This window comes from Lactuca serriola, chromosome 2 (genome assembly GCF_051521515.1).
Source record: "Lactuca serriola cultivar US96UC23 chromosome 2, Lser_US96UC23_V15, whole genome shotgun sequence".
Lineage (NCBI taxonomy): Eukaryota > Viridiplantae > Streptophyta > Magnoliopsida > Asterales > Asteraceae > Lactuca > Lactuca serriola.
Window position 1 is genome coordinate 71,199,179 of NC_136409.1, and position 72,089 is coordinate 71,271,267.

The window sequence follows — 72,089 nt, forward strand, 5'->3', positions numbered from 1 at the left end:
TAAGATTGAAATTTCGAGATGTCACATCATCCCCCTGTTAGAGGGAATTTCATCCCGAAATTAGAGTTTAAGCAAATAAGTAGTTACAAATAACTAAGTGAAAATATGAGGATATTTCAATTTCATATGATCCTCGCACTTCAATGTGAGTTCAGGTCCTCACTTGGCATTCCAGCGAACCTTCACTATCGGGATATGGCATTGTTTCGTTTGCTTGACCTCTCGGTCCATGATCTCTACAGGTTCTTCGATGAAGTTGAGGCTCTCGTTGATCTCGATCTCGTCGAGTGGGATTACAAGAGTCTCGTCGGACAGACACTTTTTCAAGTTCGAGACGTGGAAAGTAGGATGTACGTTACTGAGTTCACGTGATAGATTGAGTTTGTAAGCTATAGGGCCGATTCTAGAAAGAATCTCGAAAGGCCCTACGTATCTTGGATATTGCTTTCCACGCTTTCCAAAGTGTATCAAGCCCTTCCAGGGTGAGACTTTCAAAATGACTCGGTCACCCACCTAGAATTCCAAAGGTTTCCTTCACTTGTCTGCGTAGCTTTTCTGATGGTCTCTAAAAGCTTTCAATCGTTCACGAATCTGAACGATCTTCTCTGTCATTTCCTGTATGATTTCCGGACCCGTGAGAGTGTTGTTAGGAACTTGTCCTTTAGCTAACTGGGTGTCACCCACCTCAGCCTAGCACAGAGGGGATCTGCACTTCCGGCCATAGAGGGCTTCGAATGGAGCAACCTTTATGCTCGTGTAGTAACTATTGTTGAAGGAAAATTCGACAAGGGGTAAATGAGTATCCCATGCCTTCCCAAATTCGATCATAGAGGCTCTCAGCATATCTTCCAAGGTTTGGATAGTCCTCTCACTTTGTCCGTCGGTCTGTGGATGGTAGTCTGTACTCATGTCCAGCCTTGTTCCTAGGGAACTTTATAGCGACTGTCAGAACCTCGAAGTGAATCTAATATCTCTATCAGAGATAATGGATATGGGAACACTATGCAGTCATACAATCTCCCTAATGTATGTTCTTGTTAGTTTCTCCATCTTGTCAGTTTCCTTGATTGGTAGGAAATGCGCGAATATGGTCAATCTGTCGATGATGACCTAAATGGTATCAAGTCCACCCGTTGTCTTGGGTAACTTGTTTATGAAGTCCATAGTAATCCGCTCCCATTTCCATTCTGTTATCTCTGGCTGCTGAAGTAAACCTAATGGTTTCTGGTATTCGACCTTAACCTTTGCGCAAGTAAGGCATTTACTCATGAAGGTAGCAATATTTGCTTTCATGTTAGGCCACCAATATAACTTTAAAAGATCCAGATACATCTTACATGAACCTTGGTGAACGAAATATCGAGTGTTGTGCGCCTCGGTCATGACCACGTCTCTGAAGCCACCGTGTTTTGGTGTCCAGATTCGTTCCTTGAAATATAACGCTCCACCACACTTGCTTTCCAAGTTCTTATCCATCCCTCTCAGGGATTCACTTGCCACATTGTTAGGTTTCAAAGCATCGAGCTGAGCCTCCTTAATTTGTGTGGACAAGTGTGAATGGATAGTCATAGTCAATGATTTGACTCTACGACCAAAGTATTCTTTCCGACTTAGGGCGTCAGCTACTACGTTGGCCTTGCCGGGATGATAATGAATTTCGCATTTGTAGTCATTGAGTAGCTCGACCCACCGTTATTGTCTCATGTTGAGCTCCTTTTGATCAAAGATGTGTTGAAGGATTTTGTGGTCTGTAAAGATAGTGCTTTTCGTACCGTACAGATAGTGTCTCCAGATCTTTAGAGCAAACACAATTGCTCCTAACTCAAGATCATGCGTGGTGTAGTTGACCTCATGTGTCTTCAGCTGCCTCGAGGCATAGGCGATGACCTTATCTCGTTGCATCAGAACACATCTGATCCCTTGGTTGGATGCATCGCAATAGACTACGAAGTCTTTTATTCCTTCTGGGAGGGATAGTATTGGCGCGGTGCATAAGGCTCGCTTCAGCTTTTGGAACGCCTACTCTTGTTTCTCTTCCCAGTCAAAGGCCACACCCTTCTGGGTCAGTGTAGTAAGCGGCTTAGCGATGCTAGAAAAATTCTGTATAAACCTTTGATAGTAGCCAGCGAGACCTAGAAATTGACGAATTTCTATAGGCGTCTTCGGTGCTGACCAGTTCTCAATGGCCTTGATTTTGGAAGGGTCCACGTGAATTCCTTCTTCACTAATAATGTGGCCCAAGATTTTGACTCTTTGAATCCAAAACTTGCACTTAGAGAACTTCTCATAGAGCTTCTCCGATCGTAATGTTCCTAAGACTCTTCGTAGGTGTTGACTATGCTCCTCCTTACTTCGAGAGTAGATAAGTATGTCATCGATGAAGACAATGATGAACTGATCTAAGTAAGGACGACACACCCAATTCATTAGATCCATGAATACAACTGGTGCGTTGGTTAATCCGAACGGCATCACTACAAACTTGTAGTGCCCATAACGAGTTCAGAAGGCTATCTTGGGAACATCCTCCTCTAACACTTGTAACTGGTGATACCCGGATTGTAGATCTATCTTCGAGAAGTAGTTTGCTCCTTGAAGTTGATCAAATAAATCATCAATGCAGGGTAGAGGATAACTATTTTTAATGGTAAGTTTGTTGAGTTCCCTATAGTCGATGCACATACGAAACGATCTGTCTTTCTTCTTGACGAACAAGACCGATGCTCCCTATGGTGAGAAGCTTGGCCTAATAAATCACTTCTTGAGAAGTTCGTTAAGCTGACTGGAAATTTCCTGCATCTCTGCTGGTGCTAGATGATAAGGAGATTTGGCTACTGGAGTAGCCCCAGGCACTAAGTCGATTCTGAACTCGACTTGGCGTTGCGTGTTGGATTAATGTCTAAGTCCATAACTATAATTGGTAAGACTTGATCCGACCCAACATGGTCCATTTGGGTTGCATGGCGTCGGGACAATTGGATAGACAAGATGAGGAAAAAGGATACTAGTGATTTTATATTAATATATTATAAGTTCTAATATATTAATATATAATCATATTATTTAATTAGTATTGATCAAGAATTAATTTATAATTAATTAAGTGATCAAAAGGAACTAATTAAATATGGACTCTTAGATATATATGTGTGATGGGCCAAGTTCATTTAAGTTGGGCTAAGCTTTCATGGATAGTCCATGGAGTATTTAACCCATGGATCATAAGAAAGGAAAGGTCATGGGTATTAGGGTTTAACCCTAATCTCCACAATATATAAGGAGGTCCTTGGTTGGTGAAATTGGCACTAGTGTGGGTCACTAAGAAGGGCTAGCCAATTTCACTAGAGAGAATCAAAGTATCCTTATTCTCAAGGTTATTCCAAGAGTTCATGGTGTTGTGTGAACCATTTGAGGTGTCACACTTCGGGCACTAGGCACTCAAGCTTCATGAAGACAAGCTACATCAAACAAAGGTATGTATTCTATCCATTTGATTACCCAAGTATCAGTTATTGTATGCTAGATAGGGTAATACCTTGGAAAGTTCATAATTGCATGTATAATAGAGAAAACATAGATCCAAGGTATTTAGGGTTGCATGTATACTTAAGAGTGTTAGAATGCTCATAACCCAACAATGGTATCAGAGCCTAGGCTTGTTTTCTTGTTATACTTGCAAAATTGGCTTAAAAATCAAATTTTAGTGATGTCAGCACAGCAGACTCGCTGAGTCCAAGGCTAAAATCATCCAACTCGTCGATTTGGTTCATGTACTCGACGAGTTGGACCCCAGACATCATATATTCGACTGTTTTGGCTGGAATTAGACTAGGAACATTACCCTAAGATGTTTTTGGACTTATAAACTTGTTTTTGATGTGTTAATGCTCATGCTTATCCACATTCAAAGATAATTGTCAATATATTCATGTTTTTATTAGTTTAAAAGTTATGCTAATTACATGAAAAAGTTTGATGTGAATTATCTTTGTTCATATGAGTTGCTTAGATTAATAGATAAGTTAATTGATTATGTGTTTTCAATCCATTTTAATCTAAGAGATGATTCTAAAATGTGTTTGTGTAACTTCTCCTCAAGTTACATAAAAGGTCACATTTTGAGTTTCTTAAAACTCATAAAGTTGGCAAAGGTTACAAGATGAAGAGTCCTGTTCTCATTAAATGGTTTTATGACTCCATAACTTGTCCTCAAGTTATGGAGTTTCAAGAGTCACTTCATTAAATAATAAGAATGTGTAGCCTTAAATAGTTCCATAAGTTACAAAAGAAGAAAAGTTATATTCTTTAATAGTTTAAAGTCTTCCATAACTTGTCCTCAAGTTATGGAACTTGAAGAGTTTTTTTTAATTAAAACTACTTTAAACTCATAAGTTATGGAATTAATTAGTTTTGAATAGTTTCAAAACTTTCCCTCAAGTTTTCGAATTTGAAAAGTTTTCTCTTATGAATACTTTAATTCCAAGTTAGCCCTTAGAATTTTAAAAGTTAAAATTCAACCCTTATACTTTATAATATTATAAGTTAATAATATATATATATATATATATATATATATATATATATATATATGTGTGTATAAGAGTAAAGTCAGTCTTACCGTTAGTAGGCCTCATTCACGAAGCCGGTCTATAAGGGGGGTATAAGGTTACTGCCTATAAAATGACAGTTTAATGGGTGTCCACTCTCACCCACCGCTTCCTTGACTGGTGGAGGGTCGTTAACCGAACGGGTAGGACAAGGACTAGAATTCTCCCTTCATTAAAAGTATTAATGATAAATACTAAGTAACTAAACATTTATAAATTCCCAATCTTAATTACTTAGGAAAATGTGAATAAGGTGCTAATCCATGAAATTACACTTTGCACCTTGTTTAAGTCATTAGTGGAGCATGTGTGGTTAACCGACACACTAACCTGGTTTAACAAGGTAGGCAAATGGTAACTTAATGTTTATCATAGTGTCGATGGGGCGTGTGTGGTTAACTGGCACATCGATTAAGGGGTAAATATTAAGGGTACCAAGTATATTTGCATGGTTACTTCACACCTTGTTTTGTGATCCTCAACATCCCAATCACAAAACCTGAAGGGCACACTCGAGATTGAAACATGCCATTGAAAAGTTCAATGAATCTCAAAAGAATCTAGGAGTTTCAAAACCAATTAAAACCTAATAATACATTTCGTTTATCTTGGTGGAAATTGGTGGAACGTCATTCACCTACCTTCAAATATTTTATAGCTTAGATTACCACATCCCTCTTCCAAGTTATAAAATAGTTTGTAGGGTCCTAGCCTTAATATTTCATATTGGGTGTTATATTAAGGACTTTAGATCAACTATCTTGAATATCTCCCAAAATATGTCTAGTTCAGACATTTATGATCCTCCCAAATCTATTGGAACTTCACTTCCTCCAACTCCTCCAATTATTCTCCCTATCCCACACGTTCAAGGTCACTCTAGCCCTATTGGCAAGCAAGTTCTATGTGTGCACACATCTTGGAGATGAAGTAACATATTGACAAGCCGGGAGAGTTGGGTGTCAAAGTCTTGAGAAAGTTGGATGTCCAATCACTTTCTAAGTCTAATAGTGAGTTACTTTTGGGACTCCTATGAAACAGACTATGACAAGACCCTTAATGATCTTATCTATTTGCTAAGATCAACTTCCCAAAAACTTTATGGACATTAACAATGATGACACTGGAAATCCAGAAAAAGCATTCTCTTCCCAATGGAAAGGGATCAACCATAGTCAATTCATATGACCAAATGGTAAAGAGAAATGCTAAGTCTGTGATAGTCCCATGTACCATGATCAAAGAGTCCATATGTTAAATTGCCAAAGGTAGGGGAATTGATTGCGAAGCTGCTAAATTTACCTAACGATGTTAAAGTCAATAAGTTTGACTCTACTTCAGGTAAAGTCCACTATCTAACTCTGTTAAGTTTCTACTCTGAGATTCTTATTACATGATGTGACTGGGTCAGATATTGATGTTTTAAGAATCAAAGGAAAAGTGGAGAAGGAAGTATATGCTGATTCTGATCGCGAAGATGGATTTCGATCGCATGGTTCGGTGATCAGAATTTTGAGCAGGTGCTTAAGAGTTATGATAGATTGCTTAGGAATAGATGACAACAAGTTTTCATATACATTTGCATTGTAAGGATTAGTTTTTCCGCAAAGTTTTAAAATAAAAGAAAAGTTTTTAATTTTATTTATTTTAAAATATCCTTACAATGACATTTGTGGAAAAAAGATGTTGCTTATATGATTCCATTGATAGCAATATTGGAAATATGAATTTGATTCTTTCATTTGTGGTAGTGTTTAAATTTACCAAATAAGGAAAGATTCTCATCACCCAAGGTTTCAGTTGGATAGAAACTTGGAAATCATGCAAGTTGTATAGTATGATGAATGAGAATTTTCATCTTTGGAAAATTAAGACTAATTCCTTATTCACATGTATATGTGAGTCAAGTGAAGGACTAAGTGATTGAGTACACATTCTTGTGCACTAATCAAGTCCACCACAAAAGATCGATAAGACTATTCATCATGATTTACTAAAGTTTAGTAAATATGGTTATACTTACAAGTTTAAGTATAATTCTGAAGCATTGGAAAAGTTTTGATGTATGGCAGAACGAATGAGAAGAATCAAATTAGGCAGAAGTATAAAAGTTTCTCAAATCTGAAAAGATGGGAGAGTACTTTAGTATCAGTTTTTGTGATCATCTTAATTATTTAGAAATCATATCACGATTAGTCCTCTAAGGAAATCTTAGGGCATTCTTATGACTAAGAAGAGGAATCTTGAATTGTTGGAATGGTTAAATCAAGAAGATGAGTCATACTTCGTTCCAAAACAAGTCTTAGAGTCATACTCCAAGACTGTAAGTTGAGTGACATATCTTAAAGACAGGTTTAAAACACTTGTCAAATGTAAGAGTAAAAGTGTCATACTCTTTTACATTTGAAATTGGTAAGTTGTGATGTTTTGGATAAAATAAAGACCAACTAAGGCCAATTGTGTAAAGTGTTTGTCTTTATAAAGAATCCAACCTATCTGTTGAATATTTGGCAAGTGAGTCTTATGTGTCAAGAGGATAGTGGGAGTCTTAAAGATCCTGAAAGGATAATCAAGAATAAAAACCTGTAAGTTTATCACTAGCACAGAACGTGAGGTTTATAACCTATCGTGTTGAAAAATTTCTATTTTTGTGCCCATTCCAGTTAAAGTTGACTTTGCATATGAGTTATTAGAGTTCACAATTGGTTGCATAACAACTTGGAAGCAATGGCAAGCCCTTGTGCTGCTAGGTGGCAAGAAGTTAAGATTGCACAGTTCAATCCATAAGAGTTTGGATTTGTCACTAACCTTGTCTTGTGATTATGGTTTTTACGATTCACATGGATAAGAACACATACACCATTAAATCTAAGTGTCATAAGGTTTCTCTCCGTTTCATGAAAATGATGGTGAGGAAACACTTTCACTAAGTAGATTTTAACTAGATAACAATTGTGATATTCGCATTCTCAAAGTCATTAGTGGAGCGTGTGTGGTTAACCGGAACACTAACATGGAATTGTGAGAAGTGGCAAAGGTCTAAACAATTGAGACTATGATTACGACATCCCTTTTCATAGTTCTTAAATTGTTTAGACACACCTATGAGCAATCTAAGATAAGGTGTATGATATTGATAAAGTTTTATCAAAGCAATCTAGTATCAGAAATCTGAACTTTGGTAAGAAAGTCAATAAAGTATTGTTTTTCTATTAGTCCAGCAGATTTCTGAGTACATGTCAAAGCTAGTGGGAGCATAAGTGTTATGCTAATAATCATCATGTTAGTGGGAGCATGATAATTATGATAAGTATTGCAAGTTAGCAATGTTAATTATAGAAAACAAAAGTTTCAATTCGTGAGGCTGCAGGGGTTGAAAAAGTTGTTTTGCTATAATTAAGGGAGAGGAAATTATACTTCATTTCAATTCTAAAAGATTAGATTGAGATTTTAATCAAATTTAGTCAAGAATATATATGAATTTCATGTTGGAATGGCTCAACATAAGGAAATTCTATATATGGGTTCATTATTTGCGTTCTAAAATTCGATTATGATTACGGCATCCCTTTTCATAATCTGAATTATGAGAACTTGGTAAATACAAATGGAAATATTATAACAAAATACTGGTTTACTCTTTATGTGAGGCATCATGAATCATGTCCCATATGCTTCGGATATAGGATCGATTACATGTGCTACATTCATCCTTTCTAAAATTTTCCAAATGATTGGGGCATTAAGAAGGGAAGAGGTCTAGAGTTGGATATGACTAAAAGGATTAAGCAATTGTTGAGGACAATGTAAGGTTTACCAAAGATTGGTTGCTCATGGACAGTTGGAAGTATAATGTTAACTTTGGAAGGACCATATTGACCTAATCTGAAAAGAGGCAATTCTTGTTTAGAAGGGGTAGTCAAAATGGGAATATGGAGTTGTCTCCATAGGTAGAAGTTATCTATGTAAGAAAATTAATGCAAGAAGAATGTTCAAAGGCAATGAACCTTGAATATGAGACTTCGGTTCCATGGAGTTGATCTCCATACTCTGTAATGTTTGTTGACAAGTCTTTGTGACTTTGTGCATAATAATTACAAGAGGACCAATGCATATAAGTTTAGAATCGAATAGATTTCGGTAAAAGGCATGAATTTGGAATTCTTGCATTACTGTAAGGACTTGGGAGTGTGAAATTAGAATCATGGTTCAATTGGTTATTTCACAAAGTAAAGATCATAGACAAACTTGGTGTGCGTACTTGGAGTATGGCATAACTAATGGTTAGACAAACATAGAGTGCATACTTGGTGTATGGCAAAGCTATTGTTTAGAAAAACATAGTGTACATGCTCGGAGCATGGGACAACTATTGTTTTAATTCAAGAATAAAGTTGATAGTTGAAACAGTATGCAATGAATAATGTGTAATCATATGGTGATAAATAAAAGGTGTTTTATTTATATTCATAAGTTTTGAGACCATATTGGATTCAATTAATCTTGTGTTTCATTTTTGCATGTTTTGACTTCCAGAATAACTAGGTCGTTCTTCCTGATTGACTAAGTTATTCAAACTATCCACAGTCGGTCATATGTTGGAAGTAGATATGAATCAAGACTGTCATGAGTTGGGCTTGTAGAGGTCTAAGATGTTGGACAAGGTGGTGCTACAACACTCATGAGTGCTCATAAGTTCTGAGTATTGGATTCAACCCACGCTCATTGGAATCACTTCATGGATTTTATCACGAGTGATCATGAGATGATAATATCTTATATTCTTCAAACCTAGAGATATGAGTTGTTACTATGAGTTGGTTGTACATTGATTGCACGGAAACGCATTGTAAACTCGATGTTATAAAACGTGCCTTTGTATATAATTCAACAAGTAGTAGAACAAGCCATATGAGTCGAAGTTTATCCATTCCTTTTACCTTCGGGATAAAAGCGATATCTGTGGGCCCCTCGATGATTTAATGATGATACATGTGAGTGCTTGGCCAAGCCAGGACTGATTTGATCTATTCAATCAGTCAGTCATCATGAATCTGAAATCGGGAAACAACAGATGGATAGAGAGAATGATTTATAATCCATGTATCAGTCCAGATGATATCTAGAATGGAGTAATATATGATCACTTATCTAATGGACAAGTCATTGACAAAGGTCAGAGATCATCAGCAAGGTCAGAGTTCGACGGAAGCTTTTGAGAGCTATGATTGCCAACTGGTTCTTGAAATCATATGCAATAATAGTTTTAGACTTATCCAAGTAGGAGACTGTTGGATTAATGTCTAAGTTCATAACTATAATTGGTAAGACTTGATCCGACCCAGCATGGTCCATTTGGGTTGCATGGCATCGGGACAATTGGATAGACAAGATGAGGAAAAAGGATACTAGTGATTTAACATTAATATATTATAAGTTCTAATAGATTAATATATAATCATATTATTTAATTAGTATTGATCAAGAATTAATTTATAATTAATTAAGTGATCAAAAAGAACTAATTAAATATGGACTCATAGATATATATATATATATATATATATATATATATATATATATATGTGTGTGTGTGTGTGTGTGTGTGTGTGTGTGTGATGGGCCAAGTTCATTTAAGTTGGGCTAAGCTTTCATGGATAGTCCATGGAGTGTTTAACCCATGGATCACAAGAAATGAAAAGTCATGGGTATTAGGGTTTAACCCTAATCTCCACACTATATAAATAGGTCCTTGGTTGGTGAAATTGGCACTAGTGTGGGTACACTAAGAAGGGCTAGCCGATTTCACTAGAGAGAATCAAAGTATCCTTATTCTCAAGGTTATTCCAAGAGTTCATGGTGTTGTGTGAACCATTTGAGGTGTCACACTTTGGGAACTAGGCACTCAAGCTTCATGAAGACAAGCTACATCAAACAAAGGTATGTACTCTATCCATTTGATTACCCAAGTATCAATTATTGTATGCTAGATAGGGTAACACCTTGGAAAGTTCATAATTGCATGTATAATAGAGAAAAAATAGATCCAAGGTATTTAGGGTTGCATCTACACTTAGGAGTGTCAGAATGCTCATAACCCAACATTGCGGTGGTAATCCCAGTAGTTCTTCTAGAAAGATGTCGGGAAAGTCGCGTACTTCTGGAATGTTCTGAATTTCCTTCACTTCTTGACTCGTATCGACGATGTGAGCAAGGAATGCATGATATTCCTTTTGCAAGCATTTCTAAGCTTGGATACACGAAATGATGCGAAGGTTCATACTAGTTTGTCGTCGTAGATAACTAGAGTTTCGTTATTAAGGAGGTTAAGACGAACTGCTTTCTCAAAGCACATGATGTCGACGTGATGATGACTTAACCAATCCATGCCGATTATGACGTCAAAAATTTTAATTGAGACTGACATGAGATCTATTTGGAAAGAATGGCCATCTAGAGTTAGTGTACAACCTATGTATATATTCAGTTAGTACTTTTCGTTTTTCCGTTTGCAATTTCTACAGTGAAAGATTCCTCTAGTGCTCGTGGTTTTTGTTAAAGTAAGTGAACAAATTTCTGGCTTACGAATCTTCTCTCTGCTCCGCTATCGAATAGAATACAGGCATATGAATTATCGAGGAGAAATGTACCAGTAACTATCGTAGGATTAGCTACGGCTTCTTCGTGGCCTGTCGCCAGAATCCTTCCCACTCCGCCGGCATTCCCTGCCTTCGGGCAGTCTCTCTTGAAATGACCAACCTCGCCACAAATGTAGCAAGCCTGGCCTACACCAATGTCGGGGACTTGGTTAATTGGCCTTGCTGGAGCCTTGCAGAATCGGGAAGTGTTCCCTTTTCTGTGGCAGTTAATGCACTGCATTTCCCGGAAGGCACCATTATGATGGAAAGTGCATTTGTTGCACTTGGGTAAATTTCCGGTATACGGATTCCTTGGCACTGTAGCAGTAGGTACAATCGCGGAATTAACAGCCACTACTTGCTGCTTCTTGGGATAGTTCTGTGCCAATTTTCCCTTCTTGTTATCCTAGAACTTCCACTTGTTGTCAGCGGATTTGGAGGGTTCTGGGATAGCAAGGGTTGTTGTCGTTGTCGGGGTAGAGACTCTGTGATCAATGAGTCTTTGTGCCAATCGCTTGGCACTATTGAAAGTAGTGGGGTTTGAAGCTACTACATTCCCCTGAAATGGAGGCACTAGCCCCCAAATGTACCTTTCAATCTTCTTCCCCTCAGTGGGAACCATATTGGGACATAGCGCCACTAGATCGTTGAACTTGGCAGTGTATGCTACTATGTTGGAGCCTTTCATGGTCAGACTCCAGAGTTCCTGTTCCATCTTCTGAACCTCGCTCCTCGGGCAATATTCTTCAACCATCAGCCCTTTAAGAGCTTCCCAGCCCATAGCATTTGCCACTATTTAGGTTAGTGACTTGACATGGCTATTCCACCACGTCAGGGATCTATCACTGAAGGTGCATGCAACAAATTTAAATTTTCTTCCTTCAGTATAGGAACAAATCTCAAAGATCGATTCCGTCTTTTCGAACAATTACGACAACAAATTTGAAGGTTTGTGACTTACAGTTGGTGAAGTCCTTATAAGTTCACTCTCGCGAGCGCACAACGAAGTCACCTTGCGTGGAATGAACGACTGTTCCACCTCCACTAGTTCCCTAGTTGTTGTGATATTGTGCCATGGCTGTAGCAACAGCCGCGTCTACAGCAATATTGAGAGTTGTCGTATCAAATTGTGGAGGAGGTGGTGTTTGAGTTGGAGTAATCGGAGGATTACGCCTTGTTGACCTATGGGGAGGCATCTTTCAACTATACATTTAAAATATGAGTATAATGATAACAATTCAATAGTGACATAAATGAATGAGTCCCATGAACTAAATCGCCATAGTTCAACAACTAGATAAGAGTATGAGTTCATAGAGTTCTAGAATCACAAGAATGAATGTATCTGAACAAAGATTTCTACAACGGATTAGCTGACTGCCAATATCATTGATATTAAGGGTGTAATGCGTTTGGGAAAAAAATTGACCTAAGAGTAGGCCTTACATCATATCAGAAGTAGCAAAATTTTGACAGCTTAGGAGTCTAGTTAAAGTAATTGAATGACAGGAATATTTTACAGAAAAGTGCTACCTAGAGCACCGATATGAAAGGCTATTCCTTAAACTAAAAGAAAAGATGAGTCAGACATCTTCTACTGGCAACGGGAATTCCTCAGGCGAACCCTCAGATCTGCCAGTTGACGTACAACGTCCTGAAGATGTCGCTCATGAGCTTTCTGACACACTCGAAGTTCTATAACCTCAGCGCGGGATGCAGCTAGCTGTTGCTGCAGAGTCTCATTGACTCTCCTAGTCCTTTCCATAGCTTCTTCAAGATGGACAATCCGGACCGTGTTAACACCTTAGTTAGCGTCAATTTCCACGACTCGGTTGATAGCTGCTCTACCTTGCTTAATATTCCGAGAAATCCTGCAGACCATAATAGGCAAGACTCGGTTAGCAGAGCCTCCTTCGTTGAGATTTTAAAAGCTCCAGTCTCTATTGAAGGGTAATGGTTGACCCTGCTCATCACTCCAGCGATTCAATTTTGTCGCCCACAAGGGTGTGGGACCTTAAAATGCAGGTCGGGGGTTGAGATTTGGGTTCTGAACTACTTGAGGTAGGTTGTTGACTTCTGGTTCGGAGTCGGAACCATCTGAAAAGCCTTCTGCAAGGTGATCATCCAAAGGGATTGGATGGTCATCTTCTGGATCGTCATCCTGCCATCCAACATTACCCTGATTTGGGAAGTACGGGTCTCCGGGGATATGGCATCCAACCATGATATCTACGCGTGAAAAGGGGTATAAGAAATAATTAATAAGCGTACTAACTAAAATAATTATAAGATGATATTTATTAGTTACTCCAACGTTTTCGTAGTGCATACCAGTCATACGTAAATAAACCAAGATAGACCTTCGAATAAGTGATCCTAACCCTAAGTCCACAACCAAACAACATACAGGAGGTAAAGCAAAGATCACATATTCTAAGTCTATGCCACCATAGTTACATATAACCGTAGTGTATCCACTCACTAACTATTGACATACTAATAAGGACCTGTTTAGTTCTCAATTAAGTAATTTTAGTAACACAAAATACTCCTATAGTATTTTACATTTATGTTGTGTTCTAGTGGTGTTGGTAAGTTCTTAGACTTGTTGATACATCACAAACATTCTCAGCATATGCTAATCACTTCTCGGACTAACATAGTTGATCAGGTTATGTCTTTCCCAGAACTGGTCATACATCCCTGAGCTTACTTGTGATGTTCAACAATCGTAATACTTTTGTTATGTTCTAGTATGACACTGATCTATAGTAAGTATGTCGGTATGTAATTATGTATACTTCTTGTTAAGTATTTTAGTACTTAAAAGTATAAACTCTTGGTCAAAGAATTTTAATCCCATTGTACTTATAGTTAGTATATATTTTATGGGTTGATATACTCGATTCACTATAAACAATGCTCTGATACCAATCTGTCACACTCCAAAACCAAGAACGGCGGAAACGTTCTGGAGCGGAGGACGTCATGTACAGTATCATAACAATTCAAAGTAGTAAATAAGCAACAACATCATCCATTACATTAATAGTATAATTTCATACAAGTGTGTTATTTAATAGTAATAAGACAAAAAAAGAATAATCAAAATAAAAGACAAGTCTTGAAGATGCTCCGTCTTCTCAAAACCTAATCATCAATACCTGTCTACTGGTGACCTGAGAATACAAGTTATTTGAAAGTGTAGATCAGCATTAAAGCTGGTGAGTTCATAAGTATTTAGTGTTAATGTTTGTATAAGTTTGATGAAAATATTTGTAATTGAACAATGTAAATATTTGTATATGTTTGAAAACTCCAAGAAAATCCTATATTTTCTACTAGTATAAAAAGTAGTATTCTACCAAGACCCAACTGTTTTGTATGTTTGTCTCTTTGTAAACGTGAAAGCTTTTCCCAAGTATGACTATCATTACCAAAATATAGTTTTATATTACCCTTTATGTGAGAAGATCACAATTTGAATATAATGGGAAAATGTATATGTGTACTGCAATACTATTTGTATTAATCACTGAAGTAATAACTACCTTAAAACCAATGGTTTAATTAAGGAAAAATGTGATATGATTGTTACCACACTAATCTGACTATAACACGACGATGAAAGAAGTCGGAAGAAATAACATTTGGCACCCGTAGACTTGCAAGTCCCACTGTAGCGAACATCAAAGGTGTAGGATAGTCAATCCAGTATAGATCTATACGCAAACTCACGCTCTCCCTCCAAGAGATTCTTGTTACAAAACGTGACATAACGAAATGGTCGATGTGTCATGAAGTAGTATCTCACATTATGTTATCTCTGAATCTTGGTATATTATACTTGTTATAGTGATAGTATTCTATGTATAGTATTCCTTGTATAGTATCCTTTGTATAGTATTCTCTGTTATAGTATTCTCTGTCTAGTATTCTCTGTTATAATATTCTCTGTTATAGTATTCACTGTTATAGTATTTGTATATGATAGTATTCTCCTAAACTATACTTATTATAGTTTACTAGTAAGTTATGTATATGAACAGATGAATGTATACCCTTGCTACCCAAAGGTATTGAATTGATTGAATAGAACTTCTATGTCTACATATGTATATGTAATATATATCTAATATTTAGATGATCTTTGGACAACTGGCCGGTACCCTAAGTCCACATCCAAACAAGGAAAAGGAAATGAAGCGAGCTAGCAATCCTAAGTCCTTTAAACATTATGTATATAACTATACATATATATATATATATATATATATATATATATATATATATACATGCTTTTGACAATATATAAGTTAAAAAGACATTTTGTAATACATTTAAAAAGTTTTGAACAATAAATAAATAATGACTTGATATCAGTTTATAACATGATTTAAAAGTAGTTTGTTTTGAAACACAGTTTGAAGTATATGAAATCCTTGATTGAAACACAGTTGTAAATCACATGTGATTGATCTTACAAATAGCATGTTTTCTACTTGTATTCCCCCCATAAAAGCATTTAAAATCATTTAAAAGAAAAGTTTAAGGGGTATGAACTCACCTGAAGTGAGTGATACGAATGCAAGATCGATAAAGGATGCTAAGTGTCAAGCGAGGACTTGAGCACACACGGATCCTATTTAACATATAATGACACATATATGCTTACAATTAGTGTTTATAACAACTAATTAGGTAATGGAACAACCTTAGGGACTAGAAAACACTTGTACTGAAGTGTTAAACCACTTAGAGTTGCATATAAGGGGTGTAGGGTCTCACTTGGGAGTTTATGGTCCATATGGTATGAACCACGTGAGTTTACGACCCAAAGACCATTTCCTCATGAGTTTACGGCCGTAAACTTATGGTACTAAGTATCAAGTCGTGGTTTAAGGTCTTATAAGTCCATATGAAGTGTTCTATGATCAAGTCTAAGCCTTAGGAAGGAATGGTGGCACCATTGCACCACTAACTAGTGTTCACGGCCTAAGGACCATTTCCCCATGAGTTTATGGCCGTAAACTCATGGTATATTGTACCAAATCAAGGTTTAAGGTCCCTAGCTTATGATAGAAGTGTTCTAGACTTGATCCTAAGGCTTGAGAAGAGATTAGGGCTCATTTGGACCCTTAAATAGACTTTACGACCCAAGGAGGTTCCTTGGCCGTAAAATCCCTTTTGATCATGATTTATTGATGAATTCTTAGTGTAATCTTGTTGATTTAAGCATAGAACAAGCTAAGACAAGAGTGCTTACAGTGTTGAAGCTTGAAAGGGTGCTTAAGGCTCAAGAACACTAGTGTGTGTTCTTGGTGTTCTTTGGTAAATGAAGAACACTTGATTATCTATCAAATGAAGAGATTTAATGGATGAAATCATTCACAAACACTAGATAATGAAGTTTATTAACTAATCAAGGAAGAAAATACTTACTAAGTTTGAAGATCTAGTGATGATACTTTAGAGAGAATGAGGTTAAGGACTTGAAAATGGTTAAAATTGACAAAAATGACTAAGTGTCACTTATATAGTCCTTAGGGTTTAAACTCCAAACTCTTGGAGTTTTGGAACTTAAATGTTGCATACTTTACCCTAAAGTATCCTCTCTCCAGTTTTCTCTTGCAGTACTAAGCTTTAGAACACTCAAACTGACTCCAAAACTGTTAAAATTTAGCAATTGAAAGTTTGACTTTGATTGAATGCAGGGATTGATATACGATAGAAATTCTGAGTTGTCACATATATTGGACCGTTCAGGGTTATGGCTCGGGTGGGCAAGGTAGCATACAGGCTGGATCTGCTAGCCGATCTCAGTTAGATTCATAACACTTTTCATGTCTCCCAGTTGCGGAAATGCCTGGTAGACGACTTAGAGGTGGTACCTTTGGAGGATATTCAGGTTGATGACAGCCTGAACTACATTGAGAGACTGGTGGCAATCCTTGATAGAAAGTCAAGGGATCTGAGGAACAAGAGGATGGAGCTAGTGAAGGTGTAGTGGCAACACCGCAAGGGCTCGGAATGGACCTAGGAGCCGGAGGAGGAGATGATGGAACAATACCTCGAGCTTTTTCAGGATCGAGCAACAAACTTTGAGCAAAAACTCTAAGATAAGTGGGGGAGATTTGTAACACCTAATTCCTAGTACGCATTATATTTATGTAGTTATCACATTTTAGGCTGGGACTCGGCGAGTTGGAGGCTGAACTCGTCGAGTAGAATCGATTTTGGACGCGGGGGTTTAGTGACCTACTCGACGAGCCGGAAGACCGACTCAACGAGTAGCAGCTGTTTGGAAAAAAAACCCTAATATTTAGGGTTTGCGCCCTATTTAAACAACTTATACTCCCCCATCTTAACCCCCACCGTCCCTTATACTCCCAAAAGGCGTTATCTTGCAACCCTAGCCCTTGTTTGAGTGTTCTAAGGCCATTTTCTGCATTTTTGGAAGATTGTGAGGCTTGAGAAGAGGAGAAAAGCTTGGGAGTTCAAGTTGAAGCTTGGAGATCTAGGGATTTCATTCCATTTCCAGTCCATTTAAGATAAAAAGCTCCTATCTTGATCCTCCATGTAAATAATCATCCTTAGACTTGGATCCTGGTGACATTTAGGGCTTTCCAAGCCATATTCGGATTTGTGGAGTGTTATTGGGGTCTTGACTTTAGATCTGAGTCATTGGAAGGGTCTCATGGCATAAAGGTGCCAACTTTGTGGCCATGAGAGCCTCATGCATCTTGTAGAGCACTTTTTATGGCTTTCTAAGCCAAAACTCCCATGCATGTACACCGAGTTTGGAGCTTTACATATGAAATGGACATTAGGGGGCAGATCTATGGTTTTGAGGTGTTAAGGCTCATCAAAATCGACTGTATAATGTTGTTCAAGGATGGAATCGTCGAGTTGCTCTTGGAACGCAACGAGCCGCGGTGTATGATCACCAAATCCTTTCTGTGGATGGACCAGTGTTAGGAAGGAAAGTCCCATAGATTTTTAGACGTGAAAAGGACCTGAGAATCATGGGACTCGACGAGTGTAAGAACAGAATCGACGAGAATAAGGCAATCTCCTAACCTTTGAAGATGCACTCGATGAGTTGTTCATACAACTCGGTAAGTCGTAGACTGGACGTGTTCTTACGAGGGAGATGAACCCGTCAAGTTCATGGAAGAACTTGGTGAGTCAGATGAAGATAGTCTCGATGGTTTGAATGAAGAAGAACCCATCGAGTTCTTGCTAGACTCAACGAGTGGAGTCAGGGTTGGATCGGATTGGTGGAGTATGGACTTGACGAGTTGGTAGACCAACTCGGCGAGTCAGGTTAACTAGGTGTTGACTTTGACTGGTTATGGTATTAACCCTGGTTAGGGTTGTATGTTCTATCGATGTCTTGAGGATTGTCTTGTAGGCATTGAGGAGTCGAGGAGAGCCGACCTTCACGCCTAGGACAGTTCAAACACTACACGACATTGAGGTGAGTTACCTTCCAGTAAGGGTGGGTCTAAGGCCATAATGTTGGCCCACTAGTAGGAGTGTTTATGAGATGATTGTCTTGGTGATAATTGTCTGGGTTGCCATAGTATGATATGTTATGTGCTAGGATGCTTTGATCACATGATGATAGGATTGTTAGATACTGGTTGAAAGATACCGAAGGGTAAATAGTTCCCATACTTGCCTAGCATTATGTATGTGATTACTTGATGATATAATTGTCGAATAACGGTTGAAAGATACCGATGTCGGATACCGGTTGAAAGATACCGATGGCGGACACCGGTTGAAAGGTACCGATGGCGGATACCGGTTGAAAGATACCGATGGCAGATGCCGGTTGAAAGATACCGATGATTTTATGTGGTATGTGGTATGATGGGGGAACTCACTAAGCTTTGTGCTTACAATTTTAGTTTTGGTTTTAGGTACCTCTTTGTCCAAGGGGAAGGAGCCGGCGGTGTAGCAGCACATCACACACGCACACATGATTTCTGCAGAGTTTTTTGGGATTGTAATATGATATTTTCATTACTTCAGATGATATGGTTTTGAGATATGCTACTATGGTTTTATGTATTGACATGATTATGGCAATATTTGATAAGTTATTTTATAAACCGCTTAACTAAAAATGAAATTTTTGGTCTCGAATTTTGGGATGTTACAGAGAGAGAGATGGACAAAGTCATGAGTGTGGCCTTTTTTTTGTTTTTTTTAAATGTTGACCATTCAAAGGTCAAAAGAGATGGGGACTCAGTCAACCGATCAAGGTTGCAAATTTTTTTTTTTTGTGTCATTGATTTGTCCCATTCACAAACTGCTACGGTTTACATGATATCTTTTTTGGAGCTCATAAAAATATTCTGAAAGTGCCTAGAGAATGTCACATTCACGGTGATTTCAAATATTCAAACGAAATTTAAATCCGATATACGGATCTACATGAAGCGGCGTTTGAATTTTCATGTGAACCGGATTCTGATTTGTCAGATTTTTCTGACTTTTACAAATATTTTTACTAAAAATATTTCGAGTGGTAAATAAAATATTAGACCATAGTCTGAGCCCAAAAATGCTCTTAGAATTTCTATTTGAGGTGTGCAAGTGCCTCAACGGATCAATACAGTTTACGAAATCAGATAAAGTCAGTGTTATACCGGTTCAGTTTCTTAAAACGATCATATCTTTTGCATACGAACTCTGTTTTGGACGTTCTTTATATATCCGTGATCAGGGAAACAGGTGCTACGTGTCTAGGATATTTTCTTTGTTCACAGATGCATAATACGAAATTTCAGTTTTCAAGACGTTGACTAGAGTTACAGTTTATGTTTTACGTTTCGTTCAACATTTTCCATAATTTGAGGTAAGATACCATTTCCTATCTCATTGTATTTGAAATGGAATTATATTTATACTAAAATATGCATTAAATTTCAATCGGTCAAGATACAAAAGGTTCGCAGTGATCTGACCATTTACAGATTCAACCCTAAATTCTAGGATGTCACAACATTGTTCTGTATTTTATTTGTCTCTAATGTATTTGGGTGTTTTGGTTATACTTTGATTCTATTATGGTTTTATGAACATGTTTTGAAAGAGGGTTTTGTTATTCTAAAAATTAAAATTTTTGGTCTTGATTTTTGGGACGTTACAATACTAGTTCCCTGACAAATACCTATGAATCTTGGTTACAAACAATTACCTACTTTCATATGGTGAGAATCAACCTATACAATTCATATTAGTATTACTTCATAAATACTCCCATAATTATGAATGACTATGAACTTTTAGAATAATAAGATTATTGATGGATTAAACAAGTTAATATAGAACACAACAAGTATTATTGGGATATGATCATCACATTAATACTTGTTGTGTTTTATATTACATGTTTAATCCATGAATGATCTCATTATTCTAAAATTTCATAGTCGATTATAATTATGCGGGCAATTATAAAGTAAGACTAATATGAATTGGATTGATTGACTCTCACTATATGAAAGTAGGAAAGTGGTTATAACCAAAATTCATAGGTACTTATCAGAGAACCGGTACTGAACAGACCCACATCAAGATCACCTCATTGATTATTGTTATGAGTGATACTTGATTAAAGGTACTATATTGTATCATTAACACCTGAGATAAATAGTGAGACTTAAGTGTAGGGAGTGTTGTGCTTTGATTTTTGCCAAATGTTGTTCCTTAAAAAGGGTAGTTATAAGAGCCATTTTCAGGTTAGGTGTAAACTATGCAAAATGATTAGGTAGTCAAGATGATATTTGTTTCTCTTATGTGTTGAGAGTTAGACATCTAACAACTGTTACCCAAAGTTGAACCCCAAATGAGGTTGATTGCAAAATGAGGTTGATTGGCAAATGAGGTTGATTGCGATCCAAGTCTCATGTTTAACGGGATGTCTGTAACAAAGGGATAACTAATGAACTTACTTTATACACCAATTGAAGCTTTGAACTTTTGGGAGTTATATGTTGATGAATGACACTCTTCTTCGTGTGTTATTGCAGGTAGTGGAATGTTGCTAGACGTTCAGCACTATCTATATCAATCTATGATGAATCTTGTACAAGTGGGAGATTGAAAGATCTTATATGCCCAAGAGTCATTATAGAATGATATTGCTAATGACATAAGATCTTATAGGGTCACACCTTATAGCATTTTACCACTAATTGATTATTTATTATTATAATTTTACTATTAAGAAATATTATCAACACTTGTATTTAATTGGAAAAACATTATTTTATGAAAATAATATTTTCCAACATATTAAGAATTATTATTTCTAGGAAATAATAATAAAAGAGAACAAAAACTAGTTTAATATTATATGATATGAATATAAATGTTATGTATAACGTTTTGGTTACTTAGAGTAACCATTTATTTAAGAAGTAACTAAGTACTTGCTGGTAAAGTAAAAAAGACTTGAACTTTTGTCTCGTAGTTGGTGACGACTGAATTTTGATAGGGATGACATGTGATTGCTTTTTTCCTTTCTTTATTCATTCATCCCATGCTTGTAAGAAAGGTCTTAAACTTCTATTTTATGGTCTTGACTTTATGCATACTTGCATGCATAAAAGAAACGGATTACAAATATGAAGTGTTCGCTCTTTTGCTCATATTTTTCTCTCAAAATAAGCTGCCAAAACTTTCGGTTTTGGAGCTCCTCTTCCCTTTCTTCTTCTTGTAAAATGGTGCTAGATATGAATGGTAATAAGTTGCTTCTCTTTAAGGTTTATTTGGTATGAACCTTAAGGCTTAAGAACAAATTAACACAAGTGATGACTAACAAGTTTGGGTAGTTTATTATTGCCTTGGTGGATATATTATAGCGTGTTTCTTCTTGGAGTTATAATGCCATCTTCATCAAATTCCTAATTGCGAAAAGAAACCAAAGTCTTCAAAGGTTTTAAACTTCTTCTTTTATTTGGTTAGTTTTTAATCTTTCTAAGCTTTGCAAAATGATCATTGGTAGGTAAAATAGTTTTAGTTTATTTAAAAAGTGCTTCCGTTGCTAATTACGTCAATTTTGTCTCTAAAATTAGGCTATTTTTGAATAAAAACCCAACAAAAATACAAATCTAAAAAGTAAGAAGGCAAGGGACGTAAAACGTAGGAGAATGGGAGGGGGTATTTATAGCTGAATGTGACTTAGTGGACAAGAAACCTAGTAAGGATCATTACCAAAATTAAACCCTTATTTTATTCAAATCAAATCTTCTTCACCTCCTTGAATAATTAGTAAAAATCGAAAATCATTAAGGATAAAACCTAGTGAATTTCCGTCCCTCTCTCATAGGGTTCTAGAATGTTCATAATTATTTAACTTTTGAATAAATAACATTCAATCCATGTACTTTTAATTAATACCAAATTAATTCTAATTACTTCCAATTAATTTCAAATTAATCCAAACCAGTTTCTAATTAATTTATCAAACTATAACAAATTGATAAACTATTTATTTCCCTCTCTTAAATTATTTTCTAACTCTTTTAATTCTTGAGGATAACCCTAAAATGACCTTGTTATTATTTCCAAAGTTATACTAATTAGTTATGATATTGAACACCTATTTCCAACAATTTATTTATTTATTATTATTTAGTTAAATAAATGGTCAAGTACCCCATCTCAATCCCCAACCCAATCCCCCACCTTATCCTCTTCCTTTATAAACTTGACCACCAATCTTGAAAAAAACCCATTGGGAATCCAAATTCGTAAAACCAAAACTAAAAAGGACAACCAAAAGAACAATCGAAATTGGCCTCAAGAACCTTGTATATTTGTATTATATATCTCCTCAACATGACGTAAATGATTCTCATGTAAATACACGAACGTTAACCACTAATCATCTTTATGTCCTTTAATGGTGCAATGTTATATGTTAAAGTTAACACATAGTATTTTCAAGCAAAGATTTCATTTCAACAAAACATAGGAGTTATGTAAATATGTAATTTTGAAGATAAAAATTTTGAATTCGCTACATCTTCTCAAAAAAGTCCATATTTATTTCCATAAAATATAGGCAAACAGATCATTTCCAAACAAACATAGTGACCGTTGTTTTAAGATATGTAGGTAAAAAAAACTTCATTCAAATGTTTGTCAAGTCGGTGATGACTTGGCTCAACTTTTGTTGGAGCTTTTAGTTTTGGAAAAAGGGTCGTCAGAAGTACTTATGAGAGATAGAGATAAGGGAAGGGTTTATGGGAGGTGGCTGTGATAGATGAGGCTGTTGGAAAATTAACTTCATTAATTTCCAAAAAAGGATTTTCTCCATTTTGAGCACAAATTTATACCCTAAATATAATCAAAACGAGTTATTGATTAAATATTTGTGTTCTCCTCCGTGATATCTACGTTTCGATATATCACACGTCCAAAACAGATTAAAAATGAATGAGAAATTGCTTGTCAAAGTAAGGCAATTGAAGAGAAGATAAAGAAGTCAAGTGGGTTTTTAGAACTCATCCCACATTGGTGGAAGAAGGAAAAGAAAATTGGTTTATAACTACAAAGACTAGCTACCTTTGTAAGACTAATTAGAACCAAGGCTTTCTCTTGCGCGCGCACGAGGGTGGGGGGTGCAAATGCGAACCAAATTGGCTTCGGTCCACTGAACTTGTGTGCGACCGCGCGTCCTACGGACACGAATGCACCACCGGTCGACCAGAAAAGTTCAAGGACCTTTTTTGCATTTTTTTTCTTTTTTTGGTTAACTGTTACAAAACCAAATTAAAAGTTATTAATCATAGATTTCAGTTTTTATTCTTTGATTAATTTTCTTATTTAATTGTGAAAGTTACGATTTTGTTTTAATGACATCGGTTACATTGGATAATATATATATATATATATATATATATATATATATATATATATATATATATATATATATACAATCCTTATGTGACTGGTTAGACCTCCCAGATGAAACGAAAACGAAATCAAACTCTTCCTCTCTTACGCTTCTACATCATCTTTACTCTCTTGCTGCAACCAAGGTATAATCCGGGCCGAGTGAGGGTTCGGGCAATCTAGAAGAATTTCTTTCCACTGTTGTATCCTGGGAAACAAACACCCATATAGGGCGAATTTGTTTTAAGGAAACTGTGTTAAACACAGACCTCAGTCAAGAAATTTTTGCTTTTGTTCTTTCGTACAATTTTGGGTTATATTTTCCTAATAGTCTTAAAACAAATCGTTTGTGCGAAACGAACTTGGGAAAAAAAATTGTTTCTGATTTAGTGTTTATAATAATGAATAACATTTGCAGAATCTGTTTTCAGAAATCGTTTTCTAAGATCTTTTATGATTCTTCTGTTTTCTGTTTAAGTTTATTGCATCCATCATCTGTTTTCAGATTCTTTCTTTTGTTTCACAGTCTTTCAGAACCTGCTTTCTGGAAACAGACAATATTAAACAGTTTAGTGGTTACTGAATTTTAATCTTTAACAGCTTTATATTTGCTTCTTGTTGTAGCATGACTACTGGTGAAGGCTCCCAACCACCAAAGCCTAATGGAACTCCTAATGTTCAAGGAACTCCAATGATGACCATGCCGGTCAATCATGCTGAGAAACCTGAGAAGTTCTCTGGACTGAACTTTAAGAGGTGGCAGCAGAAAATGCTCTTCTATCTTACCACATTGAATCTTGCTAGATTCTTAATTGAAGAGGATGCTCGGATGCCCGAAGGAGAAGGAGATATGCAAGCTTTAACTGCTATTGATGCTTGGAAACATTCTGATTTCCTGTGTAGGAATTATGTTCTTAATGGTCTTGTTGATTCACTTTATAATGTGTATTGTGTAACAAAGACAGCCAAAGAACTATGGGAGTCATTGGACAAAAAGTATAAAACTGAAGATGCCGGGACAAAGAAATTTGTGGTTGCCCGATTTCTTGACTATAAAATGGTGGATGGCAAAACTATTATGTCCCAAGTCCAAGAACTACAAGTCCTCCTGCATGACATACATGCTGAGGGTATGGGGTTCAATGAGCCTTTTTCTGTTTCTTCCATGATTGAGAAGTTACCCCCTAGTTGGGTTGATTTCAAGAATTAATTGAAACATAAGAGAAAGGAAATGTCCATTGAGGACCTTATTGTTCGCCTTCGAATTGAAGAGGACAATAAGATATCTCAAAAGAGTAGTTATACCCCTACTTCTGAGAAAGCTAATGTGGTGGAGCATGGTCAAACTTCTGGGAAGAATAAATCTGGAAAGGTAAAATTCCAAAAGAAAGGAAAGGGTTCAAACTTGGGAGCCAAAGGTGGAACTTTTAAGAAAATGTTTCAAGGAAACTGCCATAACTGTGACCAACGGGGTCATCGGGTAGCAAATTGCAAGCTTCCTAAGAAGGCTAATGACGCAAATGTTGTGGAGAAGATAGCCAAAGATGTGTCTGACATCGATCTTGCAGCGGTTATTTCTGAAGTTAATCTTGTGGAGTCCAATCCAAGGGAGTGGTGGATTGATACGGGAGCTACCCATCATGTTTTCTCAAATAGAGAATGGTTCAGAAACTTCAAGGTTGTGGATAATGGTGACAAGTTATTCATGGGAAACTCGGCCACTTCTGATATCCAAGGTGTTGGAAAGATTGTGTTGAAGATGACATCGGGAAGAGAGCTGACGCTGAATGATGTGTTGTATGTACCAGAAATTCGTAAGAATCTTGTGTCGGGTTGGTTGTTGAACAAGCATGGTTTTCGCTTAGTGTTTGAGTTAGATAAATTTGTGTTAACCAAAAATGGTATGTATGTGGGTAAGGGGTATGCTGATAGGGGTATTGTAACAGCCCAGAATTTCAGGTTTTGCTTTAAAACTATTTTTGGGGCATTTTAGGAAGGGACTCGGTGAGTTGGTGCCTGACTCGCCGAGTAGGACCACAGGCTTGGTCGCGGGTTCGCGACTGGACTCGGCGAGTCGACGCTGTTCAGCAGAAACCCTAGCCGTTTGGTTTGGATCGTATATAACGCCTCTTAGGCCGTCATTGTTCGTCTTTTGGCCGATTGAGAAGAACCCTAATCGTTTGTGGACGTCTAGAGCAGGAGGGAAAGCTATTGGAACTTTGAGGAATTTGTTAGGCAAGAAGAAGAAGAGTTTTGGCCAAAGGAATATCAAGGAGGATCGAGTCCTGAGGTTTGGAGACACAGAGAGTGCGTTTTCAGGTAATACTCGGACCATTTCTGTTATTTTGATGTGTACACGAATCTAGGGTTTATGAAACCCATTTGGTGATTAGATAGATTATAATGTTGTTACCCAAACGTTTATACCCCAGTAATAGGATGTTTAGAGGTCCAGAAAGTCCCATGATTGCGTATTTCGGGACCATGCGTATTTCAGGAAGCAGTTGATCGACTGCATGGCATGGACTCGCCGAGCCCAATGATCAGACTCGGCGAGTAGCTTGAAGATCCACTGGGACTCGCCGAGTTGTTCTTCAGACTCGGCGAGTAGCTTGAAGATTCACTGGGACTCGCCGAGTTGTTCTTCAGACTCGACGAGTGGAGTCGGGGTGGCCCCGCGATTCTTCCACGAGGATCTCGTCGAGTCAAGAGGGATACTCGACGAGTAGAAAGGGGAACAACATGGAAAGTTGGGGAGGACGTCTAGACTCGCCGAGTCGCCTTTGCACTCGACGAGTCCGGTCAAGTTGACCGTTGACCAGAGTTGACCTGCATGTAAATTCTTAGGGTCAATTGTCTTGAATGATAAGAGTATTAATAAGGGTATATGGTATTATAGGGAGTCTGCAGATCGGCGGATCGAGTGCGAGTAGTTTCAAGAGTTGATAGCTTACATTACCACGAGGTGAGTCTTCTCACTATACTTCACCCGAAAGGGTTTGACTGTGAGACCGGAAGGTCGTATATGATATGTGTTATTTATGCTATAAATAGAAAGGTAGTTGCTATGCATGATATGTATGTTTATACGGGCCGGAAGGCGATATGTTATGTGACAGAAAGGTCAGGTATGATGTATGATATATGTGCTATGTGTGTTATATTAAATGTAATATATGTTGTAAATGTTATGGGCCGGAAGGCAATATACTATGTGCCGGAAGGCAATATGATACGGGCCGGAAGGCAATATGTTATGGGCCGGAAGGCGATTATGTTACGGGCCGGAAGGCGAAGTGTTGTGGACCGGAAGGTCAGGGCCTGGAAAGGCGTATATGTGTAAGTCGTATACTGGGGAACTCACTAAGCATTTATGCTTACAAGTTGTTATGTATGTGTTTCAGGTACTAGCGAGGACCGTGGGAAGGCGCCGGCATGATGCATACACACTGCTGCTACTTGAGATCTTGGGGATTTTTATATATGTATTTGATATGGAACATGGAATAAATACTTTTGGTTGAATGAAATCACTTTATTTTAAATGAAAATTTTATTTGAAAATTTGCGTTGTTACAGGTATGTTCAAACTTTGTGTAATGGCTCTTAAGCCAAGTGATAATGATAATGAAATGAATAACTCTTCTACTTACTTGCTTGAGTCTTCAAATGTATGGCATGCTAGATTAGGACATGTTAATTTTGGTACTCTTCGTTGTTTAATTAAACTCAATCACATACCAAACTTTCACATTGATTCAAAATACAAATGCAACACTTGTGTTGAATCGAAATTAACACGACAATCTTTCAAGTCCATTCAAAGGACAACCGAACCACTTGGATTAATTCACACCGATGTGTGTGACATGAAATCAATTCCATCTAAAGGTGGAAATAAGTACTTTATTACTTTTATTGATGATTGCACTAAATTATGCTATGTCTATTTACTTAAAAGTAAAGATGAGGCTATAGAGAAGTTTAAAGTGTATAAAAGTGAAGTTGAGAATCAACTTAATAAGAAAATTAAAGTACTAAGAAGTGATCATGGAGGTGAATATGTATCACCGTTTCAGGATTTTTTTGCAACTCATGGTATCATACGTGAGCTTACTGTACCTTATTCACCACAACAAAATGGTATGGCAGAAAGGAAAAATCGACCTTAAAGGAAATGATGAATGCCATGTTGTTAAGTTCTGGGTTGCCACCCTCAATGTGGGGGGAAGCTACTTTCCGCTAACTACCTTTTAAATAAGGTCCCAAGAAAGAAATCGGATAAAACACCATACGAGTTATGGTCAGGCCTAAAACCATCCTATAAATACCTTCGAGTGTGGGGGTGCCTTGCAAAGGTGGTGGTACCTACACCCAAGGTGGTTAAGATAGGACCCAAGACTGTTGATTGCATATTTGAAGGATATGCACAAAACAGTAGTGCGTATCGATTTCTTGTGCATGACTAAAAAATTCAAGAGATTCAAAAAGGCACCATAATGGAGTCAAGAAATGCATCGTTCTTTGAGAATGTGTTTCCATGTCTCCATAAGGTTGAGACAAATGCTTCAAAGTCAATTGAGCACAATGAATCCTCCTATAGAAAAGAAATAGAGGAAGAAGCAGAGCCCCGTAGAAGTAAAAGGGCACGAGTGGAGAAGTCATTTGGAGATGATTTTTACACTTACATGGTTGAAAGAGAGCCTCAAACTTTCAAAGAGGCAGTCACCTCTTCCGAAGGACCTCAATGGAAAGAGGCAATTAAAAGCGAAATGGATTCCATCTTGCATAACCATACATGGGAGCTAGTAGATTTACCTCTTGGTTGCAAACCACTAGGCTATAAATGGATTTTCAAGAAGAAAATGAAAGCGGATGGAACCATTGACAAGTAAAAGGCAAGACTAGTAATAAAAGGATATAGACAGAAAAATGGCCTTGATTACTTTGACACGTACTCTCCCGTCACACGTATTACATCCATTAGATTGGTACTTGTAATCGCTTCTATAAGAAATCTTGAAGTACATCAAATGGATGTTAAAACAGCTTTTCTAAATGGGGATTAAGAAGAAGAAATCTACATGGAACAACTAGAAGGGTATCTTGCCCCAGGACAAGAATCAAAGGTTTGCAAACTAGTGAAGTCATTATATGGGTTGAAACAAGCCCCAAAACAATGGCATCAAAAGTTTGACCATGTGATGTTAGAAAATGGATACAAAATTAATGAATGTGACAAGTGTGTTTGTGTTAAAAACACAAGTGAGGGTTATGTTATCTTATGCCTTTATGTTGATGATATGCTTATTGTTGGTAGCCACGATAAAATGGTTCAATCAACAAAGGACATGCTAAAGGCAAGATTCGACATGAAAGATATGGGTTTGGCAGACGTCATCCTTGGTGTGAACATCACAAGGACTGTAAATGGACTTACATTAAATCAAACCCATTATGTGGATAAAATTCTTGAGAAGTTCAACTCCGGTGATACTACTGTCGCTAGGACACCAATTGATACAAGTCATCATCTAAGTAAAAATAGAGGTGAAGGAGTTGCACAAGTCGAATATGCAAGAATTATTGGTAGTCTAATGTATCTTATGAGTTGTACCAGACCTGACTTAGCTTTTGCAATAAGCAGACTAAATAGATATACCAGTAATCCGAGTAAAACCCGCTGTTTCGTCGAAAGAAATTATTTTAAAGTAAACGAAGCGCAGTCCAAGTACCGAGTCACCACCTTCTCAGGTGAGTGCATAGTTACTTTCAGCTTACACATAGATATGAAGTATTTTATATAAATTACGTGCTGTGTGTGTATATTATCTGTATACTTGCTATCTATGTTGGATGAACGTTTTAAACATGTTTTCAATGATTTAAATTGTATATGTATTTTATATCTACAAAATGTGTTGGGTAAAACATGGGTAGATGTATTAGTTGCTGTGTGATAAAATGAAATAATGAGATGCCTCGTTATAGATGTTCTTGATGATCTAGTCATCTAGCGGAGTATAGATTACGACCACGGACTATTCTAGACAGTCCAGTGGAAAACTAGCAGGCTCGCAACCTGTATGTGTTTATTCGAACTGTGTGTTTAACCGAACTGTGTGTTTGTTCGAACTGTGTGTTTATTCGAACTGTGTGCTCACCAGATATACTCCATCCCAATGATAGTCCTTTGACTAGGTCCCTTGTGTTAGATGTTTTAGGGACGTAATATGAGGATAACGAGAATGGGTAATTGGGTTGATTGTTTGATGTTTAAAAAATAATAATTATATTATTGTGGGTTGAAAACCCTATGTACTCACCAGGTTTCCCAACCTGACCCACTCAGTTTATTTATATCACAGGTGTTGATACGAAGTCACTTTACACTGAGAGATTTAAAGAGATGTAGATCACTAGTGTAAATAAATGTAAGTTCTGTTTATGCTTATGTTTCTGTATTAACGATGACATCCCAAACATTTTGAAATGAATAAAATACATTCCTTCGAAAATGTTTTAATAACGTATTTTTCGTGTTTTTCTGGGAACAAATTCCGCAACCTTTTTATAAAATGAAGTACTCTGATTTTTATAAAGCATTAAACAAAATCGGTCTTTTCTGGTCGTGATTTTGGGGATGTCACAGTTGGTATCAGAGCATTAGTTTAAGCGAACTAGGAATATGGATTTATTTCTAGACTTAAACTTAGAATGCTAAGCGATGATTGTGAGGTGTGAGCACTAGCTTATTTTAGGAATTATGCCTAAAATGCTTTTATGTGCTAAATACTTGTGCCTGATATGCTGTTAGTTGTTCGGATCTATGGTCTGTTGCCGACCGGATCTGGAAACCTTATGTGTTTAGGATTCTAAACGTACGACTACGATATTAGAACTAGCATATAAACGTTTCGGAGTGATAAGGATGATTTAACCGTCAATCCTAAGTAAAGATCTAGATTCACCTTATTCGGTGTATAGATCAAGATGGCAAGAACCCGTAGCGGAAACGTGAATGCAAATGGGAACAGAAACCACCCCCCAGTGATTGAGCGAATACCGGTGATGGAAGCCGCCGCTGAGCCAGTCACAATGGCTGGAGTGCAAGCGATGATCCAAGCGATGTTGGATCGTCAAATAGAGGAAACTAGACGTTTGCTCCAGCAAAATCGTGAGGAAGCCACTATTCAGATCGAACAGCCCGAGTTGAACGAAGGGCAGACTGAGGAAACTAGGCTGTTCGATCTGAATAGTGGCTTCCTCACGATTTTGCTGGAGCAAACATCTAGTTTCCTCCATTTGACGATCCAACATCGTTTGGATCATCGCTTGCACTCCGGCCATTGTGACTGACTCAGGGGCGGCTTCCATCACCGGTATTTACTCAATCACTGGGGGTTGGTTTCTGTTCCCATTTGCATTCACGTTTCCGCTACGGGTTCTTGCCATCTTGATCTATACACCGAATAAGGTGAATCTAGATCTTTACTTAGGATTGACGGTTAAATCATCCTTATCACTCCGAAACGTTTATATGCTAGTTCTAATATCGTAGTCGTACGTTTAGAATCCTAAACACATAAGGTTTCCAGATCCGGTCGGCAACAGACCATAGATCCGAACAACTAACAGCATATCAGGCACAAGTATTTAGCACATAAAAGCATTTTAGGCATAATTCCTAAAATAAGCTAGTGCTCACACCTCACAATCATCGCTTAGCATTCTAAGTTTAAGTCTAGAAATAAATCCATATTCCTAGTTCGCTTAAACTAATGCTCTGATACCAACTGTGACATCCCCAAAATCACGGCCAGAAAAGACCGATTTTGTTTATGCTTTATAAAAATCAGAGTACTTCATTTTATAAAAAGGTTGCGGAATTTGTTCCCAGAAAAACATGGTAAATACGTTATTAAAACATTTTCGGAGAAACGTATTTATTTCATTTTAAAACATTTGGGATGTCATCGTTAATACAGAAACATAAGCATAAACAGAACTTACAATTATTCACACTAGTGGTCTACATCTCTTTAAATCTCTCAGTGTAATGTCACTTCATATCAACACCTGTGGTATAAATAAACTGAGTGGGTCAGGTTGGGAAACCTGGTGAGCACATAGGGATTTCAATCCCACAATGTTATACCATATATATAGTTTAAAATTCACAAAATATACAATTTCACCATACATATATATAAACAACTCTTATCCCACCCCGTCGATCCTCGCAACGAGGCTATCCATACTCTTGGACCTAAGATTAGTCGTTTTACCTACTCCATACTCTCGGATCAGAACTGAACGAATTTACCAAATCCATACTCTCGGACTAGGGACAAATGACTAATCCATACTCTCGGATTAAAGATGAATGATTATGCCTAATCCATACTCTCGGACTAGGGACAATAGCTAATCCATACTCTCGGATTAACGACGAATGATTATGCCTAATCCATATTCTCGGAATAGGGACAATGACTATGTCTAATCCATACTCCCGGATAAGTGACATATACTAACTTCTATTCTCTGAGTTTAACTCACTTGTACTCGTAAGAATATACTACCCAATATTCCTCATATTTAATTTAGGTCTACTCTTTATCCTAAATTATCAAATATAATCAGGTATGTTCTTTAACACGAATTTCAAGAAACATCAATTAACTCGCACATAAACATATAATTAATACTTCAATCAATACTTGTATTAAAATCATGTTCATGAAAGGGACTATGCACTCACCTGAGAAGGTGGTGACTCGGTACTCGGACAGCGCTTCGTTTACTTTAAAATAATTTCCTTCGACGAAACCTAGTATTATCACCAATAGATTTTAGTCTATTATTCGCCGAGACTAATTAATAGTCTAGCTATTATTACTATTATATAAGCGTTAAAAAAATACTTATATAACCCATAATAATAGCCCAAGTATTTATTATATGTTCTTAATAACGTTCATATAATTAAATAAAAACTATATTAAAAATAGCGTAGACGTAGCTCACTTACAGCGGGTTTATAGAAAACCAGGCTTTGCTTGGAGCAGCGTTTCCGAGCTGAATATCTCTTCTTCTCGGAGCCGTCGAGCACTCCGGGGCTTCCGCCTCGTGCTAGGGAGGTTCCCTAGGCTTTTTGGGGGGTTTCAGGGCTAGAGAGAGGTTCTAGAGAGAGAGTAAAGAGAAGAAAGAATGGGAAAGGTGTGAAGAAAATGAGGGTGGGAGAGGTGGTATTTATAGGGTGAAAATGGCTGAACTTGGTGCCACATGTCACCATCTAGTGGCAAGACTTGGGGAGAAAGCAATGGCCAAGATTGTGCCACATCACCCATTTTCGCACAACACACTTCCGACTTCTAAAATCCGTAACTTTCACATACGACCTCCGTTTTTTACGTTCTTTATATCCACGCGTAGGTAAAAATAATATCTACAACTTTCATTTTGACTCCGTCGGCTAATTCTCGACCGATCTTAAATTTAACAGTACGAGGCGTTTAGACTGTTAAATGACCGCGAAGAATTCGTAGCTCCTTCATACGGACTCCGTTTTCGTCTGTCTTTTTACCGTTGAGTTCCTATTAATGAGATCTTCAACTCTCATTTATTTCACGTAAGCCAAAAACCGCTCGAACTAAAATTCGAGTTTCGGGCTGTACACTGGTAAGCCGAATCTTAGAAAAATCATAACTTCCTCATACGAAGTCAGATTTGGGCGTTCTTTTTATCAACGCTCTTAGTTTAACATATTCTACGACTTTTGTTTAGATTGCTAAGGCTAAAAAGTCTTCTATCGTAAATTCACTATTTACGTCTTCCGGTGCCGTGCCGGTTTTGCCGTAAAACTTCGGCGGGCCATAACTTCTTCGTTATAACTCGGATTTCGGCGTTCTTTATATGTACGGAAACCTTGTGACATATTCTACAATTTGGTTAAGATTATTTATTCATAATAATCTTTTGTCGAAAAGTCATTTTCGACCCCTATTGCCTCTAAATTGACTAGCCCGGATCTGCGGGCGTTACAACTGTGACATCCCCAAAATCACGGCCAGAAAAGACCGATTTTGTTTATGCTTTATAAAAATCAGAGTACTTCATTTTATAAAAAGGTTGCGGAATTTGTTCCCAGAAAAACATGGTAAATACGTTATTAAAACATTTTCGGAGAAATGTATTTATTTCATTTTAAAACATTTGGGATGTCATCGTTAATACAGGAACATAAGCATAAACAGAACTTACAATTATTCACACTAGTGGTCTACATCTCTTTAAATCTCTCAGTGTAATGTCACTTCATATCAACACCTGTGGTATAAATAAACTGAGTGGGTCAGGTTGGGAAACCTGGTGAGCACATAGGGATTTCAATCCCACAATGTTATACCATATATATAGTTTAAAATTCACAAAATATACAATTTCACCATACATATATATAAACAACTCTTATCCCACCCCATCGATCCTCGCAACGAGGCTATCCATACTCTCGGACCTAAGATTAGTCGTTTTACCTACTCCATACTCTCGGATCAGAAATGAACGAATTTACCAAATCCATACTCTCGGACTAGGGAAAAATGACTAATCCATACTCTCGGATTAAAGATGAATGATTATGCCTAATCCATACTCTCGGACTAGGGACAATAGCTAATCCATACTCTCGGATTAACGACGAATGATTATGCCTAATCCATATTCTCGGACTAGGGACAATGACTATGTCTAATCCATACTCCCGGATAAGTGACATATACTAACTTCTATTCTCTGAGTTTAACTCACTTGTACTCGTAAGAATATACTACCCAATATTCCTCATATTTAATTTAGGTCTACTCTTTATCCTAAATTATCAAATATAATCAGGTATGTTCTTTAACACGAATTTCAAGAAACATCAATTAACTCGCACATAAACATATAATTAATACTTCAATCAATACTTGTATTAAAATCATGTTCATGAAAGGGACTATGCACTCACCTGAGAAGGTGGTGACTCGGTACTCGGACAGCACTTCGTTTACTTTAAAATAATTTCCTTCGACGAAACCTAGTATTATCACCAATAGATTTTAGTCTATTATTCGCCGAGACTAATTAATAGTCTAGCTATTATTACTATTATATAAGCGTTAAAAAAGTACTTATATAACCCATAATAATAGCCCAAGTATTTATTATATGTTCTTAATAACGTTCATATAATTAAATAAAAACTATATTAAAAATAGCGTAGACGTAGCTCACTTACAGCGGGTTTTATAGAAAACCAGGCTTTGCTTGGAGCAGCGTTTCCGAGCTGAAAAGCTCTTCTTCTCGGAGCCGTCGAGCACTCCGGGGCTTCCGCCTCGTGCTAGGGAGGTTCCCTAGGCTTTTCGGGGGATTTCGGGGCTAGAGAGAGGTTCTAGAGAGAGAGTAAAGAGAAGAAAGAATGGGAAAGGTGTGAAGAAAATGAGGGTGGGAGAGGTGGTATTTATAGGGTGAAAATGGCTGAACTTGGTGCCACATGTCACCATCTAGTGGCAAGACTTGGGGAGAAAGCAATGACCAAGATTGTGCCACATCACCCATTTTCGCACAACACACTCCCGACTTCTAAAATCCGTAACTTTCACATACGACCTCCGTTTTTTACGTTCTTTATATCCACGCGTAGGTAAAAATAATATCTACAACTTTCATTTTGACTCCGTCGGCTAATTCTCGACCGATCTTAAATTTAACAGTACGAGGCATTTAGACTGTTAAATGACCGCGAAGAATTCGTAGCTCCTTCATACGGACTCCGTTTTCGTCTGTCTTTTTACCGTTGAGTTCCTATTAATGAGATCTTCAACTCTCATTTATTTCACGTAAGCCAAAAACCGCTCGAACTAAAATTCGAGTTTCGGGCTGTACACTGGTAAGCCGAATCTTAGAAAAATCATAACTTCCTCATACGAAGTCAGATTTGGGCGTTCTTTTTATCAACGCTCTTAGTTTAACATATTCTACGACTTTTGTTTAGATTGCTAAGGCTAAAAAGTCTTCTATCGTAAATTCACTATTTACGTCTTCCGGTGCCGTGCCGGTTTTGCCGTAAAACTTCGGCGGGCCATAACTTCTTCGTTATAACTCGGATTTCGGCGTTCTTTATATGTACGGAAACCTTGTGACATATTCTACAATTTGGTTAAGATTATTTATTCATAATAATCTTTTGTCGAAAAGTCATTTTCGACCCCTATTGCCTCTAAATTGACTAGCCCGGATCTACGGGCGTTACAATTATCTCCCCCTTAGGATGATTACGTCCCGGAATCATCAACAAAACAGGGCTCGTATAATGACTCCATACGTCATCTCTTCATCCTAGGTAATAATTATAACTTCTTTATTCCTTCGAGTCTATCTTTTAGACTTATTGTCTGTAAGTAGTACTTAATTGTGCACCTGCTATCTTCTTCAGGTTAGACTCCAGATTACGACGTATCATCATGTGATGCTCGTTTAGACTTAGGTCTTTTAGAGTTAAATTCTGAAATAAACTATGCCTTCCTTCACGTTCTAATGTGATATAATCACACTTTAACATGTAGCATTTCTAGCTACCAACTTCTTTAGCGTCGAGCCGATACTTCTATTGGTCGCTTTGATTTTTAATCGTTTGGTTTAAGTTGGATGCTATATCAAACTTGGTTCTCTGAACCACGTAACCTACTCATCGTAGTCGGACTCAATGTGACATGACCACTAGGGTTGGGATAACAACAATCTTCTTAGTCATTACCGAAACAATGGTAACGGCATACTTGAATAAAACGAAATCAATTACTGGCTTCTTGGTAACCTTGTGACTTTCCCTGATCCAAGTGTGAGTCCTATGCTTCCGGTAGTATAGGCCTCTACTACCATTCACACCTACTCATACTCGTCCCGAGTATTGTCCCGCAGTTTTTCCAAGTCACCATACAAGAAAACCATACAACAACTTAACACATCAGATAACAAAACAAAGGTTTTATATTATTTCTTGAAACTGTTACATAGGTGTTCAAGTTCACCCTAGACTATGCCTCTAACGGGCTACATCGTGAGGTACTATCTACACGATTACTCCATAACTCGATCCTCGGATGTCAAGCCTTCACTCTTGAATCCTTGCATTGTCATCTGCTTCGTCAAGGATCATTTGAAATGCTCTCACCTTTGGCTTTGGTGGTACATTTGGCTTTGTAGCCCCTTCTCTCTTTGGGCAGTCTTGTTTGAAGTGTCCTTCTTCTCCACACTTAAAGCAGACTTCTCTCTTGGTTGTGCATTCGCTGGCGTAATGACCAGTCTTCCCGCATTTAAAGCATGTCGTATATTTAGAGCATTTCCCGATGTGCTTCTTTCTACACTTGTCACACCATTGCGTTCCTTCTTCAAACTTCGAGAATTTTCTCTTCTCGCTGGACCTTGAAGATCCTTCAAACTTTCTCTTCTCGCCAACCTCCATCTTGCTGGAGGCTCTTCCCTTGATCATATCTTCGACAGACTTGGCAGCCCAGATAGCTGCCTCTAGAGTAGGTGCTTGACGCACTGGCACCGCGTACTCCCATGGAAGTCCTTTTGCGTACTTGTCGATTTTCGTCAGCTCATCCGGAACAAGACGCAAGGCGAACTCCATCTTCTCTGTGAAGTTGTTGGTGTATTCATCGATTGACATGCTTCCCTTCTTCAGGGTTAGAAACTGGTTCTGTAGCTCAAGCAGGTTTTGAGCTGAGCAGTACTTTCGTTTGAATTGCACCAGAAATTCCGCCCATATCAGTTGCAGAGGCTCATTAGGGCTCAGAGTCTTCCCCAAGGTTTTCCACCAACGTACAGCGCCTCCTCGAAACTGACGCACTGCAAATGTGGTCTGTAGCTTCCCTCTACAACCGCATGTCATGAAGGCTAACTCCATCTCCGAGATCCAATCCATGACCCCGATCGGATCCTCCTTTCCAGTGAAAGTCGATGGCTTGCAAGTCAGAAAATCCTTGTACTTGCATCCATTCCTCTCGACTTCGTCATCTTGGTTGTTTTGTCGAACTATTGGTGGGTTGACTTGACCAACAGTCCCACTGTAGTTTCCTTCCTCAGTCTGCCCTTCGTTTAACTCGGGCTATTCGATATGTATAGTGGCTTCCTCACGATTTTGCTGGAGCAAACGTCTAGTTTCCTCCATTTGACGATCCAACATCGCTTGGATCATCGCTTGCACTCCGGCCATCGTTATTGGCTCAACAGCGGCTACCACAACCGGTATTTGCTCAATCACTGGGGGCTGGTTTCGGTTCCCATTTGCATTCACGTTTCCGCTACGGGTTCTTGCCATCTTGATCTATACACCGAATAAGGTGAATCTAGACCTTTACTTAGGATTGACGGTTAAATCATCTTTATCACTCCGAAACGTTTATATGCTAGTTCTAATATCGTAGTCGTACGTTTAGAATCCTAAACACATAAGGTTTCCAGATCCGGTCGGCAACAGACCATAGATCCGAACAACCAACAACATATCAGGCACAAGTATTTAGCACATAAAAGCATTTTAGGCATAATTCCTAAAATAAGCTAGTGCTCACACCTCACAATCATCGCTTAGCATTCTAAGTTTAAGTCTAGAAATAAATCCATATTCCTAGTTCGCTTAAACTAATGCTCTGATACCAACTGTGACATCCCCAAAATCACGGCCAGAAAATACCGATTTTGTTTATGCTTTATAAAAATCAGAGTACTTCATTTTATAAAAAGGTTGCGGAATTTGTTCCCAGAAAAACACGAAAAATACGTTATTAAAACATTTTCGAAGGAATGTATTTTATTCATTTCAAAATGTTTGGGATGTCATCGTTAATACAGAAACATAAGCATAAACAGAACTTACATTTATTTACACTAGTGATCTACATCTCTCTAAATCTCTCAGTGTAAAGTGACTTCGTATCAACACCTGTGATATAAATAAACTGAGTGGGTCAGGTTGGGAAACCTGGTGAGTACATAGGGTTTTCAACCCACAATAATATAATTATTATTTTTTGAACATCAAACAATCAACCCAATTACCCATTCCCGTTATCCTCACATTACATCCCTAAAACATCTAACACAAGGGACCTAGTCAAAGGACTATCATTGGGATGGAGTATATCTGGTGAGCACACAGTTCACGCAGTTCGAATAAACACACAGTTCGAACAAACACACAGTTCGGTTAAACACACAGTTCGAATAAACACCTACAGGTTGCGAGCCTGCTAGTGTTCCACTGGACTGTCTAGAATAGTCCGTGGTCGTAATCTATACTCCGCTAGATGACTAGATCATCAAGAACATCTATAACGAGGCATCTCATTATTTCATTTTATCACACAACAACTAATACATCTACCCATGTTTTACCCAACACATTTTGTAGATATAAAATACATATACAGTTTAAATCGTTGAAAACATGTATAAAACGTTCATCCAGCATAGATAGCAAGTATACAGATAATATACACACACAACACGTAATTTATATAAAATACTTCATATCTATGTGTAAGCTGAAAGTAACTATGCACTCACCTGAGAAGGTGGTGACTCGGTACTTGGACAGCGCTTCGTTTACTTTAAAATAATTTCTTTCGACGAAACCTAATATTATCACCAATAGATTTAAGTCTATTATTCGCTGAGACTAATTAATAGTCTAGCTATTATTACTATTATATAAGCGTTAAAAAAAATACTTATATAACCCATAATAATAGCCCAAGTATTTATTATATGTTCTTAATAACGTTAATATAATTAAATAAAAACTATATTAAAAATAGCGTAGGCGTAGCTCACTTACAGCGGGTTTTATAGAAAACCAGGCTTTGCTTGGAGCAGCGTTTCCGAGCCGAAAAGCTCTTCTTCTCGGAGCCGTCGAGCACTCCGGGGCTTCCGCCTCGTGCTAGGGAGGTTCCCTAGGCTTTTCGGGGGATTTCGGGGCTAGAGAGAGGTTCTAGAGAGAGAGTAAAGAAAAGAAAGAATGGGAAAGGTGTGAAGAAAATGAGGGTGGGAGAGGTGGTATTTATAGGGTGAAAATGGCTGAACTTGGTGCCACATGTCACCATCTAGTGGCAAGACTTGGGGAGAAAGCAACGGCCAAGATTGTGCCACATCACCCATTTTCGCACAACACACTTCCGACTTCTAAAATCTGTAACTTTCACATACGACCTCCGTTTTTGACGTTCTTTATATCCACGCGTAGGTAAAAATAATATCTACAACTTTCATTTTGACTCCGTCGGCTAATTCTCGACCGATCTTAAATTTAACAGTACGAGGCGTTTAGACTGTTAAATGACCGCGAAGAATTCGTAACTCCTTCATACCGACTCCGTTTTCGTCTGTCTTTTTACTGTTGAGTTCCTATTAATGAGATCTTGAACTCTCATTTAGGTCACGTAAGCCAAAAACCGCTCGATCTAAAATTCGAGTTTCGGGTCGTGCACTGCTAAGCCGAATCTTAGAAAAATCATAACTTCCTCATACGAAGTCAGATTTGGGTGTTCTTTTTATCGACGCTCTTAGTTTAACATATTCTACGACTTTTGTTTAGATTGCTAAGGATAAATCTCGCTCTATCGTAAATTCACTATTTACGTCTTCCGGTGCCGTGCCGGTTTTGCCGTAAAACTTCGACGGGCCATAACTTCTTCGTTATAACTCGGATTTCGGCGTTCTTTATATGTACGGAAACCTTGTGAAATATTCTAAAATTTGGTTAAGATTATTTATTCTAAATAATCTTTTGTCGAAAAGTCATTTTCGACCCCTATTGCCTCTAAATTGACTAGCCCGGATCTGCGGGCGTTACAATAAAATTCTTGAGAAGTTCAACTCCGGTGATACTACTGTCGCTAGGACACCAATTGATACAAGTCATCATCTAAGTAAAAATAGAGGTGAAGGAGTTGCACAAGTCGAATATGCAAGAATTATTGGTAGTCTAATGTATCTTATGAGTTGTACCAGACCTGACTTAGCTTTTGCAATAAGCAGACTAAATAGATATACCAGTAATCCGAGTGATGCACATTGGAAGAGTATTAAAAGAGTATTACAATACTTAAGGTACACTCGCAATTATGGGTTGCACTATACAAGATATCTCGCGGTCATAGAAGGGTGTAGTGATGCCAATTGGATAAACGATATTAAAGATTCCAAGTCAACCAATGGGTTTTTGTTCATACTTGGAGGTGGAGCTATATCATGGAAATCCTCAAAACAAACAGTTATAGCTAGATCCACTATGAAATCGAAATTTATAGCACTTGATAAATGTGGAGAAGAAGATGAATGGCTAAGACAATTTCTGGAAGATATACTAGGATGGCCTAAACTAGTTTCTGCAATCTCAATCCATTGCGATAGTCAATCAGCAATTGGACGGGCACAAAGTGCTATGTATAATGGTAAGTCTCGACACATCCATCGAAGACACAACACCATTCGACAACTACTCTCAACTGGAGTTATCTCAATTGACTACATAAGGTCCAAGGATAACATTGCGGATCCGCTAACCAAAGGGTTAAATAGGGAGTTAGTTGCAAAGTCGTCAAAAGGAATGGGAATAAAACCCATGAACGAATAAGTTATTGCAAAAGAAAACCCAATCTAGTTGACTGGAGATCCCAAGATCTAGGTTCAATGGGACAACCTACTTGCATATAACATGTGTGGATCATTGTGGGGGTCAACCCCAAACCCATTACTATAAATAACAGTGATGCAGGTTAAGCTTATAGTAGTTGGTGATAAGTTGCAAATCATCAAGCTTTATCTTTTAATGATTATGTTATAATCACCTATGTGAGAGAGAAGTGGGGTCGCTTCAAAGGGAATTGAATGGGCAAGTTCCTAAGAGCTCTTACAGAACCAGGCAAGTGTCCACGACCAAAACGGGCACATCAATGAGAACCTAACTAGGTCAGGGAGAATCATGTGAGACATGTATTGATTATTTACACAAATTGCAGAACAGTTCAAGGACATCGAGTCTACTGGTCCGCTAGTAAAATAAATATGTATCTTAAGGGAAGGTTCAAAGGGTCTAACCTAACTATCCTGTGCATGATTCAACTGCTGGATTTTACCTAAAGCAGCTAGAAATTGCGGATGCTGAAGCAATTTTCATTCATGTGGGGGATTGTTGGAAAATTAACTTCATTAATTTCCAAAAATGGATTTCTCCATTTTTGAGCACAAATTTAATACTCTAAATGTAATCAAAACGAGTTATTGATTATATATTTGTGTTCTCCTCCGTGATATATACGTTTCGATATATCACACGTCCAAAACGGATTAAAAATGAATGAGAAATTTCTTGTCAAAGTAAGGCAATTGAAGAGAAGATAAAGAAGTCAAGTGGGTTTTTAGAACTCATCCCACATTGGTGGAAGAAGGAAAAGAAAATTGGTTTATAACTACAAAGACTAGCTACCTTTGTAGGACTAATTAGAACCAAGGCTCTCTCTTGCGCGCACACGCAGGGGGGGTGCAAATGCGAGCCAAATTGGCTTCGGGCCACTGAACTTGTGTGCGAGCGCGCGTCCTGCAACACGAATGCACAACCGGTCGACCAGAAAAGTTCAAGGACTTTTTTTGGTTAACTGTTATAGAACCGAATTAAAAGCTATTAATCATAGATTTCAGTTTTGATTCTTTGATTAGTTTTCTTATTTAATTGTGACAGTTACGATTTTGGTTAACTCTTCCTCTCTTACGCTTCTGCATCATCTTTACTCTCTTGCAACCAAGGTATAATCCAGGCCGAGTGAGGATTCGGGCAATCTAGAAGAATTGCTTTCCAGTATCATGGGGTGATTGGGCGAATTTGTTTTAAGGAAACTGTGTTAAACATAGACCTCAGTCAAGAAATTTTTGCTTTTGTTCTTTCGTACAATTTTGGGTTATATTTTCCTAACAAAGGCCGGTATAGATAAAAAATTTACATCTAAATTCGTCTATCAAAAAACATATAATTTAAGAGTTTATAGTTTGTATTTTTTTGGCACTTTGGTTTATATTTTACTTATTTGGTTTCACAAAAAATGGTCATATCTAGTGATCTAACAGTTGAAACAATAAATTTAATGACGAAAGACTACATAAATCCATAAATACTTTTGTATCAATTTTATAAATTTGGACTAAAACAATAGAAAATACCAATTACAAAGACCAAATATACCATATGATATTTTTTCTACGAGACCATATGATTACAAATATTATGTTAAATGTTATAAGACATGGTATTACTATATGTACCCCTCATTACTAACTGTATCCAAAAACCCTTAATAATTAACACCTAATTACCCTTTAATATAAATCACATCAAAAGGGCTTTGACTTTCTTTTTTAATTTTTTTTTGTCTTTTTGTTATTTTTTCGTTATGATTTATTATTAATATTATATAACTGTTGTTAATATAATATTTTATTGTTGCAAAGTATCAAAAAGTATGATTTTTTTTTCATGGGAAATTTGGGTTTAAACGTATATAAATCATTAAATTCGTACAATACCTGACTCGTTTTACTAAGAACAACAAATATATAATTCAAATACACTTTTAAATGAAATTCTACATGAATTTTATCCATACACCGGGCACGTTAAAGATATAAAAGGAGATGAAAATTGTGGATTTCAGGCTATTGCTTTTTCTCTTGGTCACAATGAAGAATATTGACATCATATTTGATCGGATTTATACAATGAGCTAATAACACACCTTGGAGAGTACACAACGATTCACGGTGAATATTCTAATGCAATGGGTCATTCGTTGAATTTCACTGGATCGAGTTTTATGACATCTGAATATTGGTTGATTATATCAGACATTGCTTTTCTTGTTACTAACAAATATGGTGTTATTGTTCATTATTTGAGCAAAGAAGGTTATATAATCTGGTTCCCACTTTGGTATGTCCTGCAAGACATCTAAAATCATGTATTTGTTGTGATTGCCCATGTTTACGGTAACCATTATATGATGATTGATTTACAAGGAAAGTATCCCATGCCTATTATTTTGTCATATTAGAGTACATAAATATCAAAACATTCTGCTAGATGAGAAATCTTGTATAGTGCTAGACAAAATGCTTATGTTCTGCATAATATGCATAGTGCACCATACAATTGTTATGTTGAAACCGTTAGAATATCCGATGGTTAATAATCTCATTATTATTATTGATATTATTGTGATTTAGAATGTTTGTCTAATAATAATAATAAATAAATAAATAAATATAAATAATACTAATAAAAGAAAAAACAACAAAATACTAAAATAAGACAATAAAAAACAAAAAATTAAATATGGGATACATTTAGTAACAAAAGAGGTACACATAGAATAACCACAAAATTAAGAAAAAAAATATAAATTTAGCCATTACCTTAATGACTTTTTAAGAGATAGCCACAAAATCGAGTTTTTTAGAAAATAGTCACCGAAATCACAATCACAGGTGGTTATGCCACTTGCGATTTCGTGAGATGGCTTAGGGGTACCTGATTTTCTCTGCCCGATTTTGTTTTTTATGGACCTGTGATCTTTTCTTATGTACTTATAAAGTTTTCGAGTGAAAATTGATTTTAAGCCATTGAGATGGTTGAAATATTTTATTAAAGTTGAAAGTGTGAAAGTGAGAGTTATACTAGATTTTGAGGTTTCTGTATACTTCCGACCCATGAGTTGAAAATGGACCCCATTCGTAGCTCAAAATAACGAGATAGCCGCTCGCAAGGATGAAATCGCATGTAAGCTTAATCACTTATGATTTCCTTGGCCATTTTCTTGAAAATGTTAATTTGAGCTATTTAGTAAAAAGTTATTAAGTATTTTAGCGAAATTTTATAAATTACTTTAAATTTCTTTTACTTTTACCTTTTCTTTTTCTTTAATTATTTTGGGTCTATTCTTTAAGCCATTGTGACTTGTGGTTTGGTTTTCGCATATTTCACCCTCTATTATCTCTCTCTTGGTTTGGTTTTCGCATATTTCACCCCCTCTCTCTCTCTCTCTCTCTCTCATACACATCAGTGAAAATGGCCGATGCTTTAGTTACTGTTGTTGCCGAGGCGATTCTGAAAAAGGTGGCATCCATAGCCGCCAGCGAAATCGGCATTGTTTGGGGTTACAAAGAGAAGTTGCACACACTTGAAGGGACCTTGAAAATGATCCGTGCCAAATTACAGGATGCAGAGAATGAAAAGGGTCAAAAACATGGGGTGATGGAGTGGCTGAAACAACTAAAAGATGTTGTTGGTGAAGCTGATGATGTGATGGATGAGGTTCACTACGAAATGTTGAGGCGTGAGGTAAAGAATCGAGATCAGGTGGGAATAAAGGTACCTTCTCTTCCAAGTTTGAAAAAGCTTTCATTTCGTAGAGAACTGGGTCATAAAATCAAAAACATTAATGAAAAATTGTCTCAAATCAATAAGGACGCAAACGACTTGGGACTACAAAATGAACAGCCTGGCCCTGTTGTTCCATATCGTCCATATCCCGAGACTGTTCCAAATTTAGACGAATTCAAAATTGTTGGGAGGGAGGATGATGAAGAGCGCATCATACACCTATTAACCGAATCAATAAAAGAAGAAAAACTTACGATTGTTCCCATTACGGGAATGGGCGGGATGGGGAAGACCACTCTGGCTAAGTCCGTATACAATAATCCAAAAATCCAGCAACATTTTGATGTGAAAGCTTGGTTGTGTGTGTCGGTTAAGGTTGACATTAACACACTTTTGGCAAAGATCTATGAATCTGTTGCTGGAGAGAAACCTAAGTCTGTTGAAATGACCAATTTAATTATCGCTCTTGAAGAGAAGTTATGTTCAAAAAGATATTTGTTAGTTCTGGATGACGTTTGGGATGAAGAGAGATCACATTGGGAAGAATTTAAGAGGCATATGATGATGATAAAGTCACAAATTGGAAGTGGCGTTATTGTCACTACCCGAAAACTTGACATAGGAACAAAGGCTATGACAATGGATTCATGTCCTTTAAAAGGTCTTTCTGATGATCATTGTTGGAATATCTTTAAAGAGAGGGCCTTTCTAGCAGGACAATCACCACTACCCGAATTGGAGAAGATAGGGCATGATATTGTGAAAAAGTGTCGTGGTTTACCGTTGCTAGTAAAGGTAATAGGAGGGGTGTTGCAAAATTACAGTGACCCGGAGAAGTGGTTGGCCATCAGAAACAACAAAGTTTGGGATCTAGAAGATGAAACGGAGAGAGTTCAAAAGAGTTTGGAACTGAGCATAGATAATCTGCCTAGACTATCTATCTCCAAGCAATGTTTTGCATCTTGTTCAATCTTTAAGAACGATAAGGTCATGAAAAGGGAAAAACTGGTCCATTTTTGGATGGCTTTAGGGTTGATTCAAGCAGATGAGGAAAGAAACAAGGAGATGGAGGATGTGGGGAATGACATTTTTCAAATTTTGGTCAGCAATTCGTTATTCCAAGATGTTAGAAGGGAGTATGGTCACATCACTCATTGTAGTATGCATGATTTGGTTCATGATCTTTCATTATCACTTTCCAACCTTGAAAGCAAATGTCTGGTGGGTGTGATGAATGATGACTTTTGCCAAGAAAATACCAACGTTTTCTTTCTCATTGAAAGGAGAATGATGGTTAGACCTTCGTGTACATTCTTCTTCTTCAGGGAGGTTGAAAAGAATGTTTCCTTTCAACAATTCATGAGCATGCGTATCCTAATACTTGAAAGATCTGGAATAAAGAAGATAGACGATTCAATTGGAGGGTTGGTGCATCTCAGGTATCTTGATTTGTCATCTACAAGGATCTGTGTTCTTCCTGAATCTATTGGTAACTTGTACCACTTGCAAACTTTGAAGTTGCTATATTGCTATCATCTTAACAAGTTTCCAGAATCCATGAGAAATTTGATCAGCCTAAGATTTTGTATATCTGTAAAAAGCATTCCCAACAATATCGTGGGACAATTGACTTCTCTTCGAACATTAGTGCCTAATTCCTTCAGCGTGCTTAGAAATAAGGGGCACGGTATTAAAGAGCTTAGCCGTTTGAAACACCTCAGTGGAAAGCTCTGTATTTCCAATCTAGAATATGTTAGGAGCAAAGAGGATGCAGTCATGGCAGATTTATCTGGTAAAAAAAATTTAAACGAGATTGAATTCAAATGGAATACAAGTTATGGAAATGACAAGGAAGTATTGGAAGGCTTGCAACCGCCTGGAGATGTGAAAATATTGACAATTACAAGTTTTTCTGGTGATAATTTTCCAGAATGGGTAATGAAGATGGCAGTCAATATTGATGGGAAAGAGATGCCCCTTGACAAGCTCGTGTCAATCACATTATATAACTGTAGGAACTGCCTCTCTCTTCCGACGCTTGAGCACCTTCCACATCTTCGGGATCTTGAGTTGATTAATATGGACAGCTTGACATGCTTAAGGAGTTCCGATGTTACCGGATCTACCAAGCCTTTGTCTCCATCGTTGAGATCGCTCCAGTTAAGAGGTATGAAAAGATTGGAAAAGTGGATAGATGGAGCACCCAACAGCTCAAAAATGATATCGCCTGTCCTTCAGAACTTGGAAATCAAGCATTGCCCAAAGATTATTCTCATAGATGAATGCCATCCCCATCCTCTTGTTTCCTTAGAGATTATTAACTGCACAGGTCTGGTGTCCATTAAGAGCATACAAGGCCTCACATCTCTTAAATATTTAATGATTACCTATTGTCTTAGTCCTTTAGAAATAACCAATTTACCCAACCAGTGTCATTCTTTGAAGACTTTGGACATTACGTATTGCCTCAACCTGACTTCCTTGCCTCAAAAAATGTTCGACTGTTTTGCCTTCTTAAATGAGTTGAGAGTTGGTCCGTTCTCAAAGGAGCTCAATTCTTTCCCAAGTCTCCAAGGCATCGAGAAGTTAAGGAACCACCTTCACGAGTTATCCATGATAGGTTGGGATCATTGGGAGTCAATACCTGAAGAAATACAACACCTCACCTCACTGACTCAGTTAGGGATATATGGATTTGGAATACAAGAACTGCCTATGTGGTTAACCAACATGTCATCTATCCAATGTTTGAGGTTCTATTGCAAGGGGCTAAATGAAGAAACAGTTAGACGGGGAGCACCACAGAAAGCAAATGATGTCAGTTTAAATAATTCAAAGGTGTACATAAATAGAGATGTTAATTAGTTATTTGAGTGTGTGTTGGTGTATCATTCGTTCCTTCTCTTGTTCAATTTTAAACTCTCCCCTGCCATCCATCCAACTGTATGAGAGATCGCTGGTGTTCAACAACTTAAAGAGACAAGTAGAACTATTGTTGTGTAAAACTCCAAACTTTTTATGAATTTAATTATTTTTAAACACTTTATACTAAAATAAACAACACTCTTCAACAATTCTCTCAATTATCACTAGAACCTACAACTTCTGACCACAATTAATCAACCAACTTTGCAAGATTCATTTCAGCTGAATTTTCTTGTATAAATGATTATCATTGGAATTTTCTTGCATGATGGCTCTCATTCATTGCAACTGATTTGTACTACACCTAAAGAGTACTTTATATCAGTGTAATGTACGTAAGGACTAGTTTAGGATCATTAGTGATAGAGATAACACACTAATTATTTTCGGATGAATTTCAAAATGATAGATCAAGTATAGACATAACAAGATTGGGAACCAAAATCAACACGTAGTGGTGTATTTAACTCAAAAGATGATTTGATAACATAGATCTATAACAAAATATACATGTACATCTCTATTAACCCCTAAATTTGTGACAATATCAGTAAATGATATAAGCTTCACCTCTTTACTTGGTCCATTTCTTTCTCTCTCCCAACTCCAGATTTAAATGTCTTTTTCTTCCAGCAATAAAATTTGGTTCCAATGATGCTGATTCCACATTGCAGGGCATATCATTAACTTTTCACCAATCCAAAGCTACAACAGAAGAGAAATGGTATACTAATGTATATTAAAATATAGAAAGAAAAAAAAAAGTCATGCACGAAAATCCACTGCAGAGATGGAATTTCTAGAAGACTTGATTTCATTCTATTAGGACAAGAGCAGCATTCATCTGTCAACATTGCAGAAAATTAGGGTGCGTTTGGTTGGCAGGAAAGGAATGAAATTCGATGGAAAAGGATTCCAATTCCCTCGAATTCATCTGTCAACATTGTAGAAAATACCCTTTGTACTTATCAGAAAACCCACCACAACCACCGCTGCTACCGCCGCCACCACCACCACCACTGCTGCCGCCACAACCATTATCACCGCCGCCGTCGCCGCCACCGCCATGACCACCACCCACCACCATCGCCACCGCTACCACCACCCACCGCCACTGTCTCCGACGCCATCACCACTACCATCATCGTCGTCACCACCACCACCACCACCACCACCACTACCAATCTCATCACCCACCACCACCACCACCACCGCCGCCACCACCACCACCTCCACCATTGCCGCTGCCACCAGCCACCACTGCCACCATCACCGCCGTCGATGTCGCCACCAGCTGCCACTGCCACCGTCACCACCACTTCCGCCACCACAATCAAGGCCACCACCACCATCACCACCAGTATCGCAGCCACCATCACCACCACCTACCACTGTTGCCGCCATCACCGCCACTGCCCCACCACTGAAATTTTACTGTTTTTATAATTTTCATAATGTATCTTTACATATAAGTTAGAAAACAAGGTAAAATTAAGCAAAAAAGACAAAAAGGGTAATTATGTCATTTTATATGAATTCCAATTCCATTTCCTGCGAACCAAACAAAATATGGAATTAATTTCAATTCCATTTCCTCCCAACCAAACAGCATATGGAATTAGATTCAAATTCATAACAGATTCCTTTTCCAATTGTAATTCAAATTCCTTTAGCAACATTCTGCGAACCAAACAACAATTTAGAGTTATTTACTTTTTATGCATGCTGCAACAAAAAAATAAACCAGTAAAAAAGATAACACCAGTATCAGCATGATAAATAACCTGTAACTCAACACCATAAATTGAAACAGAAATCAATACAGAAAACCAAACTTACAGAATTATGATAGCAGAAAACTAACTTCTAATATGTATTTACTAGGTATATAAATGAACTTAACAAGTAAATTTTATCTACAAACAAATGTAAACACATTGAGGATGAATACACTCTTTTGTTTGAACGCAATAAACCATAGTAGAAAGCATTCTTTACTTAAAATACAACAGAAATCCAAAATACTACACAACTTTTTGCATAATCTACAGTTTAGATAGCCATGTTTCGGGGTGTTTTGAAGTAGTGAATGACCACTTTGACAAATATTTCAGCACATTTCAGAGGGCTGAATTTGGGGCTTACAAGTAGTATGATTACAGTGCCAATCATTATTTCAGAAAACAAAAAAATAATAACAGTGAACATATTTAACTGTTTTAAATGGTTAGATTTTAGAATTTTCTGTACCTTTATCCAACATAAATCAAAGATAGCATTGTTATCTGCTAAAAACATCAAAAGTTCTAAACTTCAGTATAGTGGACGAGGTATCTATACTACTCTGCAATATGTTTGGTAATTAAATAGATATTAATCGTGCATTTTCTTCGTGCGTTGCTGCATAATGAAGTTTCAAGCGACTATAGCACACATCCATCAATTCGGTTTTATTAGATTATCACCAGAAATGAGAAGTGTAATTTTGGAAAATTAAGGTTTCAAAATCGATTCTTTTTAGAATCAGATATATATACAGCCAAAAACGTCAATATACATTCTTGTGTAAAGGTGGAAATGATCGGATTGTGAGTTAGATTAGGTAAACCTAATGTTAAAATTGACTTTAAATCGACATAACTGAAAGACCAGTCGGTCTCATCTTAGCCTCACGAGGACACTTCAAGTCGATTGAAACATACAGCGAAGAATCAGAATAGCAGCGATTCTAATTTTGGATGTCAGGCGTTTTGGTCGCTGCCTCACGAAATCGAATCGAAGTCGCATGGAAGGGTTAGAATCAGATGGTAGGAGCAGTGGTTGTTCTATGCGGCGTGAATGGCTGAGGCAGGCGGTTTGCTCGTTGCCTCCGGAGACCGCCTGAATCCCGATCAGCCCTTTTTGTTCTTCATGCACCAAAATTGAGGGAAAGAGAGTTTTATTCAAACCCTAGCTTTCTCAATTTACCCAAATTAGCCCCTTAAATTGTATTTCTTCTTATTCCTCCCATAGTAAATCATTATCTTTAGTCTTTAGTACCGGATCTCTCGATGGTAAAAATGAATTATGGTTTTTTGGCTTTTGTGATTGTGCGGCGCGTAGGGTCCTCCTACATGGCGCATAAGCGGCGTAATGTTAGAAACCCTAATCGACAGATCACGACGCAAAAGTTAGGATATGGTAATGTGATCGTGTTAGTAGGATGCATCATGAAGGGCTCTCCTACGCAACGCGTCGATCACTATTTACAGAAGCATATTGTTTGTTTTTCCGTTTCGAGTATGTTTTGGTCACGCTTATGCATCTTACTTGGATCTCATGCAAATCTGTTGGTTTTACAAAAAGTTATATATCGTCTGCTTACTGTTTTAAATATTTTGTTGTAATTTTTAATTAATAACAAAATCATGACATTACTGTTTGGATGATCAATCGCATGTGAGATTATAGAAACAATTGTATGTCGACTTTCTTTCAACTTTATGGTTATCGAGGTTGTAAAAAGCGTTCGATGTTAACTAATCGGTGGACTGATGTTAAGGGATTAATCGGATAATTAATTGGGGACCCTAAATTGCTAATTCGTTGAATTTTTAAAGGGAGTCGGTACTACACATAAAGGTGGAGGACCAAGAACTACATCATTGAAAACACTTCTTTTCCTTTGATTCAATTATATTAGTAGCACATTGCAGCCAATCTTCCTAACCGTGTGCGGGCTGGGCTTAGAGCACGTGAAACTCATCACTACATCGTAAGGGCTTTGAGACCACAACATGTTACACAAAAGCCTCACTTTCTCTGTGGTATTGTCACACAACTGCCCGCCTAGAAGAGTCACTCGCTTTGTAGTGTTGTCACACAAGATAAGCACACCACCCGCCTGTTGGCCGGGTGAATCTAAGTTCTCTTCCGATTAACTATCCACCCATTCAAGTGAAAAAAACAGTAGAATCACGTAACACACATTGCTGGTGTGCTTCCTGTTCTCAAGGAAAGGAAGAAGAGCAACAAGGTTAAGTTTATATTTGACTGTTTGCAGCATGGGAGCAGATTACCCAAAAAATACATGGAAAAAATGAAAAAAAAAATATCTCGGTAACTAGAATGGAATTGGTCTGTTGATATATCCAGATTCACATTCGCCATTTAAGAGATTTCTTTGTATCGGGTCGTGAGCTATGTGGAGTGATCAAAAAAATTGGGATAAATATGACTAATATCATAACAAATTTCATAAATGCCACTAATATCATAAAAAATAGGTTAATTTGATTAATACAAAACTAATCATTCCTTAAATAGTTTTTGTTGAGATAGAACTTCTACAAAGTGTTAAAATTTTATCGTTTTCTACTACTTCGCTTATTGTGTAAGAATGGATTAATTGTTAGGCGTCTTCTAGTCGATCGGGTAGCGCCTAGGTGGTAATCGGAGATTAATCGAGACCTACTCATAAATTTTACAACACTGATGGTTATTGATACACCAAACCTCGACTTGATCTATGCGTTATATGTTTGATTGTGTTTTTAGTATTTGTGACCTTCATGTAATTTATTTTCTTTTGTAATATGTATTTTTATTTAAATTGTAATAGTTTAGTTAGGAAATTTATACCAGAATAGAAAATTGAAAATTTATTAAAGACTGAAGACCAAGAGAAGGATCTAGGAGTTTTGAGTCCCATGGTGCTCTTGGTGGACATCAATTGGTGGATGTTCAAGTGGGAGCTTTTAAGCATCCTTTTGTCCTTAATACAACTAGTATCTCCTTTGATGGATCATAGGGGAGACACATAGTATAGAGGCTGGTGGTGTCGTTACTTGCACTATAATTGTGTTTGCAAGCTTGTGCGGTTGTTTTATCTTAGCATGTTTGATTATTTAAAATTAGAACCACATTCTGTTAAGAGTTAACAAAAAAGGCTTTTATAAAAGTTTATAAAATTGGTTAAAGTTTGAATGTTTTCCAAAAGATCAAGCTAAAATGTTTAACCAAACAAAACAAAATCGCGTTTTATAAAAAAACTTAAACCTCACGTTACCCGTGAAAAACACACACCATATGTATAATCTTTTGATATGGGGTAGTGTTTGGACCCAACACGTTAATTAGATTATAGTTGAGGTGATGTGATACTCACGATTTTAAAGTGTTACTTGAGTCGGGGATCAGGTGTTTTTTCATGGTTGATTTACCATCTAGATGCATGATCATCGACTAATCCGGTAATGATTGTTAGATCACGTGGAAGAGTTTAACTTGATAATGACATAAGTCAATAAATATTGACATATCTAGGAGTTTCATAGAGACTGAAATGGCAAACAATTTTCCTACCTAAATAGCTTCTTGGTGTGATTTATGCTAATCCACATTGCATCTTGAAGTGAAATACAGATCCTAGTGTAACAATTGGGAATTTCCCATTACTAATTGTTACTAAAGATTAGCATTAACCAATGATAATGATAGAACTTTTAATATTGAAGGAAAATATGATTAGTTAAATGATAATAATTGGGCCAAAAATAAGTGACCAAAAATTTATCACTTTTTATGATGTTAGTGTGATTGGAAAGTACACAACGTACTAGGTAATCCTTAGGATATAAGCGTTGCAAAAATATCATTCCGATTGGAGGAGTTATGATTTTATAAAGATAAAAACCAACCGCGTTAATAACGTTATTTAGTGTAGTGTTGTCACACAAGATAATCCCAAGGATATAAGCGTTGCAAAAATGAGTGACCAAGGTATTGTCACACAGCTGCCCGCCTAGAAGAGCCACTCGCTTTGTAGTGTTGTCACACAAGATAAGCACGCCGCTCACCTGCTAACTGAGCGAATCGAAGTTCTCTTCCAACCAACTATCAACCCAGTCAAGTTAAAAAATAGTAGAATCACGCAACAACCTTGCTGGTGTACTTCTTGCTCGTGAAGAAAGAAATAAGAGCAACAAGGTTAAGTTCAAATTTGACTGTTTACAGCACGGGAGCAGATTACCCAAAAAATACTTGGGAGAAAAAAAAACAAAAAAGGATATCTTAGTGACTAGAATAGAATTGCTCTGTTGATTTATCTAGATTCACATCCGCCCATCCAAGAGATTCTTCGTTTCGGACTGTGAGCTATGTGGAGTGATAAAAAAAATTGGGATAAATATGACTAATATCATAACAAAGTTCCTAAGTACCACTAATATCATAAAAAATAAGTTAATATGATTAATAAAAAATAATCATTCCTCAAATAGTTCCTGTTAAGATAGAACCTCTTCAAAGTGTTAAAATTTCATTGTTTTCTACCACTTTGCTTGTTTTGTAAGAATGGATTAATCGCTAGGCGCCTTCTAGTAGGTCAAGTAGTGCCTATGGAGTAATCGAAGACTAATCAGCACCTAGTCGGTATTTTTACAACATCGATGGTTATTAAGTTGATATAAAACATGCAATCCAAGTTTAAAATAATTATTTGTTTTGAATTGTATGGACCTGATAAACCAAACCTCGAATTGACCCATGTGGTGTATGTTTGGTTGTGTTTTTAGTCTTTGTAACCTTGATGCAGGCCTTAGTGTGGAGGATCGGACCCTTGCATTCCTAGAGGCCCACGATCGTGTGACTAAAGGGGCTTCACAGAAATTACTATAACTTTGGCTACGAGGCTTCATTTTGGGCCTACGACTAGTCAAGTTGAAGCTTGGAACGAGGAGCACGTCGTGATAAAGTCTCGAAGAGAACTTACCCATTTTGAGTCTAGAAATCGCTTTCTAAATGGAGTTATAAAGAATTTTGTTATTTTTCCTTAATTTTTAGGTTTTGTTTTTTAGTTTCTATTTCGCCCATGGACCTTTAGGGTCCCGTTTTAATTTCTGCTTCTTATTTAACTATTGTTGATGTAATTCGCATGGTCGATCATCAGTTTTATGAACTTTCATTTTTCTCCCAAAATTTTATGTGTGTTAAACTAGATTTTGAAGCTAATCCCACGATATTCGTAGAATCAATGTAGTTTTGAAGAGATTGTCTTGGTTATTCTGTTACAATCAACAAGTTCAATCTTGCTTATCGTTTTTTGGTTTTGTATGCTGTATGAGACCTTCATGTAATTTATTTTCTTTTGTAATATGTAATTTTCTTTAAATTGTAATAGTTTAGTTAGGAAATTTATACTAGAATATAAAATTGGAAATTTATTGAAGATTGAAGACCAAGAGAGGATCTAGGAGCTTTGAGTCCAATGCTGCTCTTAGCAGACATCAAGTTTTGGTGGATGTTCGAGTGGGAGCTTTTAAGCATCCTTTCATCCTTAATATGACTAGTCTCCCCTTTGACGGATTATAAGGGAGATGTATATGATCAAGGTTGGTGGTGTCATTACTTGCACTATCATTGTGTTTGGAAGCTTGCATGGTTGTTTTATCTTTGCATGTTTGCTTATTTAAAATTAGAACCACATTATGTTACGAGTTAAAAAAGAAAGGTCTTTTATAGAAGTTTATAAAATTGGATATTATCTGTATTACTTGATAAAAGTGATTAAATGAATTATATGATTTTCTAGTTTAATCGTATAAGTATTTCATATACTATTATATAAAATATATTGGGCAGTGAGTGTTAATGAAAATGATGAGATGATGATGAGAGGACTTGACTATTAATGAACAAGTTATCTAACAGAGTATGGATGACGACCACAAACTATTCTAGACAATCCAGTGGAAATACTAGTAGGATCGCAACTCATAGGTGTTGATGAACTATTTGTTCATTTGATGTACTCTATCCCCCATGGTGGCCTTTGTCGACGTATACTACTAAAGGAATTCCCCCAAGCAGTATCGTCTATCCATTGATGATGATGATGATGATCCTTAGGATAGTTCCCTTGAGATTAGTATTTTAGGATCAGTATGTGAGAATAACGGGAATGGATGATTAGGTAAATTATTTGATGTAAAACATATAATTAAAGAGCTAAATTATTGTGGGTTTAAAACCTTATGTGCTCACCGGGCCCCAAAGCCTGACCCACTTAGTTTCCTTGTATCATAGATAGCAGTACAAAGACACTTGGATGATGAGTGATTTGATGAGTTTGTAGGCCATTAGTATAATAAGATGTTGTAAGGCCTATTAAGACTTGTTTATGCTTATGTATCTGTATTGACGATGAAATTCCAAAGTTTTTAAATATAAATTAAATACGTTTCTTTAGAAATGATTTGATAATATTGTTATCATGTTTTTGGAACAAATTCCGCATTAATTTTTTGTGACATCCTGGAATTTAGGTCAAAGACTGTGAACGACCAAGTTCAAAGTGAATCTCTTTTTAGTTTCACCCATTGAGTTTTGGTGCATCTAATAAAAAATAAATGAGTTATTTCAACTATTATAAGATATCAGATGGTATCTTACTTCCAAATGTGTAAATTGACAAAACAATCAAATAGCTTAAAGTGCAACCATAGGAATGCGTCTGAAAAACTGAAATTTTGTATTACATAGTTTTGAGCAATACAAACACTCTATTCTCATATCATATGTTTCCCTATTTCCGAGAATATAAAGAACGTCCAAAACGGAGTTTGTATGTAAAAGATACGATGTTTTAAGTATCCAAAACCGGTATAATACTGTTTTTCTTAAAACCACTAAAACCGTTTTTAAATCGTTGAGGGACTTACACACCTCAAATGGATATTCTGAAAGCATTTTTGGACTCAGGCTACAGCCTAATAGTTAATTTCATATTTGAAAGATATTTATAAAAGTTGATAAATCAGACGTTTTTGGATTAATACAACGTGATTCGTTAAATGTAATTTCATGGAGTTCTATAACTCAGAAAAATGAATCCATTTTTATTTTAAAAATTGTTGAACTAAACTCTATCATTCACCATTTTTAGAAAAATATTTACAATTAGGATCGATGACACACAAATCGAGAAAAACTTATTTGTAACATTTTACATGCCACAAGTACGACATTAACCATTTTGATACGATAATATATATATATATATATATATATATATATATATATATGTATATATATATACTCAAATATTCAATCATGTATTTTTACTTAAAATACATGATAAATTATTTAAAATAATACTTTTATACATACACAAATACATGTATGAAATACACCTGATTATCCAAATATTTATAAGTGTGTCTATAACTAGTATAATTCAAGGAGTGAATACTTGGCAATAATAATAATAATAATAATAATAATAATAATAATAATAATAATAATAATAAATAACTAAATAAATGCATACCTCAGTACATACACATTACATAATGAAACAAATACATAATACAAAATACAAAACTGAAATTTATACAATACAAATTATAAACATAATTCATGACTTTCTATTTCATCTAAAAGTACACTAAAGTGCTTCCACTCTTCAACTTGCAGTTACCTACACGTCCTCTCCCTTCTCCCTATGAATCTCAATATCCCTTGCCCTTCCTTTTTTCCTATCAAGAAACAAAACCAAACATCCATTTGAGTACACTCATACCAATTCTATACACAAAGGAATATCCAACCACACTTAAACTCAAGAGGAAACATGACGCCGTTTCCCAATCAAATCTGATAGTGGAACCCTCTAATCCTTCTCCTCTTCAAATCATCTTTCTTTCCAGCCAAGAACATGAACAATTTGTTCTTAATCTCGTGACCACTTACAAACAAAAAGAAAAGCTTTGTTCCTTTCCCTCGTTTATGTTGATCACCTCAAAACCAAACCATTCATTCATCGATTCCTATTAGACCTCAAACACACACCATGATTCCTATCAAGTATCCAACAATCCCAAACATGTATTTTTTTTACCCCCCATTGATTTTTATCAAAACAAACAAACAAAAAAGGAAAGAAAGAAGAGGCCTTACTTGTTGCTTCTCGTTTGTTTTTCTTTTGAAGAGGAACCAGCCAAACACCCCTAAATACCACTTATGTTGCTGCTTTCATCTTCTCCTCTACGAAACAAAGAATCATCAGAGGTGATTCTCCTATCCAATTACCTTCAACCACTGAGACCCCCATTTGATTCCTTGTTCTAACCGAGAACTTTTCGTACTTCCTTCCTTTCGCGATCTCTTAGCCACACAGAACCCAGTCTACTGCCGCATCCCTCGCCTATTAGCATGCTTCGATCAAAGGTCTCTAAAAGTTCGATTTTGTTGATGCTGCTGTTCGTGACAACCCATTGGAACCCTTATTTAACCCTCCCTGCTTCACACTTCAAAGCTAGACAAGGAAAAAAGCAGCCCCGCTGCTTCGGCCCACGTCCTTTTTCGATTTAAACGACCATTAGAGCATGTCATTCGGGTGTAATGGGTCTATAATTGTCAGACATCCCTCACACCTCGCCAGCAGAGATGCCTCTCCTTTCAATCTCACTGCCGTTTCCATGCATCCTCATTTTCTCAATCGAAAACCTCGCTCCTTGCAAGCTTTCATTCGTACTTCCTTCGTGATTCTCCCCGATTGATTGATCCTACATATCCTATCTTTGTTCACGGCCCTGGTGTTCTAACTATATCCCTATTCTTGTTATCCCGATAAAACAAATGAAATGGGACTTAAGATCCCTAATCCTTTAAGTTGAGCCATTAAAAACATCTAGCCCTCCATTTATGTAACGCTTGAATCTTGGTAAGTTTCTCTTTTGACCTGCATTATTAATTTGTCCCATTTTGACCCTTGAGTTGTATGTGGGGCGTACAATAAGGTACGCTTTGCGTATAAGTGGTGAAGCGAGTACGCGAGACATACTAAGTGGTACGCTTAGCATACTCATGCGAGGGTGTTGATCGTGGTCTCAAATGCGTACACGGGGCGTACGCAAGGTTTAATGAAAAACCTAGTTTCCAAGTTTGGCCACTATTTAAGCATCCTTACGGACTTGAAACCCTCATTTTATCAGCCTCTTTGTCTTCTTTAACCTCCATTCAAACCTTAATTCCACATTGTGTATTTTTGAGCTTAGAAGGCCATTTTGAGGTGTATTTTGGTGCTTTGAAGAAGGTGTCCATCCTTGAAGCTTTATTGGACGAGTGAAGGCTTATAGATCCAGAATCTCATCATCTTTTGGAACTCATTTGAGGTATAAAGTCTTGAACTTGATTCTTATTAGCTTAGATCTCTTTTGGTTTGGGTTTATATGTAACACCCGCAGATTCGGGCTAGTCAATTTAGAGATGATAAGCATCAAAAATGACTTTTTTATAGAATATTATTTATAATAAATAATCTTAACTAAGTTGTATTATACTTTACAAGGTTTTCGTACATATAAAGAATGCTGAAATCCGAGTTATAACGAAGAAGTTATGACTTGTGAAAGTTTTGCGACAAAACTGTCATGACATTGGGAATCGTAAAAAGTGAGTTTGTGATAAAATGATTTTTAGCCTTATGATTCTAAATGAAAGTTGTAGAGTACTTCTCCACCTTCGCGTGGATATAAAGAACGTCAAAAACGGAGTTCGTAGGCAAAAGTTATGGCCTTCTGAAGATGTAGCTATCTGAGGGCATGACACGTGGTTGAAACCCTGGCCGCCTCAAGTCCATGACGTGAACATGAGATTCACGATGTGAAACTACTCAAAGACACTAATCGGGGCTAGAAAACACACGTTAAGGCTACAGGATGACTCGTGGAAGTTCACGACGTGAACCTATCATGTTCACGACATGAATGGGCCTAGAACACCCTATAAATAGCAAGTTCAACCCTTGCTCTTCTTACACCAATTCCTTTCTCTCTCTCTCTCTCTCTCTCATTTGTTGAGGCCATTCCGCGTTCCGAGCCCAACGATTATGAACCGATGATCGTTTCTAGTTAGATTCTATCAAAGCATGCTACAAGTGAGTGCATATTATTTTCATCTTACACATAGATATGAAGTATTTTATATAAAATTACGTGCTATCTGTGCAAATTATATGAATACGTGTTTGTCTATGTTGGATGATCAATTTTTATACGATTTAAAGGATTTAAACTGTATATGTATTTTATATCTACAAATATGTTGGGGTAAAACATGGGTAGATAAAATAGTTGGTGTGTGACAAAAAATGAGTTGGAAGATGAGATAAAAGGCGATATAGATCATGAGATGAGGATGAAAGGTGAAAAGTGAGAAAAGCCTTTACCCAAACGTTGGCCCCGTCATCTAGCTGAGTATGGATGACAACCATGGACTATTCTAGACGGTCCATGGAACACTAGCAGGCTCGCAACATGTAGGTGTTGTGAACGACGTGTTCACCCGGTGTACTCTAAAAACCCATTGACATGTAGTTCGGGTGGATTGCCGAAAATAATATTGTCGATAAATGAGCTATGGACTTAGCACCCATTGGATGAACCCTGACAACTATGGAATTAGTGTCTGTTGTATAAACCCTAGCGACGATGTACTTCGTGCCTATTCCTTAGGAAAGTTCCTTAGGAATGAGTGGTAGATAATTCTTTGGGTAGATCCTTTAGAAATGAAGAAGATAATGGGGATGGGTAATTGGGCTAATTGTTTGATGATAAAACATAATAACGTTATTATTGTGGGTTGAAAACCCTATGTACTCACCAGGTTTCCCAACCTGACCCACTCAAGCTTATTTGCATCACAGGTGTCGATATGAAGCTACTTTACACTAAGAGATTTAAAAGATATGTAGATCACTAGTGTAAATGAATGTAAGTTCTGTTTATGCTTATGTTTCTGTATTGACGACGACATCCCAAATGTTTTAAATGAATAAAATACATTTCTTCGGAAATGTTTTGATAAAGTATTTATCATGTATTTTCTGGGAACATATTCCGCAACATTTTTATTAAAAGGGTACTCTGATTTTTATAAAGCATAAACAAAATCGGTGTTTTCTGGCCGTGAAAATGGAGGGATGTCACATTATAGACCCTTTTTGTCCCATTGATGAGATCTTATTAGTTCGTATCATTTCTGAAGCTTATAGTTGCCACTCTTGGTGTTATTTGGGTCCTTGAGTCATAAAGTTTCCATTTTTGAGGTTGAGATCCATCCATTCATGATTTAGGGCCATTTTCATGAAATTAGAATGTTATATTTTGAGTTTGGATACATTTGGGGCATGCAAAGTCACCAAGTTAGTGATTTTATGGGTCTAGACATTGATTAAGACTCAGATTTGTGGTTTGAACCTTTGGGCTAAGCACTAAGTGCTTAATGGAAAAAAGTTGGCTTATTAGCGGAGTACACTTGGTGTATAGCGAGTACACCCTACGTACCCAGTCAGAATGGGCTTCACATAATTGGTCCTCAGTTTGGGCCATTTCATGGACCTAGTTGCTTTGGGCCTTAGTGGGCCATCTAAAAATAGGCTTTTGGGGTAGGAAATTATTGGGCTTTAGGGTAAGGCCTATTAGAGGGTTTGGGCCCAATTTGGAAAATTAGGCCATAAGTGGGCCTCAAGTGGGCTTTAGAAGAATAGTTAGTGTTACGCCCTTTTATATGATAGATTTGGGCCTTAGTCATGAATCAAATGAGGCCAGGGGTAAAATGGTCATTTTAACCCAAGTATGGAGTATTGGATATTGATTGAAACCCAAGTATTGATTGGGTGTTATTTTGTACTGATAGCTCGGGGAGTCGTCAGGACAATAGCCAGTGACTTCTTTTTGAGTCCCACCGCTGTAGTGTGAGACCTCTCATTCGAAGAATTGTCTAGTTTTTGTGACATGTGATGGTATTTGAGAGCTAGTTAGAGGAAGTTAGCAGGAGTTCCTTCTGTAGTTGATAACAGAGAGTGGTATGGAGTTGCCCTAGGAAAACCTAGGATGAGATCTAGTATTGAGGCCTTATCTCTCAGGCTAGGTTGTATAGTTATTTGGTGACTTGATTAAGTCAAGGAACTTCTTGAGGAGGGTACGGATAGATGTGGAAGGTAGTATGGGCCCATACTACTAGAAACAAAGGATCCGTACTTGATTGAAGGAGGGATGCGATGAAACCAGGAAGCTAGTAAAGTTGTGATTCCTATATATATATATATATATATATATATATATACATATATATATATAATATTCCAATGCGTGTTTTGATGGTTTGTATGGTCTATTTTAGTATGGTTGTATTGCGAGGCAAACCTACTGGCAGTTCTGGTGTTGGGGAGGGCTCGGGCTCAGGATCTTGAGTCAGGAAGCTCGATAAGTAGACTAAGGAGTTTATCTCATCTGAGATCACTCGTTGCATTCTTGAACTGACTCTTATGATCTTCGGCTCGGTCAAGGAAGGCATCATGGAGTTACTTGATGATCAGATAGGCGCCTTTCATGCTGATATGGTAGCTATGATGGGGACGCGTTATTTGACGTTTATGGAGTTTCGGGCTTGTGGGGCTCCTGAGTATCATAGGGCAGAGGACCCCATTGCGAGTAAGTGATGGTTAGCATATGTTGCTAACTCTTTCCGCACTAGTCATTGTCCCAAAGGGGACAAGTTCAGATTAGCTTCCTGCCTTTTGAAGGACAGGGCACGATACTGGTGGGAGGAGGTTGGTCATGCTGTGGGTGACGATGCTGTAGATGGGATGACCTGGGATGATTTTTCGAACAGGTTTCGAGCGGAGTTTGCACCGGTTATTGAGGTGCAGCAGCTGGCATGGTTCTAGGATCTCCGCCAAACTATGGAGACGGTTGATGAGATCACCTTTATGTTCAGGGAGAAGACGCTTATAGTTCCGCAGTATGTGGCGGACGAGGAGTTGAAGAAGGCCTGATATCATGAGATATTGAGGAGCGACATCCGATAGTTTGTGAGCCGATCCAGCTACAAGACGCTAGAGGATATAATTAAGCGATCTAAGGATATGGAGATAGATTTGAAGATGGAGAGGAAGAGGAGGCCAAATGAGGTTCATTCATCAGGGGGTTTGGGAAAGATGCACAAGGTATTGGATTCAAAACCAAGGGGCCATCAGGGTCGTAGCCGTTGTGGCAAGTGCGACAGGTCGTACAAGGGTTCGTGTAGGAGTGGTAGTGGTGGTGGTTTTGGCTACTTCAAGTGCGGCCGGGCTAGTCTTTATAGTAAGGAATGTACTGCTACCACCACCCAATGTCCGAATTTGGCTACTGTAGGGTTGGTGTTAGCACCCGCTCCTGGGACTATTTGGATTATTGACGGCCATCTAGGCTGGGCAGATGCACCTGCGACGAAGAGAAGGGATTTTCAGCTGACGGCAGAAGAGGTGCATACAGCTCCTGATATTGTGACAAGTATGTATCTTCTCCTTATTTCTTTATTTTTATTGAATTGTTGCTTATGGTTCTATATTTCATTTTAGGATCGTTCCTTGTGAACGGTGTCTCTGCTCTAGTATTATTTGATTCGGGGGCTACCCAATCGTTTGTATCTCTTGCGCTTAGCAAGAGATTTGTTGGGGCTCCGGGGGAGTTGGATTTTCCTCTAGATTTTGAGATTACTAATGATAGGACGGTTAGGGTTGCGAGGGTTCATCGGGGTTGTACTCTCCGGATTTTCAACGAGTAGTACCTAATTGACCTGGTTCCTATTCCTCTGTGCAGGAACAAGGTCATCGTGGGCATGGATTGGTTGAGTCCTAATGGGGGAGTAATCGATTGTGAGCAGCAATTAGTGCGGGTTCGGACCCTAAGTAGGGGAGAGTAGGTGATTTAGTGTGAGAGACCGTAACGTGGGCTGGTTATGTGTTTTGTAGTGAGAGCCAGATGCTATTTTCATCAGGGTTGCTCAGGTTTCATCGCCTATGTCATGGATACCTGGGTTAAGGGTAAGGTGAACGTGGATGATGTGCCGATCGTTCGGGATTATCCACATGTGTTCCAAGAAGATTTTACGGGGTACCTCTGGAGAGGCGGGTGGAGTCCAGGATTGATATGGTTCCAGCTGCGGCTCCAATAGCCAAAGCACCATATTGACTGGCTACTCCTGAGATGCAGGAGTTGTCTACACAACTACATGAGTTGTTAGACAAGGGATTCATTAGGTCTAGTAGTTTACCATGGGGACCCCTAATTCTATTTGTGAAGAAGAAGGAAAAGTCTCATTGTATATGTATGGACTACCGAGAGTTGAATAAGGTGACGGTGAAGAACCGTTATCCCCTTTTGAGGAATGATGATCTTTTCGACCAGCTTCAGGGTGCATCTTGGTTCTCCAAGATTGATTTGCGATCGGGTTATCATTAGATGCGCGTACGGGATGAGGATGTGCAAAAGACAACTTTTCAAACTCGATATAATTATTATGAGTCCGTGGTGATGCCATTTGGGCTCAACATTGCTCTAACCGCGTTCATGGATCTCATGAACCGCATGTGCAGACCGATGCTGGATCGATCTGTGATAGTATTTATTGATGATATCTTGGTCTATTCCAAGACTCAGGAGTGGCATGAGGAGCACTTAAGGGAAGTGCTTGAGACATTGAGAAGGGAGATACTTTTATCAAGGTTCTCCAAGTGCGAGTTCTGGTTGCGTGAGGTGCAGTTTCTGGGGCACCTTGTCAACCAGAAGAGTATTCTAGTCGATCCGGCCAAGGTAGAGGTCGTGATGCATTGGGAGGTTCCGAGGTCTCCATTTGAGATTCGAAGTTTTCTTGGCTTGGCGGGTTACTATTGGAGATTCATCCAGGTTTCTCCAAGATCATTGTTCCATTGACCCGACTGACCAAGAAGTCGGTGACGTTTCGCTGGGGACTAAGCAGCATGTAGCTTTTGATACTCTTAGATAGCGGTTGTATGAGGCGTCGATTTTGACCTTGAGGGTGTTGATGATTTTGTGGTTTATTGTGATGCCTTGATCCTGGGTTTGGGTGCAGTATTGAAGCAATGGGGTCGCGTGATCGCTTATGCTTTAAGGCAGCTGAAGCCACATGAGGCGAACTATCTGATGCACGATTTGGAGTTGGGGGCAATTGTTTTCGCCATCAAGATTTGGCAGCATTACCTCTGTGGGGTTCATTGTACTATTTACACAGACCACAAGAGCCTGAGGTATTAGATGGATCGGCCGAACCTGAATATGAGGCAACGTCGTTGGTTGGATGTGGTGAAAGATTACGATTGTGAGATCCTTTATCAGCCAGGGAAGGCCAATGTGGTGGCTGATGCTCTCAGCCGCAAGGTGGTCGTGACTCCGATCAGAGATATATGCTTGAGGATGATAGTGATTACTCCATTGTTGGAGTGGATCCGCAAGGTTCGGGTCGAGGCTATGAAGGAAGAGCACTGGAAGAGTGAGAGCATTGGGGGTCAGGTGGCTTCCTTCGATGATGATAACCGTGGATTGTTGACCTTGCATCAACAGGTATGGGTTCCTTATTGGGGCGGTGTACGCTAGGTTTTGATGGAGGAGGCCCACAAGTTGAGGATCTCTATCCATCCCGGGTCAACGAAGATATATAGGGATCTTCGTCCTGATTATTGGTGGCCCTGCATGAAGCGGGATGTAGCATGGTATGTGGAGTGGTGCTTGACCTGCAGGAAGATCAAAGTCGAACATCAATGGCCTCATGACAAGATGCAGCCGTTGGAGATTACGGTATGGAAATGGGAAGACATCACCATGGATTTCATCATGAAGTTTCCTAGGACCGCGCACGAAGTGGATTCTATCTGGGTCATCCTGCATCGTTTAACCAAGAGCACACATTTTATTCCGATCTAGGAGAGTATATTTGCTAAGAAGTTGGTTGAGATTTATGTCCGGGAGGTAGTGGTACGTCATGTGGTGCCGATATCAGTGGCTTCGGACAAGGATGTTCATTTTACTTCCAGATTTTGGAAGCGATTTCATGACGAGATGGGAACTCGTCTCCTTTTAAGTACAACATTTCATCCACAGACCAATGGTCGGAGTGAGAAGACTATTCAGACTCGTGAGGATATGTTGCGTTCGTGTGTGTTGGATTTTGGTCTGAGTTGGGATGCGTATCTTTCGTTAGCGGAATTTTCGTATAACATCAATTATCACACCAACATCGATCGACCTCCTTTTAAGATGCTTTACGAGAGGAAGTGCAGAACCCTGATTTGTTGGGGCAAGGTCGGTCAATGGGTTATGGGGAGTACCGAGGTTGTGCTCAAGACCACTGAGTTGATTCAACAGGTTCAGAGCAGGCTCCAGATAGCTCAGAGTCGGCAGAAGAGTTATGCAGACACGTGCCGGTCAGACTTGGAGTTCCAGGTGGGAGATATGGTTCTCCTGAAGGTGTCTCCTTAGAAAGGTGTCATCCAGTTCAGGAAGCAGGGTAAGCTAGGCCCCCAGGTATATTCATCCCTTTGGGGTTTTGGATCTGGTGGGACGGGTTGCTTATCATCTAGATCTTCCAGTCGAGCTCACTCAGATTCATATTACATTTCATGTCTCTCAGCTACAGAAATTTTTTGTGAATGATTCCGCAGTTGTACCAATGGAGGATATTCAGGTGGATGACCGCCTGAATTATATCAAGAGATCGGTGCTATTTTGGATTGGAAGACAAAAACCTTGAGGAACAAGGTTGTAGAGCTGGTGAAGGTGCAGTGGCAGCACTGCAAGGGGTCGGAGTGGACTTAGGAGCCTGAGAAAGAAATAAGAGAGCATTATCCAGAGTTATTCAGGGTAGCGGACTTCAAGGATGAAGTCTGATTTAAGTGGGGGAGAATTGTAACGCTTGAATCTTGCTAAGTTTCTCTTTTGACCTTGCATTATTAATTTGTCCCGTTTTGAAACTTGAGTTGTACATAGGGCGTACAACAAGGTATGCTTAGCGTACAAGTGGTAAAGCGAGTACACGAGGCGTACCAAGTGGTACGCTTAGCATACTCATGTGAGGGTGCTGATCGGGGTCCTAGATGCGTATGTGGGGGCTACACCTTCCTACACGGGGCGTACGCAAGGTTTAATGAAAACCTTAATTTAGGAGTGATGTGTGTAAAATGCACCGGTTTTATTCCTACTTTTAAATTATAATTTTAGCACACAAAGGCAGTGAACCTGTCTTTTAGTGGTATAGTTGGATAAGTAGGGTGTCGAACTCAGGGAACGGAAATTAAACTAATAACTAATTTTAACTAAACAAGTAATAAAAGTAAAGGTTTTTCTCTAGTTTTTTACAAGACTAGAAACTTAAACACACCACCTAACAAGTGATTAACTAAACAACTAAAAACAAGTAAAAATTCACAAAATTTGATAGAAAGTTTCTCTTTAGGTCTAACCAATTCACTCCTATGGTTATTTGTATAATAAGATGATAATTAATTGTTATTGGTTACCAACTATAGCGGTTATATTCATGTTCATTATTACTAACCCTTAGAAAATTAATCAATTTAAGTAGTGGCCAATTCTTTAAACTAATTAACTCCCTAGTTCATTTATTTGGATTAAATAAGATTTGTAATTGGTTAATCAAGTTGGTGACTCAACTAACCTCTTGTTTGTTGGTTTCTCAAACAAGCTTACACATTAATTTACCCATTCTCTAATTAATCCTAGTTTCATGTTCATTAATCCTAGACATATGATGAAGTGTTCACATAAACATATGAGGTTAACAACTAAGAGATGTTCATGCAGCTTAATTGTCTTCAAATTAACAGAAAATAGTTATGGTTAATGCATAAGGTTCTTTAACAAACTTAATTTAATAAAATAACCAATAAACAATCAATAGAAGTAATAATCAAACCATAGGAGTAACTTGGTTTTTCCTGTAAAGCCGTGAAAATTTCAACCAATTTAAACTTTTCAAAAACAACCCAATTTCATTAAATCACAGCGAAAAGGTTTTCAATACATTTATTATCAGAGTATTCCCAGAACCATATCATAAAACATAAACATGAGGAGCGGTACGATCACGCCTTTGCCTTGCCACGGTCTCCTGAAGTACCTGAAACATTAAACCACAACTGTAAGCCCGAAAGCTTAGTGAGATACCCCCAAAATACCAACCACTTATACCATACAACCAACATATCATATCATAAATAGAACAACCATGCACTTCGGGTCTACTGTGTGACTGGTCCTCCGCACCAGGCCTTTAGTCCACCTGGTCCACCCTCCGAGTCTAACCATATACATCGAGTCTACAGTGTGATTGGTCCGCCCGCACCGGGCCTTCAATCCACATGGTCCACTCTCTGAGTCTATAGTATGACTGGTCCGCCCGGACCGGGCCTTCAGTCGGCTTGGTCCACTCTCCGAGCCTCGGCACGTCTGGTCCGGCCTCTTGGGGCCTACAGTCTATCCAGACCGCTCGCTGGGCCTTCGGGGTAACCGGTCTGCCCTGGGTATGTTGGCCTACAGCACAAAGCAGGACTCGCCTCAACCCAACCCCAGTCCAACAACCATGTGCACATAAACATATAATCATATATCAATTCACAACTAATCAAACCGATGTTAGCATATCACATACATAGCACATCCCTACCAGGATTTCGACCTAACCGGTCACTAGCATAGCATCATCCTATAAACCAGGATACCGACCCTAACCAGGTCTCTAATATACACCATCCTAACTACCAGGATGCAAACATAACAAAGCAATAATATAACAAACAACTACCCTGATTTCCATCCGATAAAGGGACGGCCTTGGTGCCTTAGACCATGTTAATATAGTGAGGATAACTCACCTCGCAACTGCTAACTGAAAAGATAAGATCACGCTGCTCCAACCTCTGACACGAAATCCACCACTGATCAATACCAAAAGACTGAACCCAATAAATACCAATAATTACCAAAATACCCCTGGAAGTCAACTGGTTAACTCTTGGTCAAAGTCAAAGTCCTCAGTCAAAGTCAACCCTCCTGACTGACTCTACTCGCCGAGTCAACCCACTGACTCGTCGAGTCCCAATACTCAGAAACTCCCAATCCATGACTCAACTCGCCGAGTCGCCCCAAGACTCGCCGAGTCCAACAAACTCCGAGTCACTTCTTGCTCAACTCACCGAGTCGTCCCTCGACTCACCGATTCACAGCTCAACCAAAAAGGTTAGGACTTCACGACCATACTCGCCGAGTCCAAGAACAGACTCGCCTAGTCCATGGCAATCTTCAACAGACTCGCCGAGCTGTTCTTCCAAATCGCCGAGTCTATGCACATATTCATACAACTCGTCGAGTGCACCTATGTGACTCGCCGAGTCCAGACGTCACATCTTCATCCAGACAATTTCAGGCCATTCCAATGCTTCCAATACATAGATCTGGACTCCTAGGTCCAGATTCACACGTAAAGTTTCCAACTTTACGTGCATGCAAGGCTCAACAAGCTCCAACAAGCTAAAAATGAAGGTTTAAGGCAAGGACACTCTCAATCACGCCCCAAGGCTATCACTTTCTGATCACATGGCTCCAAACCAACCTAGATCTGAAGTTGCAACCTCAGATCTAGACTCTATACCCGAAAAAGATCCCAACCATGCTAAAGAACCCCAAATCACACACCATGGATGAAATAACAAGGAAATAGCTGAAGCTAAGGTCCTCTTACCTTAGAGATGATTCTAAACTGATGTAGACTTCAGATCCGCAAGCTCTCTTGATGCTATCCTCAACCTCCTCCAACTTTCTCTTCACCAATTCCTTCTTCAAAGCTTCAATCTTCTCAACAATGGAGTCACACACGAGATGAGGGTTTCTGGATCTCAAATGGGTAGCAAAGAGGCCAAGGGTGTCTATAATGTGCTTTATATAGGGCACAATACCCAGATTAGGGTTTTCTCCTTTCAGCACCAACTCACCGAGTCCAGCCGCCGACTCGCCGAGTTGGTCACTTAACACTTTGACCAGAACCGCGACTCGACTCGCCGAGTCGACCTTCCTTATTTACACTAAGAACCCTGAACTTGCACCTCTGAACTCGGGGTGTTACATTTCCTAAACAGAAACAACACGAATTTAGCTCATGGTTACAGTTGGAACAAGCTCAAAAACGAATTTAACTAAGCTAGTCATGATTAAATCCTAAGATTAAGTGGAAAATATAACCTAATTCGCCTTGAGTCTTCAAAAGATCAAAGATTAGGGTTCTTCAGGTCTCTAAAGGGTTCTTCAATCGCATGTGTATCTCCCAAAAGGCCAGAAAGTCCCCAAATTCGGAATAAGGTTCCGAATTTATACTTATCACAAAACAGGGTCAACTCGGCGAGTAGGTCCCCAACTCGCCGAGTAGATGTGGAAAATACGTGTTTATCAAAGACTCTTGGCTTTTCTTCACGAATATTCTCAGGAACTCGCCGAGTAGCTCCATATATCTTCTTTTTCTTCACTCTTTGATTCCTAATTGCTTTTCCTTATTGCTTTTTGCTTCTAAGCATGTCTTCTAGACTGAAAACACAATTTAGACATTATTAAGTACCTTTTGTCCATATTATGCACATAATTAGCTAAAAATGAATAAAAATCTATACTAAACATATGGCTAACTATGCACATATCAACGAGGTTGGCCACTATTTAAGCATCCTTATGGACTTGAAACCCTCATTTTATCAGTCTCATTGTCTTCCTTACCCTACATTCAAACCCTAATTCCACCTTATGTGTTTTTGAGCTTAGAAGGCGATTTTGAGGTGTATTTTTGGTGCTTTGAAGAAGGTGTCCATCCTTGAAGATTTATTGGAGGAGTGAATGATTATAGATCCAGAACCTTATCATCTTTTGGCACTCATTTAAGGTATAAAGTCTTGAACTTGATGCTTATTAGCTTAGATCTCTTTTGGTTTGGATTTATGGACCCTTTTGGTCCCATTGATGAGATCTTATGAGTTCAATCATTTCTGAAGCTTAGAGTTGCCACTATTGGTGTTATTTGGGTCCTTAAGTCATAAAGTTTCCATTTTTGAGGTTGACATCCATCTATGCATGATTTAGGGCCATTTTCATGAAAGTAGAATGTTATATTTTGAGTTTGGATACATTTGAGGCATGTAATGTCACAAAGTCAGTGACTTTATGGGTCTAGACATTGATTAGGACTCAGATCTGTGGTTTGGACCTTTGGGCGAGGTATTAAGTGCTTAATGGAAAAAGTTGGCTTATTAAAGGAGTACATTGGGCATACAAGTCTGTACGCACAGTGTACAAGCCCGCAAGCGTGTACGCGCTGCGTAGGCGTACTCAGTCAGAGTGGGATTCACATAATTGGGCCTTGGTTTGGTCCATTTCATGGACCTAGTTGCTTTGGGCCTTAGTGGGCCATCTAAAAATAGGCTTTTGGGGTAGGCAAATATTGGGCTTTAGGTTAAGGCCCATTAGAGGGCTTTAGGCCCAATTTATAAAATTGGGCCATAAGTGGGCCTCAAGTGGGCTTTGGAAGAATAGTTAGTGTTGGGCCTTTTATATTATGGATTTGGGCCTTAGTCATGGATCAAATGAGGCTAGGGGTAAAAGGGTCATTTTACCCTAAGTATGGAGTTTTGGATATTGATTG

General features: G+C 38.0%; 1 protein-coding gene across 1 annotated transcript; it reads left to right on the top strand.

Moving 5' to 3' along the window:
* Nucleotides 1-45,262: 45,262 nt before the first annotated feature.
* LOC145086371 (putative disease resistance protein RGA4) lies at nucleotides 45,263-48,688 on the top strand. The gene has a single exon (XM_079024121.1). The coding sequence runs from the start codon at nucleotides 45,333-45,335 to the stop codon at nucleotides 48,510-48,512; it is 3,180 nt and encodes a 1,059-aa protein (XP_078880247.1). The 5' UTR covers nucleotides 45,263-45,332; the 3' UTR covers nucleotides 48,513-48,688.
* Nucleotides 48,689-72,089: the final 23,401 nt, after the last annotated feature.

What these genes read in the sequence shown, in the direction of transcription:
- LOC145086371 (XM_079024121.1), top strand. Translation starts at nt 45,333, where the DNA reads ATGGCCGATGCTTTAGTTACTGTTGTTGCCGAGGCGATTCTGAAAAAG.